The sequence below is a fragment of the Triticum urartu genome, chromosome 5A (assembly GCF_056163025.1).
Source record: "Triticum urartu cultivar PI428250 chromosome 5A, HENAU_Tu73, whole genome shotgun sequence".
NCBI classification, from domain to species: Eukaryota; Viridiplantae; Streptophyta; class Magnoliopsida; order Poales; family Poaceae; genus Triticum; species Triticum urartu.
The window spans coordinates 463920196-463991916 of record NC_141877.1 but is presented as its reverse complement, the minus strand read 5'-3'; the positions used below and the strand labels follow the sequence as shown (position 1 = coordinate 463991916).

Here is a 71721-nt window from a genome sequence, read left to right as displayed (position 1 = left end):
TAACATTCACTCCAACCTTACAATTCTTCTGTTTTTTTTTGTGGCATTAAACACTCATTGCTAACTTATAGGATTCAAGTGGGCATGCCACTCCACCCTATACCTTTTCTATTCCTACATTTTTAAAGTCCTACGAATCAAAGTGGCCCTTATCCGGGATCATAACAGGGTACCAAATCAGTTCGCATGGTACAACCATACAGAGTCTTGTTACGTTGTTTGGCTTCTTATAGAGGTCTGCCGTGTATCCATGAGTTATTGGCTCTTTGTTTTAACTCTATAATTATGAAATAAAAAACTTGTTTCCCCTAAAAAGACAACGACACCAGATGTTTCTATTGCTTTTTTTTGAAAAAAAAAAGATGTTTCTAGTCTTCGGGCTCCTTTGATTCAAAGGAATTCTATAGGATTTCTGGAGGATTGAAATCCTTAAGAATTTTTCCTATGTTGGTCCTTTGATTCATAGGATTGGATCCCATAGGAATTTTTCCTATGGAATCTTTTGTACTACATTTCATAGGAAATCTAACATCCACTCCAACCTCTTTTTATAATTCCTTTGCTTTTCCTGTGCCATCAAACACTTCATGCTAATCCTGTAGGATTCATGTGTGCATGCCACTTCAACCCTATATTTTTCCTATTCCTACGATTTAAAAATCCTGCGAATCAAAGAGGGCCTTCCTTTGGTTTTCGTGCTTGGGACAGGGGAGATCACATTTGGGCTCGTGTGGCATGGTCGGTGCCTGGTCTGGTCAGGTTCCAGCCGCGCGCGCCGTGCGCCGATCGAATCAGCGCTCCGACAGAAACCAAAAATGCTACATGTATGGGACTTTACAGGCTGTTACAGACTCCTTCCAAACTTAATAAACATCCTTCCTGATTTTCATGGAGATGGGCCCGCATCCTCACCTTACATCCAATCAAAAACTGCCACGTCAAATCAATCATGTAAACGTCTGTAAAAACATGTACGTGTAGCATTGCTGGGCAGAAACCCCTACCCGGCGGGTACGCACGCACGGACGGCTATAGCTTGCCATCTTTGCTTTTTTTTTTCCCTTACATTAGAACGCTGTGGCAGCTCTACTCGGTCCTGGCCTGCCGTTGTCTCGGCTCGTGTACGTACGCGTCAGAATGATTAGCTAGAATCTTCAAAACAAACGTGAGTATAGCTGCTACGTTAGGAAAAACTGCAGGGGACCAACATAAATGTGATATTTGCCATCTCTCGAAGCAAATGGTGGTTTTCTTGGCAGCATCAATGGGCAGGGACCGGCTGTAAGAAAGACAATGTGCAGGGACCGTTATAATCGCCGTAAATGAGGACTGGCGGGGGTGTGTGTCATACATGACGGCGCATGATTCTACTACCTAGCTAGCGGCATAAATCCTTTGGACTATAGAGTAGTAGGTACGCATATAGTGAACATGGAAAATTGTTCTTTGTTTAAAAGAAAAACAGAGGAAAAATATTTGCCTCATCACATTATTGGCCTATTTAATTTGAAGGATTTTCGCAAGTATTTTGAAGAATTGGAATTCTTGGGACTCTTTGAACCCAGCCCTTCCAAATACACCTGTACTACATCCGTCCGGGTTTATTAGTCCTCGTAGAATTTTAGATCAACCTATGTCATGGGTTTTTTCAAGTTTAACCAAGGTTTATGTGATAGCTATGAGGAAATCATTTGGGACTTTGGTGGGGAGACAAAAAGGAACGTTGAAAGGTCCACTGGATGTCTTCGGAGAATATGACAAAGCCGAAGGGAAATGGAGGTATTCAATTCCGCAATATGCACTATTTCAACCAAGCCCTTCTGACTAGACAATGTTGGAGATTGATTCAAACACCGGAGAGCTTATGTGCAAGAGTTCTAAAATCCAAATATTATCCAAAGGGAAGGCTGCTGGATACAGTGTTCTCCTCAGATGCCTCGCCGGTTTGTAGAGGAATTGAATTTGGTCTTGAATTACACAAGAAGTGACTGATTTGCCGTGTTGGCAGCGGCTAAAACATCCAAATTTCCATGTACCATTGGATTACTAGGAACGAACGATTGAAGGTGGCCACGTTCATGAGAAGGTCAAGGTTGAGATGGGTTAACCAATCGATAAAGGCGGACAAAAAGGAATGGGATACAGAGTTGATCAAACAAATTTTTTTACCCATACGACGCTGATGAAATATGCAGAATTAAAATTTTGACCGGCGATGTGGAAGATTGTGTAGCTTGGCACTACAAAAAAAATCAGGAATCTTCACTCTAAAAAGTGCCTACAAGCTTGTTGGTTCCATGAAGAGAAAGGATAATGAATTGGCCTCAAACTCCAACACCATTCCGGGAGATAGGAGCATATGAGATGTGATCTGGAAGGCCAACGTACCAGAAAAGGTTAAAAATCTTCGGATGGAGAGTGGCCACGAACTCCCTTGCAACAAAGCACAACGCTTTCCGACGAACCATTACAACTAACAGTACCTGCTCCATCTGCGGCATGGCTTCAGAGAATGAATTCCATGTGGTGGTAGAGTGTACCAGAAGCAAGGTGCTGAGAGCTGCCATGAGGTGCCGATGGGAAATTCCAAAAGAAAAGGCCTTCTCCTACACGGGTGAACTTTGGCTTCAGATGCTATTGTCGGCCCAATCTGAACGAACTTGAAAACGCATCATGTTGATCCTATGGCAAACCTCGCACCTCAGGAACAATGTGGTGCACGGGGATGGGAAGGGTACAATATCAGGCTCTGTTCAGTTCCTCCCGAGACTTGAAAATGAGTTGGAACAGGCCATGCATTCAAGCAGTTTGGCCGGAAGTAAAGAGGTTTTGACGTTGCATGATTCAAATCCTTGCAGACCAATCCGGGCCGCTCCCATTTAGTGGGCTGCACCAGCTGCGGGAGTCGTGAAACTAAACTCCGATGCAGCCGTCCGGCACGAGATAGGGGAGACGTGGGGCGGCTTGGTGGCGCGCGACTCTCGAGGCTCTATGATTGTATCTGTCAGTCGACGCCTTCCCCAATGCTCATCAGTGGAGGAGGCTGAAGCGTCTTGATACGTCTCCAACGTATCTATAATTTTTGATTGCTCCATGCTATATTATCTACTGTTTTGGATGTTTATGGGCTTTATTATACACTTTTATATCATTTTTTGGGACTAACCTATTAACCCAGAGCCCAGTGCCAGTTTCTGTTTTTACCTTATTTTAGGGTTTCGAAGAGAAGGAAAACCAAACGGAGTCCAATTGACCTGAAACTTCACGGAACCCATTTTTGGAAGGAAAGAAGCCCAGAAGACTTGAAGTGCACGTAAGGGAAGCTTCGAGGAGGCCACGAGGTAGGGGGGCGCGCCCACCCCCCCTGGGCGCGCCCTCCACCCTCATGGGCCCCTCGTGGCCCCCCTGACGTACTTCTTCCGCCTATATATCTCCATATACCCTAAAAACATCCGAGAGCACAATAGATCGGGAGTTCCGCCGCTAGAAGCCTCCGTAGCCACCGAAAGCCAATCTAGACCCGTTCCGGCACCCTGCCAGAGGGGGAATCCCTCTCTGGTGGCCATCTTCATCATCTCGGTGCTCTCCATGACAAGGAGGGAGTAGTTCTCCCTCGGGGTTGAGGGTATGTACCAGTAGCTATGTGTTTGATCTCTCTCTCTCTCTCTCGTGTTCTTGAGGTGGTATGATCTTAATGTATCGCGATCTCTGTTTTTATATTTTCAGATTACAAATACTATTATCTATTATCCATATACCACTTGTATCACCATCTCTTCGCCGAACTAGTGCACCTATACAATTTACCATTGTATTGGGTGTGTTGGGGACACAAGAGACTCTTTGTTATTTGGTTGCAAGGTTGCTTGAGAGAGACCATCTTCATCCTACGCCTCCTATGGATTGATAAACCTTAGGTCATCCACTTGAGGGAAATTTGCTACTGTCCTACAAACCTCTGCACTTGGAGGCCCAACAACGTCTACAAGAAGAAGGTTGTGTAGTAGACATCAAGCTCTTTTCTGGCGCCGTTGCTGGGGAGGTGAGTGCTTAAAGATATATCTTTAAATCTTGCAATCAAGTCTTTTAGTTTCTTGTTTTATCACTAGTTTAGTTTATAAAAGAAAACTATAAAAAATGGAATTGAGTTTGTCTCATACGCTTCACCTTTTTAATATCTTTCGTAAGTATGATGGAAAGGAAAATTGTGCTCAAGTGCTAGAAGAAGAAATCTATAAAATGTTTGGCACTAAATCTTTGAATGATGAGCATGATTGCAATGTTGTTAGTATGAATTCTTTGAATATCCATGATACTAATGATGATTGCACTAGTTATGATGTCTCTTGTAAACATGTCAATTTTTGTGGAGTACATTGGGTTTGTACGAACACATCAAATAGGGAAGATAGATATTGCAAGAGGCATAAGCATTTAGAAACTAAATGGTTGCAAGAAAGGCTAGATGATTGTGTTGAAAATTTATATTTTCTTAGTCGTACTTGTGAACTGATACGTCTCCAACGTATCTATAATTTTTCATTGCTCCATGCTATATTATCTACTGTTTTAGGCAATATTGGGCTTTATTATCCACTTTTATATTACTTTAGGGACTAACTGATTAACCGGAGGCCCAGCCCAGATTTGTTGTTTTATGCCTATTTCAGTGTTTCAAAGAAAAGGAATATCAGACGGAGTCGAAACGGAATGGAATCAACTGGAGAAGTTATTTTTGGAACAAAAGCCACCAGATAGACTTGGACTCCACGTCAGGAGATACGGGAGGTGCTCACGAGGGTGGGGGCGCCCCCCTCCCTAGGGTGCGCCCCCCTGCCTCGTGGGGCTCCCGTGGCTCCTCCAACGTACTTCCTGCAACCATATATATCGTCGTACCCAAAAACTTCCAGAACGCACAATAGATCGGGAGTTCCGCCGCCAGAAGCCTCTGTAGCCACCGAAAACCAATCTAGACCCGTTCTGGCACCCTGTCGGAGGGGGCAATCCTTCTCTGGTGGCCATCTTCATCATCCCGGTGCTCTCCATGACGAGGAGGGAGTAGTTCTCCCTCGGGGCTGAGGGTATGTACCAGTAGCTATGTGTTTGATCTCTCTCTCTCGTGTTCTTGAGATGATACGATCTTGATGTATCTCGAGCTTTGCTATTATATTTGGATCCTATGATGTTTCTTCCCCCCTCTTCTCTCTTGTAATGAATTGAGTTTCCCCTTTGAAGTAATCTTATCGGATTGAGTCTTTAAAGATTTGAGAACACTTGATGTATGTCTTGCCGTGGATATCTTAGGTGACAATGGGATATCACGTGATTCACTTGATGTATGTTTTGTTGACCAACTTGCGAGTTCCGCCCATGAACCTATGCATAGGGGTTGGCACACGTTTTCGTCGTGATTCTCCGGTAGAACTTTGGGGCACTCTTTGAGGTCCTTTGTGTTGGTTGAATAGATGAATCTGAGATTGTGTGATGCATATCGTATAATCATACCCATGGATACTTGAGGTGACATTGAAGTATCTAGGTGACATTAGGGTTTTGGTTGATTTGTGTCTTAAGGTGTTATTCTAGTACGAACTCTAGGGATGTTTGTGACACTTATAGGAATAGCCCAACGGATTGATTGGAAAGAATAACTTTGAGGTGGTTTCGTACCCTGCCATAATCTCTTCGTTCGTTCTCCGCTATTAGTGACTTTGGAGTGACTCTTTGTTGCATGTTGAGTGATAGTTTTATGATCCAATTATGTTAGTATTGTTGAGGGAACTTGCACTAGCGAAAGTATGAACCCTAGGCCTTGTTTCCTAGCATTGCAATATCGTTTACGCTCACTTTTATCACTTGTTACCTTGCTGTTTTTATATTTTCAGATTACAAAAACCTTTTATCTATTATCCATATACCACTTGTATCACCATCTCTTCGCCGAACTAGTGCACCTATACAATTTACCATTGTATTGGGTGTGTTGGGGACACAAGAGACTCTTTGTTATTTGGTTGCAGAGTTGCTTGAGAGAGACCATCTTCATCCTACGCCTCCTACGGATTGATAAACCTTAGGTCATCTACTTGAGGGAAATTTGCTACTGTCCTACAAACCTCTGCACTTGGAGGCCCAACAAAGTCTACAAGAAGAAGGTTGTGTAGTATACATCAAGCTCTTTTCTGGCGCCGTTGCCGGGGAGGTTAGCGCTTGAAGGTATATCTTTAGATCTTGCAATCGAGTCTTTTAGTTTCTTATTTTATCACTAGTTTAGTTTATAAAAGAAAATTACAAAAAAATGGAATTAAGTTTGCCTCATACGCTTCATCTTTTTAATATCTTTCGTGAGTATGATGGAAAGGATAATTGTGCTCAAGTTCTAGAAGAAGAAATCTATAAAATGTTTGGCACTAAATTTTTGAATTATGAGCATGATTGCAATGTTGTTAGGATGAATTCCTTGAATATCCATGATGCTAATGATATGAAAAGCCACAAGCTTGGGGAAGCTATGTTTGATGAAGATGATATTTTTAGTCCCCCAAGTTTTGATATGCAAATTTATTATGATGATAGCATGCCTCCTATTTATGATGATTATGTTGATGAAAGTGGTTTCGGAGAGGTCATGACTTTATTTAGTAATGATTCCAATATTCCAGAAGAGGTTCCAATTGATTATGAGAACAAAGTTACTATATATGATGATTATTGTGATGACTTGTATGCTATAAAGAATAATGATATCCATGAAACTTGTCATCATGATTTTAGTTTTCAATTGGATTATGCCTCACATGTTAATTATTTTGTTGAGTTTGCTCCCACTATTATTCATGAGAAGAATTTTGCTTATGTGGAGAGTAGTGAATTTTCTATGCTTGTAGATCATGAAAAGAATGCTTTAGGTGCTGGTTATATTGTTGAATTCATTCATGTTGCTACTGAAAATTATTATGAGTGAGGAATATATGCTTGTAGGAGTTGCAATAATATCAAGTTTCCTCTCTATGTGCTTAAAGTTTTGAAGCTATGCTTGTTTTACCTTCCTATGCAAGTTGATTCTTGTTCCCACAAGTTGTTTGCTCACAAAATCCCTATGCATAGTAAGTATGTTAGACTTAAATGTGCTAGTCATATTCTTCATGATGTTCTCTTTATGTTACAATTCTTATCTTTTATGTGAGCATCATTGAAATCATCATGCCTAGCTAGGGGCGTTAAACGATAGCGCTTGTTGGGAGGAAACCCAATTTTATTCTTGTTCTTTGCTTTTTGCTCCTGTTAAGTAATAAATAATTCATCTAGACTCTATTTAGATGTGGTTTTATGCTTTTAATTAGTGTTTGTGCCAAGTAGAACCTTTGGGAAGACTTGAGGAAAGTCTTGTTGATCATGCTATAAAAAACAGAAACTTTAGCGCTCAGGAGAATTGCTGCCATTTTTATTTGGAGAGTGATATTTAGTTAATTCTTTTTGAATATGATTAATAGATAAATTTATCAGGTCCAGCAATTTATTTGAGAATTTTATGAGTTCCATAAGTATACGTTTGATCCAGATTACTACAGACTGTTTTGTTTTTGACAGATTCTGTTTTTCGTGTGTTGTTGGCTTATTTTGATGAATCTATGGCTAGTAAAATAGTTTATAAACCATAGAGAAGTTTTAATACAGTAGGGTTAACACCAATATAAATAAATAATGAGTTCATTACAGTACCTTGAAGTGGTGTTTTGTTTTCTTTCGCTAACGGAGCTTACGAGTTTTCTTTAAGTTTTGTGTTGTGAAGTTTTCAAGTTTTGGGTAAGGATTCGATGGACTATGGAATAAGGAGTGGCAAGAGCCTAAGCTTGGGGATGCCCAAGGCACCCCAAGGTAATATTCAAGGATAGCCAAGAGCCTAAGCTTGGGGATGCCCCGGAAGGCATCCCCTCTTTCGTCTTCATTCATCGGTAACTTTACTTGGAGCTATATTTTTATTCGCCACATGATATGTGTTTTGCTTGGAGTGTCAATTTATTTTGTTAGAATTTGCCTGATGTTATTTAGAACAATGTTTTGCATCTTTTATTTCAATAAAAGTGGCATTAATAGTCTTTACTATGCCTATGTTACAAGTATACATGTTGCTGTTTGAAAACAGAAAGTTTACCGCTGTTGCAATAATTCCCTAGAAAAGTCAGAATGTGATAAAATGTTAAAACCTTTTTCATATTAATCTCTGATAAATTTACTACAGTGGGAATTTTCTTTCATAATTTTTGGAGCTAGGGAAGTATGGATGTTGCAGCATTCTTTACAGACTATCCTGTTTAGGCAGATTGCTGTTATGTTTGCATTGTTTGCATATGTTTGCTTCTTTAATGATTCTATTTGAGGATAGGACTATTAAATATGCAGAGGCATTTAGTATGCAATGTTGAATAATAATTTTAGTGATTTGCTACAGTAGAGTATGATAAGGTTTTGGCAATGGTTTATACTAACTTATCTCACGAGTCCTTGTTGAGTTTTGTGTGGATGAAGCTTTTTGAGATTTTGGGAGACCGTGATATGAGAAGAATTAAGGAGACACAAAAACTCAAGCTTGGGGATGCCCAAGGCACCCCAAGATAATATTTCAAGAAGTCTCAAGCATCTAAGCTTGGGGATGCCCCGGTTGGCATCCCACCCTTTTTCTTCAACAACTATCGGTTAGTATTAGTTGATCCTAAGTTTTTGCTTCTTCACATGATGTTTGCCATTCTTAGAATGTCATTTTATTTAGCTTTGCTTGCTGTTTGAATAGAATACCAAGATCTGAAATTATTAAATGTTAGAGATTCTTCACATAGTTGCACAATTATTCGACTACTCATTGATCTTCACTTATATCTTTCGGAGTAGTTTGTCATTTGCTCTAGTGCTTCACTTATATCTTTTAGAGCATGGTGGTAGTTTTATTTTGAGGAAATAGATGAACTCTCATGCTTCACTTAGATTATTTTGAGAGTCTTAAATAGCATGGTAATTTTCTTAAAATCCTAATATGCTAGGTATACAAGATTAATAATAACATTCTCTTATGAGTGTGTTGAATACTTCGAAAAGTTTGATACTTGATAATTGTTTTGAGATATGGAGATGGTGATATTTGAGTCATGCTAGTTGAGTAGTTGTGAATTTGAGAGATACTTGTGTTGAAGTTTGTGATTCCCGTATGGTGAACCGTTATGTGATGAAGTCGGAGCATGATTTATTTTTTGATTGCCTTCCTTATGAGTGGCGGTCGGGGACGAGCGATGGTCTTTTCCTACCAATCTATCCCCCTAGGAGCATGCGCGTAGTACGTTGTTTCGATAACTAATAGATTTTTGCAATAAGTATGTGAGTTCTTTATGACTAATGTTGAGTCCATGGATTATACGCACTCTCACCCTTCCACCATTGCTAGCCTCTCTAGTACCGCGCAACTTTCACCGGTACCATAAACCCACCATATACCTTCCTCAAAACAGCCACCATACCTACCTATTGTGGCATTTCCATAGCCATTCTGAGATATATTGCCATGCAAATTTCCACCATTCCGTTTATTATGACACGCTTCATCATTGTCATATTGCTTTGCATGATCATGTAGTTGACATTGTATTTGTGGCAAAGCCACCATTCATAATTCTTTCATACTTGTCACTCTTGATTCATTGCATTTCCCGGTACACCGCCGGAGGCATCCATATAGAGTCATACTTTGTTCTAGTATCGAGTTGTAATCATTGAGTTGTAAATAAATAGAAGTGTGATGATCATCATTCAATAGAGCATTGTCCCAAAAAAAGAGAAAGGCCAGAAAAAGAAAGTCCAAATAAAAATAAAAAATAAAAATAAAAGGGACAATGCTACTATCCTTTTTCCACACTTGTGCTTCAAAGTAGCACCATGATCTTTATAATAGAGAGTCTCTTGTTCTATCACTTTCATATACTAGTGGGAATCTTTCATTATAGAACTTGGCTTGTATATTTCAATGATGGGCTTCCTCAAAATGCCCTAGGTCTTCGTGAGCAAGCGAGTTGGATGCACACCCACTAGTTTCTTTTGTTGAGCTTTCATACATTTATAGCTCTAGTGCATCTGTTGCATGACAATCCCTACTCACTCACATTGATATCTATTGATGGGCATCTCCATAGCCCGTTGATATGCCTAGTCGATGTGAGACTATCTTCTCCCTTTTTGTCTTCTCCACAACCACCATTCTATTCCACCTATAGTGATATGTTCATGGCTCACACTCATGTATTGCGTGAAGATTGAAAAATTTTGAGAACATCAAAAGTATGAAACAATTGCTTGGCTTGTCGTCAGGGTTGTGCATGATTTAAATACTTTGTGTGGTGAAGATAGAGCATAGCCAAACTATATGATTTTGTAGGGATAACTTTCTTTGGCCATGTTATTTTGAGAAGACATGATTGCTTAGTTAGTATGCTTGAAGTATTATTATTTTTATGTCAATATGAACTTTTGTCTTGAATCTTTCGGATCTGAATATTCATATCACAAGTAGGAAGAATTACATTGAAATTATGCCAACTAGCATTCCACATCAAAAGTTATCTTTTTTATCATTTACCTACTCGAGGACGAGCAGGAATTGAGCTTGGGGATGCTTGATACGTCTCCAACGTATCTATAATTTTTGATTGCTCCATGCTATATTATCTACTGTTTTAGGCAATATTGGGCTTTATTATCCATTTTTATATTACTTTAGGGACTAACTATTAACCGGAGGCCCAGCACAGATTTGTTGTTTTATGCCTATTTCAGTGTTTTGAAGAAAAGGAATATCAGACGGAGTCGAAACGGAACGAAATCAACTGGAGAAGTTATTTTTGGAACAAAAGCCACCAGATAGCCTTGGACTCCACGTCAGGAGATACAGGAGGTGCTCACGAGGGTGGGGGCGCCCCCACCCCTAGGGAGCGCCCCCTGCCTCATGGGGCCCCCGTGGCTCCTCCGACGTACTTCCTGCACCCATATATATCGTCATACCCAAAAAACTTCCAGAACGCACAATAGATTGGGAGTTCCGCCGCCAGAAGCCTCCGTAGCCACCGAAAACCAATCTAGACCCGTTCCGGCACCCTGCCGGAGGGGGCAATCCTTCTCCGGTGGCCATCTTCATCATCCCGGTGCTCTCCATGACGAGGAGGGAGTAGTTCTCCCTCGGGGCTGAGGGTATGTACCAGTAGCTATGTGTTTGATCTCTCTCTCTCTCTCTCTCGTGTTCTTGAGATGATACGATCTTGATGTATCTCGAGCTTTGCTATTATATTTGGATCCTATGATATTTTTCCCCCCTCTTCTCTCTTGTAATGAATTGAGTTTCCCCTTTGAAGTAATCTTATCGAATTGAGTCTTTAAAGATTTGAGAACACTTGATGTATGTCTTGCCGTGGATATCTGTGGTGACAATGGGATATCACATGATTCACTTGGTGTATGTTTTGGTGACCAGCTTGCGGGTTCTGCCCATGAACCTATGCATAGGGGTTCGCACACGTTTTCGTCGTGATTCTCCGGTAGAACTTTGGGGCACTTTTTGAGGTCCTTTGTGTTGGTTGAATAGATGAATCTGAGATTGTGTGATGCATATCGTATAATCATACCCACGGATACTTGAGGTGACATTGAAGTATCTAGGTGACATTAGGGTTTTTTTTTATTTGTGTCTTAAGGTGTTATTCTAGTACGAACTCTAGGGCTGTTTGTGACACTTATAGGAATAGCCCAACGGATTGATTGGAAAGAATAACTTTGAGGTGGTTTCGTACCCTACCATAATCTCTTCATTCGTTCTCCGCTATTAGTGACTTTGGAGTGACTCTTTGTTGCATGTTGAGGGATAGTTTTATGATCCAATTATGTTAGTATTGTTGAGGGAACTTGCACTAGCGAAAGTATGAACCCTAGGCCTTGTTTCCTAGCATTGCAATACCGTTTACGCTCACTTTTATCACTTGTTACCTTGCTGTTTTTATATTTTCAGATTACAGAAACCTTTATCTACTATCCATATACCACTTGTATCACCATCTCTTCGCCGAACTAGTGCACCTATACAATTTACCATTGTATTGGGTGTGTTGGGGACACAAGAGACTCTTTGTTATTTGGTTGCAGCGTTGCTTGAGAGAGACCATATTCATCCTACGCCTCCTACGGATTGATAAACCTTAGGTCATCCACTTGAGGGAAATTTGCTACTGTCCTACAAACCTCTGCACTTAGAGGCCCAACAACGTCTACAAGAAGAAGGTTGTGTAGTAGACATCATCAACTTTGCAGTGAGCATGATCATTTCAATACCCAATGCAAATTGTTTCATGATCGTATCATGTCCAAAAATTGTGATGACTTGATTTCCCTTGCACATCATAATGAATTTAGTTTGCTCTTGGGTTATGAAGAAATGAAACGTATAACTAAGGATATTCCAAAATTTGCCCTTGATAGAGTTCTTCATTTTGATCTAGAGGAAATTTATATGTATTGTGCGGTGAATTTTATTGAAAATCCTTATATTGCCAACTACATAAAGAAAAGAAAACAAATAGAAGATGAAGAGAATACTAATGAAAGGGAAGAGACTTCCCAATATCCTCCTATTATTTCTTATGATGAATCAGGTAACAAGGATGAGCCTCCTATTCAACCAATCTCATTAATAAGGAGCTCCAAAAAGAGGATTGAACCCACACATGATGTGGTGAAGAAGAAGAAAAGAAAAAGGAAGAGAGGTAAAAAGGTACCCCTCCCAAATAATGGTGCTCCCATTACTATTGTGCCTCATGAAAATATAATTGTGGAAGATAATGATACTTCTTATGATCTTGAAAATCTTTTTGGCACTTGCTTGGAAGAATATGATAATTGCTATACTATTGGTGCTATCCATAGTATTAATGATGAGAGTGATTATGCTTATGATATGAAAAGGCCCAAGCTTGGGGATGCTATGTTTGATGAAGATGATGTTTTTTAGAATATATTTGCTGCAATTAATGTTTATCCCAAGCTTGGTGATGCTACTTTTAATGAAGATGATATTTTTAGTCTCCTAATGCCGGGGTTTCTGATCCACGGGCACCTATGGGACCGGCGGACCGGGTCCCTTTTGGTTCGGCGAGGGGCGAAGGTTGCGCAAAGAGCAGATCGAGGCGAAGCCCGCGGGCGGTTGGTCGTGCGAGGAGTAAATCGAGGCGAAGCACGCGAGCGATTTACCCAGGTTCGGGCCGCACGGATGCGTAAAACCCTACTCCTGCTTTGTGGATTGGTATTGATTTCTAGCTCGGGAGCGAGACCGAGCGTGGGTGTGTGGAATTGCTCAACCCCAAGGCTCTCAAAATGGCCGACCTCCTCTCCGTTGCACATGGGCCTCCTTTTATACTCAAGGGGTTACCGACATAGAGCAACGGGGGCCAAGGGCAAACATGGAAAGGGTGCCGTGGGTAGGCACAGCTAGGTGCTGTAGTAGGCACAGCTAGCTGCTACAGTGTTATCATACCTAACCCTGACGGCAGGGGACAAGGGCATTAAATGTCCGTCTGTGTCACCTAGACAGCACCGAAAGGGACCGCTAGGGACGCCACCGTCTTGCCACGATGGTTGTCTTGTCAGCGCCCGCGTGCCACCGCACGCCCCTAGCTGCACAGCTTCCTGCCACGTGCGCTTGGGAGGGGCCCCAGAGCGACACGTGGGTGGATGTGCTGGAGCGCGGGCGTGGAGTGGGGGCTTGCCGCGGCAAGCGCCTTGCCGCGGCCGTTGACTTGTCGCTTCCGGGAGCTTGTCGCTCACCGGGCCTTGTCGGGGCGCGTAGCGCGCCGCGGCAACTTCCTTGGAATGCCTTGGACGGCCTTCCCGGCAAGCGCCTCTTGCCGGGGCCTTGGGACGCTTCTGATGGCCTTCCCGGCAAGCTCCTCTTGCCGGGGTCTTGACTTCTTCCCGGCAAGCTCCTCTTGCCGGGGTCTTGTCTTGAGTACTTTGTTCTTGAATGGTCTTCTGAGGGACCACGGAGGATCTTGGCAGTGACCTGGCAGGCCTTGCCGCGGGACGCTGCGACTGCCCGTGCACAAGTTCGGGGTACTAAGGGTACCCCTACTTTAGTACACCGACAGGAGCCCCCGGGCCTGGGCCAGACACGGTGCCGAGCGCTATTGGGTCAGGCCCAAAACAGTGCACGGGCATGCGCGGCCTGGGTCACGCCGTATATCTCTCCGCTTCTATCGCGCACGCCCGGAACGGCATGCGTCAAACGCGGCGTCGTGGGTGACGTGGGCGGCGCACGCGCGCGGCTAAGCCCCGCGAGCATGCGTCAAGCCATGATGAAGGGGGACGGCCCACGCCCTCTTCTCCAAACGGAGGTAGGTGTGGGGGCGTGGCGCATTTACTGGACGGGGCCGGTGCGCGGTTTTCGAAGCGCCCACTCCCCGAGATTACGGGGTAGGGCGAGGCCGCCCCATCCGTCGCCTCAGTTCTGCATCCCCGCCATGCGGCTCCCATGCACTTGGGATCGCGGACGGTGGGAGCGGGAATCTGGGCCGTTGCGAGCGGAGGTGACGGGTCGGCCCGCCTCCCTGCTCTTCCTGTGTCTTGATTTGTTGAGCGGGGCGGCTGGGCTCCCACTTCGCTCCTTTCCCCCTTTCGCCTCCTTGACCTACCTCCTGAAGAGAGGGACAGGAAAGGGATTACGGGCACCTTATCTTTTTAATTGTAAGCCCTCGGGCCTTAGTTGTATCTAGAACTTGTAATCCTCTCTTCATGTTTTTCATCCTCTATGGACTGTACCTGTATGGGATGTTTTTTAATGAAAAGGGGATGTTTGCCGGGTTATTTGCCTCGCGGGTTGAACCCACGCCAAGGAGCAAATCCTTAGTATCCCTCGGACAGACATTCCCGGCAACAGGCCCTGCCACCTTCCCACGCCGCTCGACCTTTCTCACGCCTTTGACGGAGGCGGGAACAAGGTGGGCGCGGCCTCCTCGTTTCATCCCTTCGCTGCCGCGACTACGACCAAACTTGGCCCCTGGAACGCGCTCCGGGGCCTAGAGTCGGGGGAGCACGGCAGTTTTTAGGAAGAAACGCGGTTTCACATTCCCCAGTCCATAGGAGGATGCATGAAGAGGGATGAAAGACTTATCTGATATTGCAGCCCCCGGCAACTATGGCTTGCCGGGGGTGACACCTTGGCATTCGCAGCCCCCAGCGTTCTTGCCGGGGCCCAGGTGCCGGCGCGCCCTTCTTCTCCTTTTCGTATCCAGGTGGTCTGGCCAGGACGTGCGAGCCCTACGAACGAAGGAAAAGTAAAGGGACGGACACTCGACCTCTAAGCTAGGGGTTAGCCGCTGTTAGGGACTATCGACCCTAACCAAGGACGAGACTCAACCTAGCATGCATGCTAAGACCCCCGGGGTATGCAGCGCTTCATTTACTGGTGCTCAGGGTCTGCGCCTGGCTCTGTACAGAGGATTACATGCAACGGCGGCAAGACTCATACAGAAAGGTGGTTGCCGGACGGGGTCCGACAACCGTGCCTTACGGGTAAAACTTACGAAGATGCTCGATGTTCCAGGAGTTGCTCACTGGAATGCCATCTTCGGTCTCAAGGCGGACAGCGCCAGGCCTTGTGACTCGTTTCACCCGGTAAGGGCCTTCCCACTTCGGCGTCAACTTGTTGGAATTCTTGGCCGACTGAACGCGCCGAAGAACAAGGTCGCCTTCCTCGAGACTCCTGGCACTGACTCTGCGGCTATGGTAGCGGCGCAGAGCTTGCTGGTAGCGAGCAGCTCGCACAGCAGCCTGGAGACGATCTTCCTCAAGGAGCAGCGCGTCATCTTGCCGCAGCCGCTCTTGCTCAAGCTCATCGTAAGCGAGCACTCGAGGTGACCCGTATACGAGTTCCGTGGGGGTAACTGCCTCTGCTCCATAGACTAGAGCAAAGGGTGTCTGTCCAGTGGCTCGATTTGGCGTCGTTCTGATCGACCAAAGAGCCACCGGTAGCTCCTCGATCCAGTTTCTTCTGCACTTGTGCAGCCTGTCGAAAGTTCTAGTCTTGAGCCCGCGCAGCACCTCGGCGTTCGCCCTCTCCGCTTGACCGTTGCTTTTCGGGTGAGCAACAGAAGCGAAGCAGACCTTGGTGCCGAGATCTTGGACGTACTGCATGAAGGTGTGGCTCGTAAATTGTGTGCCGTTGTCGGTGATTATCCGGTTAGGGATCCCGAAGCGGCAAACAATCGACCTGAAGAACTTGACGGCTGCCTGTGCGGTCACCTTCCTCACTGGTTCCACTTCCGGCCACTTTGTGAACTTGTCGATTGCGACGTACAAGTACTCAAAGCCCCCGACAGCTCAGGGGAAGGGGCCGAGGATGTCGAGCCCCCAGACCAAAAATGGCCAGGATAAAGGGATCGTCTGGAGAGCTTGAGCTGGCTGGTGTATCTGCTTGAAATGGAACTGGCACGCTTCACACTTGGTTACTTGTGCAGTTGCATCCTGGAGGGCTGTTGGCCAGAAGAACCCTTGCCGGAATGCTTTGCCGACGAGTGCTCTTGCGCCAATGTGGTGTCCACATATGCCTCCATGTATCTCTGCCAACAGCTTTTGTCCGTCTTCCCGGGGAATACACCTCAATTTCACACCGTTGAGTCTTCTTCTGTACAATGTCTTGTCGACGAACTGGTACATACTTGACTGCCGGGCTACTCTTTCGGCTTCTTCTTGCTCTTCGGGAAGTTCTCCTGTCTGAAGGAAACGGACAATCTGCTGCGCCCATGTTGGAGCTTGTGGCTCGACAACAAGGACTAAAGGCAACTCTGCTGCCGCTGGAACATCCGCTTCCACGGCGAGAAGCTGTGTCTCTGCCGGAGCTTGACGTTCCGTGACAAGCTTGCCGGGAGCTTCAGCTTCAACGGAACAAGCCCTAGGGCTTGCCGGAGCATCTGGCTCCCCGGCGCTCTTGGCGTTGATCTTGGAGGTTGCTGCGGGAATATCCGCTTCTACGGCGAGAAGCTGTGTCTCTGCCGGAGCGTGACATTCCGCGACAAGCTTGCCGGGAGATTCTGCTTCAACGGAACAAGCCCTAGGGCTTGCCGGAGCAGACTGCTCCTCAGCGCCTTCGGTGTTGATCTTGGGGACCTTCTTGGCGGCGGCTTCGGGAGGCTCTGCCGGCAGGTAGTCACCAAGAATCAACTTCCTCTTCTTGCTTTGTCCAGCTGATGGTGTTACGGACGGTTGGGTCAGCTTGAGCACAAAGGTCCCTGGTTCCACAGGTAGCTTAAGTGCGGCGCACTTTGACAGGCCATCAGCAAGGGCGTTCTGAGATCTCGGAACATGCTCCATTTGTAGGCCGTCAAAGCGCTCTTCTAGCTTCCTCACTTCGTCGACGTAAGCTTCCATCAACGGACTCTGATAATTCTTGTTTACTTGGCGGACGACAAGCTGTGAGTCACCCCTGACAATGAGCTTCTTGATCCCAAGGTCTGCCGCGATCCGGAGACCGGCAAGCAATCCCTCATACTCTGCAGTATTGTTTGTTGCTTGCTCCTTGGGAAAGTGCATTTGGACTACGTACTTGAGGTGCTCTCCGGTGGGTGCGATAAGCAGCACACCAGCACCGGCGCCTTGCAGCGAAAAGGCACCATCAAAGTACATCAGCCACTCTTTGCTTGCCTCCTTGTCGGGGATGCTCGTTTCTGGAGTTTCTTCATCTGGTGTTGGCGTCCATTCTGCTATAAATTCTGCCAATGCTCTGCTCTGGATAGTTGAAGTGCTTTCAAACTTGAGACCAAAGCTTGACAGTTCCAGTGCCCACTCAACAATCCTGCCTGTCGCTTCTGGATTCTGCAGTATCCTCTTCAGCGGAAAGCGAGTGACCACTGTGATCTCATGTGCTTGGAAGTAATGGCGCAGCTTTCTCGAGGCCATGAGAAGGCCGAAAAGCAGTTTCTGCACACCAGAGTACCTTGACCTAGCCCCCTGCAAGAGGGAACTGACAAAATAAACTGGGCGCTGCACCATTTTCTTCCGTATCTCCTCGTGTATCAGCGCGGGTTCATCTTTGTCGGGACCAGAGCTTGTCGGGGAAGCCCCCTGCTTGTCGCTAGATGCGCTTGCCGCGGTTGCTGGTCGTCATCCGCCTCCCTCTCTGCTACTAACGCAGCACTAACCACTTGATTGGTTGCCGCTATGTACAGCAGCAACTTCTCTTGTGGTTTAGGCGCGACAAGTATTGGAGGGGAGGACAGGTATCTCTTCAGGTCTTGCAGCGCAGCCTCCGCTTCCGGAGTCCATTTCATTGGACCTGCTTTTTTCAATAGTTTGAAAAATGGCAGGGCGCGCTCAGCAGACCGAGAGATGAACCTGCTGAGAGCAGCCACGCAACCGGCAAGTTTCTGTACATCCTTGACGCGCTTTGGTGCTTCAATCTGCTCAATGGCCTTGATCTTGTCGGGATTGGCTTCAATCCCCCGCTGATACACGAAGAACCCGAGAAGCTTGCCGGAGGGAACTCCAAACACACACTTCTCTGGGTTGAGCTTGAGGCCGATCTTGCGCAGATTTGCAAAAGTCTCGTCCAAGTCTTGGATCAGGGTTGCTCTGTCCTTGCTCTTGACCACTATATCATCCATGTAGGCTTCCACATTTCTGTGTATTTGTGGCTCAAGAGCAATATGGACTACTCTTGCAAATGTTGAACCAGCATTCTTTAATCCGAAAGGCATCCGTACGAAACAGTACGTGCCACATGGAGTAATAAATGCGGTCTTCTCTTCATCCTCCTCTGCCATGAAGATCTGATGATACCCGGAGTATGCATCAAGAAATGAAAGCAAATCACATCCAGCTGTGGAGTCAACAATCTGGTCAATGCGCGGCAAAGGAAATGGGTCTTTGGGACAAGCTTTGTTAACATCGGTGAAATCGATGCAAAGCCTCCATTTCCCGTTTGCCTTGCGCACGACTACAGGATTGGCCAACCACGTGGGATGGAGCACTCCTCTGACGAGGCCTGCTGCTTCTAGTTTCTTGATTTCCTCCGCAATGAATTCTTGGCGCTCCACCGCCTGCTTCCGGACTTTCTGCTTGACGGGCCGCGCATGAGGACAAACGGCAAGGTGGTGCTCAATCACTTTCCTGGGAACACCGGGGATGTCAGACGGTTGCCATGCAAACACGTCGACATTCGCCCGCAGGAAAGCAACGAGCACGCCTTCCTATTTAGGATCAAGCGCGGCACTGATGGTGAAGGTACCACCAGCGCCATCCTCCTTGGCGGACACCTTCTTCGTCTCTGGCGGAGCTGCCATCGTCTTCTTGTGCTTGCCGGTGGAGCTCGATGGTGCGTCCTCGACGGTAGCGCAGCACTCCGAAGAGGCGCGCTTCCCGGAGTGGGCATCAGAGCTTCTGCTGGACTGGGTTTTCTTGCCGGTGGAGCTCGATGGTGCGTCCTCGACGGCAGCGCAGCACTCCGAAGAGGTGCGCTTGCCGGAGTAGGCACCAGAACTCTTGCCGGACTTGGTCTTCTTGCCGGTGGAGCTCGATGGTGCGTCCTCGACGGCAGCGCGGCACTCCGAAGAGGTGCGCATGCCGGAGTAGGCACCAGAACTCTTGCCGGACTTGGTCTTCTTGGTCCCGGGAGCTTCAGCGGCAAGTGGATCGCGGTCTGCCGTGGCTGCCGCTTCCCGGTAGATCTTGTCGGCACAGATAAGAGCGTCCTTCTTGTCGCCAGGGACAGAAATGACGCTTATCGGGCCTGACATCTTCAGCACGTTATACGCGTAGTGAGAGGCCGCCATGAACTTGGCGAGTGCTGGACGGCCAAGTATCCCATTGTAAGGCAACGGGATATCGGCAACGTCGAACGTGACCTTCTCAGTCCTGAAGTTTAACTCGCTGCCGAATGTTACCGGCAGCGTGACCTTCCCCTTCGGCTTGCTCCTTCCCGGATTGATTCCTTGGAATGTGCCAGTCTCTTCGAGCTCGCCGTCAGGGATCTGGAGTTTTCGGAGCATAGCGGAGGAGATCAGGTTTAAGCCGGCCCCGCCGTCAACTAGCATCTTGGTGACCTTGAGGTTGCGGATAGTTGGTGAAACCAACATCGGCAGACACCCGACCGCGGTTGTGCGATCAGGGTGGTCCTCAATGTCAAAGATGATAGGCGTGTTGGACCACTTCAGAAGCTTGCGCGATTCGATGGGAGGTTCCGCTGCATTGACTTCCCGCACCCACTGTTTGAGTTGGTGGTGCGAGGTATGCAGGGAAGCACCCCCGTCAACGCACAAGACCTCTGTGGCTTTCTGAAACTCCTGCTCACTGGTCTCAACGTCATCCATGTCTTCATCCTCACTGTCGTCTTCGTCGTTGTCGCAACCGCGGGGAGGTCTGTCTCCTTGCCGCTGCTTGGCCTTGCCGCGGCGTCCTTCCTGGCCGGTGCGCTTCTGGCCAGGTTTCTCGGCACCCCCTTGGGCTCTCTCCCTGTCGCGCCGCTCGTACTCAGCCCTCTGTTGCTGGACGAGCTGCTCGACCTTCTTGCAGCTCTAGAGGTCATGGCCCTTGGTGCGGTGAATCTTACAGTATTGCTTGCCGGAGCCGTCCCGCTTGTCGGCGACCGCCACAGCCTGACAGTTGGTGCATGCGGCAACTTCCTTGCCGGAGCTACCAACTGTAGCCTTCGTGGCGTCACCTTCATTGCCGGACTGCTCAACGACCAGCACCTCGTTGTTCTGCTTCTTCCTGTTGTTGCGCCGCCGGCTTCTCTTTGCCGGGGCGGCATCCTCGCTGTCAGATCCTCCTGCTCCAGTGCTTTCTCCGGGGAATTTCCTCCCCTCCTCAGCGCGTGCACACCTGTCGGCCAGGGCATAAAGCTCGCTGACGTCCCGAATCTTGCACATCGCCAACTCCTCCCGCATCCTGCGGTTACGCACGTTCTGATGGAACGCGCTGATTACCGCGGCGGGGTGGATATTTGGGATGTTGTGGTGTACACGGCTGAACCTCTGGATGTACTGGCGCAGGGGCTCTCCTTCCTTCTGGACGAGCAGATGAAGATCGCTCTCTTGGCCATGAGGTTTGTGGCCGCCTGTGAAGGCGCCAACAAACTGATGGCACAGCTCAGCCCAAGAGGATATGGAGTTGTCCGGCAAGTGCATGAGCCAGGACCTGACGTTGGGCTTGAGTACCAACGGGAAGTAGTTGGCAAGGATCTTGTCGTCCCGCCCCCCGGCAGCCTGCACCGCGATGGTGTAGATGCTGAGGAACTCGGACGGATGCAACTTGCCGTCGTACTTCTCTGGTACGTCGGGCTTGAAGTTCTTCGTACTGGGCCACTGGACTTGCCGCAGCTCACGAGTGAACGCAGGGCAACCTACCGGGTACGGTAAGTCGCCTGGTTCCCCTGGCGCATGCATGTCAACAGAGGGCCCAGCGCGCTGGTCTGATTGACGTCGCGCTTCTCTCCGGCGCTCGATGCGAGTACGAGCGTCTTCCCGCTGCCGTTCTTGAAGAACTTGGCGCTGATCGCGACGAACTCGGGGATCAGACGACGCGGTGGAGTCGCTGTCGAGGTGGATCCGGCGAGTCGGTGATCTTGTCCTTCGGGGTGGGGAGTGCACAGTAGTTGCACCCCCACCAGTCTTGTCACCACCGGTTCGTGCCTGGCTAACTCGCTGCGGCTGCGACGTAGTCGGCTGCCGAGGAGTGTCGCCGTTGGCGAAACCGATGAGACTCTGGATAGTGGCCCTCCAGTCGTCGATCTTGTCCGGCGCTGGAGGGTAGTCTAGGAGCAGCTGAGCTCGCGCCAGAGCTTCGGCTGCGGTGGCGGGCGGCGGTAGCGAACGGTGCGAGGAACGGGACACGCTCGGACTTCTAACCACGTTAGAAGGAGCAGTGTCTCGTCCAGGCGACCGCGTGTTGCTCGCGCCAGCAGGTTGACGTGCATGGTGGTCCGGAGCGCTCCGAGATCCACCAGCCCGATCCGGGTCCAGCGAGCGCATGGTACCGTGAGTACCATGACGCTGCCGGTCCCGCGCCTCCTGAGATGGGCGCGGTGCATGCACGGACGCCGAGGTCTTGGAGTGCGCCCGGTCGTTGTGGGAGCCGGCCACGCCGCCGATGGGCAGCGCAGCCTTGCCCTGGGACCTGGCAGCACCGTGAGTTCCCTCGTCGATGCGTGCCCTTCCGCCTGCGCCTGCCCCACCATCCGTTTGCTCCGGCGGCGGGTGGCTCGGCGCGGACGGAGCAGCTGCCTCCGAAACTTTCTTCTTCGGCGGCATGTTGATGAAGATCGTGAAGATCGATGAAGAAGATGAAGATCTAGCCCGCGAGAACGCCGAATCTGATTCACACAACTTCGACGCCCCCTACCTGGCGCGCCAGAGAGGCCGGGGTTTCTGATCCACGGGCACCTATGGGACCGGCGGACCGGGTCCCTTTTGGTTCGGCGGGGGGCGGAGGTTGCGCAAAGAGCAGATCGAGGCGAAGCCCGCGGGCGGTTGGTCGTGCGAGGAGTAAATCGAGGCGAAACACGCGAGCGATTTACCCAGGTTCGGGCCGCACGGATGCATAAAACCCTACTCCTGCTTTGTGGATTGGTATTGATTTCTAGCTCGGGAGCGAGACCGAGCGTGGGTGTGTGGAATTGCTCAACCCCAAGGCTCTCAAAATGGCCGACCTCCTCTCCGTTGCACACGAGCCTCCTTTTATACTCAAGGGGTTACCGACATAGAGCAACGGGGGCCAAGGGCAAAAATGGAAAGGGTGCCGTGGGTAGGCACAGCTAGGTGCTGTAGTAGGGACAGCTAGCTGCTACAGTGTTATCATACCTAACCCTGACGGCAGGGGACAAGGGCATTAAATGTCTGTCTGTGTCGCCTAGACAGCACCGAAAGGGACCGCTAGGGACGCCACCGTCTTGCCACGATGGTTGTCTTGTCAGCGCCCGCGTGCCACCGCACGCCCCTAGCTGCACAGCTTCCTGCCACGTGCGCTTGGGAGGGGCCCCAGAGCGACACGTGGGTGGATGTGCTGGAGCGCGGGCGTGGAGTGGGGGCTTGCCGCGGCAAGCGCCTTGCCGCGGCCGTCGACTTGTCGCTTCCGGGAGCTTGTCGCTCACCGGGCCTTGTCGGGGCGCGTAGCGCGCCGCGGCAAGTTCCTTGGAATGCCTTGGACGGCCTTCCCGGCAAGCGCCTCTTGCCGGGGCCTTGGGACGCTTCTGATGGCCTTCCCGGCAAGCTCCTCTTGCCGGGGTCTTGACTTCTTCCCGGCAAGCTCCTCTTGCCGGGGTCTTGTCTTGAGTACTTTGTTCTTGAATGGTCTTCAGAGGGACCACGGAGGATCTTGGCAGTGACCTGGCAGGCCTTGCCGCGGGACGCTGCGACTGCCCGTGCACAAGTTCGGGGTACTAAGGGTACCCCTACTTTAGTACACCGACACCTAAGTTTTGATATGCAAATTTATAATGATGATAGCATGCCTCCTACCTATGATGATTATTGTGGTGATACTTATGCTATAAAAAGTAGTGATTACATTTATAAAACTTGTCATGATTATGATTACCCCTTCTCTGAACATTACTCTTTTAATGTGAAAATAATTAATAGTATTCGAGTCTCTTATGATGCTCCCACTATTCCGAATGAGAAGAATTTTGCTTATGTGGAGAGTAATAAAATTTCTATGCTTGTAGATCATGAAAAGAATGCTTTAGGTGCTGGTTATATTGTTGAATTCATTCATGATGTTACTGAAAATTATTATGAGGGAGGAATATATGCTTGTAGGAATTGCAATAATATCAAGTTTCCTCTCTATGTGCTTAAAGTTTTTGAAGTTATACTTGTTTTACCTTCCTATGCAAGTTGATTATTGTTTCCATAAGTTGTTTGCTCACAAAATCCCTATGCATAGGAAGTGGGTTAGACTTAAATGTGTTAGTCATATTCTTCATGATGCTCTCTTTATGTTACAATTCTTATCTTTTATGTGAGCATCATTGAAATCATCATGCCTAGCTAGGGGCGTTAAACAATAGCGTTTGTTGGGAGGCAACCCAATTTTAATTTTTTTTCCTTGCTTTTTGCTCCTGTTAGTAATAAATAATTTATCTAGCCTCTGTTATGATTGATTTTTTATGTTTTAATTAGTGTTTGTGCCAAGTAGAACCTTTGGGAAGACTCGGGGAAAGTCTTTGCGATCATGCTGTAAAAAACAGAAACTTTAGCGCTCACGAGAATTGCTGCAATTTTTATTTGGAGAGTGATATTTAGTTAATTCTTTTTGCAGATGATTAATAGATAAATTCCTCGGGTCCAGAAATTTATTTGAGAATTTTATGAGTTCCAGAAGTATACGTTTGATTCAGATTTCTACAGACTGTTCTGTTTTTGACAGATTCTGTTTTTCATGTGTTGTTTACTTATTTTGATGAATCCATGGCTAGTAAAAGAGTTTATAAATCATAGAGAAGTTGGAATACAGTAGGTTTAACACCAATATAAATAAATAATGAGTTCATTACAGTACCTTGAAGTGGTATTTTGTTTTCTTTCGCTAACGGAGCTTACGAGTTTTCTGTTAAGTTTTGTGTTGTGAAGTTTTCAAGTTTTGGGTAAAGATTCGATGGACTATGGAATAAGGAGTGGAAAGAGCCTAAGCTTGGGTATGCCCAAGGCACCCCAAGGTAATATTCAAGGATAGCCAAGAGCCTAAGCTTGGGGATGCCCCGGAAGACATCCCCTCTTTCGTCTTCGTTCATCGGTAACTTTACTTGGAGCTATATTTTTATTTGCCACATGATATGTGTTTTACTTGGAGCGTCAATTTATTTTGTTAGGATTTGCTTGATGTTATTTAGAACAATGTTTTGCATCTTTTATTTCAATAAAAGTGGCATTGATAGCCTTTACTATGCCTATTTTAGAAGTCCACATGTTGCTGTTTGAAAACAGAAAGTTTACCGTTGTTGCAATAATTCTTTAGAAAAGTCAGAATGTGATAAAATGTTGAAACCTTTTGCATATTAAGCTCTGATAAATTTACTACAGTGGGAATTTTCTTTCATAATTTTTGAAGCTAGGGAAGTATGGATGTTTCTGCATTCTTTACAGACTGTCCTGTTTAGGCAGATTGCTGTTATGTTTGCATTGTTTACATATGTTTGCTTCTTTAATGATTCTACTAGATCGTTAATAGCGCGCGTTGCGGCGCCTGTTTATTAGGAATGTTGAATGAAAGAGGGTTGCAATGATTTGAAAAAGCATGTTGTTGGTTTTATTTTTGAGTAATTACAAATCACAGAATAGAGGTTCCTGGCTCGCATGGGTCTTTTTGGTGTGCACTGCACATGCAGTGAGTCAAATCGAAAGCAGTGCCTCAAATTGAATAAATTCTTTCTGGATAAGTGAATTGATAACCCTTGATCTACATGTAAATTTCAGTAGACAAATTATTTGTTTATTCCTTTTGCACTATCTCTTAGTGTGCCTACATGTAGTTGGTTGTACTGAATCTGTCCACATGATCGATTATCAATTAATCTGGGACTTCATTTTATCTGCCCTATTGACATGGACATTGCGCAAACAAAGAGAACACTTGTCATGGCCAGCTGATGCATGAAAAAAAAGGTGAGTGTATGTCGAAGATCCTAACGCGCAAGTGGGTACATCAACAATTCAATTACAGATTCCACTTCAGAGTATATCGGAGAATGAAAAAGAAAATACACGTTACATTTGGAATACACATGACCCGATAATAAATGTAAAAAGAAGAAGGGAAGGTAGCTAGGTAAGACAAATGACCATCTTGACTACCACACCATATGCACGATGCCAAGACTTTTTGTTGGCCTTTTTATTGGATGAACAAACTTGGATTTTTTTTCTATACCTGTAGCAAGTGAAATATACATAAAGTTAGTGAGAAAATAATTTGAAGCGATCTTGGTGAACGGCCACATAATTTCTTATCAAATGAAGGTAATAAAACTGAAGCACACACACACAAAGAGAGAGAAGTTGCCTGCAAACTCACATATACAGTCATTGACCCAACAAAAGGAAATCACGATGTGCTCTGGCCACATAGCAGCGTTTCTGACAGTTAGCAACAAAAGTTGCGATCCGGCAATAGCATGGTGTGAACCACACATAAACGATAGCATCAAATTTAACCAACTAATTGCATGCACGCATGGAGATATCGTCAAGTAGGAAGATGAGGTACTGCTGTGGATACGTACTAACCTGGTTCGACGGCCATTGCAATTCCCCGAATCAATCCACCTGAATCAGGCTCCAACACCATAGATGAGGTCTGTGGATTACAACGAACATGCACAAAGGGGAAATGATGTTGTATTACCAACATAAATACCATTAATAGGTGCTTTGCTCTATGGTTTTTCTATTCCCTCGTTTTGAACACTGGACTTATAATTTAGTTTCGATGAATAATTCAATTTTGAAAATCATTCGCTACAATAAATCAAAATACATGCACCAAATGAGAACTAAGAAAAATATCATACCTTCACATTTGCTGATTTGCATTCCTAGAAAGTGAGGCATGCCGAAATACAGAGGGAACTTGAAAATTATAGAATAAACAATAATTGATCTGTGATGAAAGAAATACCTTCAGATAGATGACTCTGATATGCACCATCCTCACATCATTCATTTGGAATAGAAAAGCTGAATAAAAGGTGTTTACTCTAAGTCAACTCTGCACTGTGTGAAAGAATATTGGACCTGAGCAAATAATCTCACACTGTAACAATTAGAACTATGAGCAATTGGAAGATGTTGTGTTTAAGCATATTAATCTCAGCCAAGAAATCATTGAAGATGAAAGCAGTGACCCACCATGTAGTGCGGCAGAATCAGCCAACCTATTGGGACCGAGGTCTAATTGATCAAGCTAGAGAACCTGCGTTGATTTGAGAGCACAAAGAACACATGGTGGGAATGGTGGAGGGACCATTGGCAGAAGAGGGAAGACGAATCAGCGACCTGAGTGTCAACCATGGCTGTCGTTTAAGGTTTTGCAGAAGCGAGGAGCGAAGGGGGTAGACAGTGAACATTATATGGACGCGAGATTAAAGGAGGAGCGTCAATCGACAGCGTAACTGACCTGAACACATTAATTGCCATTACTGGCCTCTTGTAACCGAGATCCTGCACCTCCTCTGGTCGATCCAATCGACCTCCTCACATTGAACCTGGATGGATGAACGCTCACCGGTCGCTCCTCTCTATCCCTCCCTAGTCGATGGACCACTTTAGCGAACCGCACAACTGGACCTCATTCACCGAAGCGCATAACTGGAATGGGCTGGCCTAGGCCCAATTAACCACAGGACACCATTTCAGCCTGTGGAGCAGCTGCCCAAAGGACAGTAGGCCCAGTTTACCATATATGCGGGATAGATCGCTTTATACAGAGATCCAACGACCAGAAACACCCAGCTAGTGAAAACGGACGGCTAAAAACACGAAGCGCTGAGAGGGCTAGCTTTAGATGCGGTTATACTATCCTTAATTTGAGGATAGGACTATTAAATATGCAGAGGCATTTAGTATGCAATGTTGAATAATAATTTTAGTGATTTGCTATAGTAGAGTATGATAAGGTTTTTGCAATGTGTTATACTAACTTATCTCATAAGTCCTTGTTGAGTTTTGTGTGGATGAATCTTTTGAGATTTAGGGAGACCGTGATATGAGAGGAATTAAGGAGACACAAAAGCTCAAGCTTGGGGATGCCCAAGGCATCCCAAGATAATATTTCAAGAAGTCTCAAGCATCTAAGCTTGGGTATGCCCCGGTTGGCATCCCACCTTTCTTCTTCAACAACTATCGGTTAGTTTCGGTTGATCCTAAGTTTTTGCTTCTTCACATGATGTTTGCCATTCTTAGAATGTCATTTTATTTTGCTTTGCTTACTGTTTGAATAGAATAACAAGATCTGAAATTATTAAATGAGAGAGAGTCTTCACATAGTTGCATAATTATTCGACTACTCATTGATCTCCACTTATATCTTTCGGAGTAGTTTGTCATTTGCTCTATGCTTCACTTGTATCTTTTAGAGCATGGTGGTAGTTTTATTTTGAAGAAATAGATGAACTCTCATGCTTCACTTAGATTATTTTGAGAGTCTTAAATAGCATGGTAATTTGCTTAAATAATCCTAATATGCTAGGCATCCAAGAATAGTAAAAACTTTCATATAGAGTATTGAATACTAAGAGAAGTTTGATGCTTGATGATTGTTTTGAGATATGGAGGTAATAATATCAAAGTCGTGCTAGTTGAGTAGTTGTGAATTTGAGGAATACTTGTGTTGAAGTTTGCAAGTCCTGTAGCATGCACGTATGGTAAACGTTGTGTAACAAATTTGAAACATGAGGTGTTATTTGATTGTCTTCCTTATGAGTGGCGGTCGGGGACGAGCGATGGTCTTTTCCTACCAATCTATACCCCTAGGAGCATGCGCGTAGTGCCGAGGTTTTTGATGACTTGTAAATTTTTGCAATAAGTATGTGAGTTCTTTATGACTAATGTTGAGTCCATGGATTATACGCACTCTCACCCTTCCATCCTTCCTAGCCTCTTCGGTACCATGCATTGCCCTTTCTCACATTGAGAGTTGGCGCAAACTTCGCCGGTGCATCAAAACCCCGTGATATGATACACTCTTTCACACATAAACCTCCTTATATCTTCCTCAAAACAGCCACCATACCTACCTATTATGGCATTTCCATAGCATTCCGAGATATATTGCCATGCAACTTTCCACCATTCAGTTTATCATGACACATTCATCATTGTCATATTGCTTTGCATTATCATGTAGTTGACATCGTATTTGTGGCAAAGCCACCGTTCATAATTTTTCATACATGTCACACTTGATTCATCGCAATCCCGGTACACCGCTGGAGGCATTCATATAGAGTCATATCTTGTTCTGGTATCGAGTTGTAATCATTGAGTTGTAAATAAATAGAAGTGTGATGATCATCATTTTCTAGAGCATTGTCCCAAGTGAGGAATTATAAAAAAAGTCCATAAAAAAGAGAAGGCCCAAAAAAAGAGAAAAGAGAAAGGCCATAAAAAAGGCCAAATAAAAAAATGAGAGAAAAAGAGAGAAGGGACAATGCTACTATCCTTTTACCACACAGAACTTGGCTTGTATATTCCAACAATGGGCCTCCTCAAGTGCCCTAGGTCTTCGTGAGCAAGCAAGTTGGATGCACACCCACTTAGTTTTTTTTGTTGAGCTTTCATACATTTATAGCTCTCTAGTGCATCCGTTGCATGACAATCCCTACTCCTTACATTAACATCAATCGATGGACATCTCCATAGCTCATTGATTAGCCTCGTTGATGTGAAACTTTCTCCTTTTTGTCTTCTTCACATAACCCCCTCATTATTCTATTCCACCCATAGTGCTATATCCATGGCTCGCGCTCATGTATTGCGTGAAAGTTTATAGGTTTGAGATTACTAAAGTATGAAACAATTGCTTGGCTTGTCATCGGGGTTGTGCATGATGAGAGCATTCTTGTGTGACGAAAATGGAGCATGACTAAACTATATGATTTTATAGGGATGAACTTTCTTTGGCCATGTTATTTTGAGAAGACATAATTGCTTAGTTAGTATGCTTGAAGTATTATCATTTTTATGTCAATATGAACTTTTGTCTTGAATCTTTCAGATCTGAATATTCATGCCACAATTAAGAAGAATTACATTGAAATTATGCCAAGTAGCACTCCGCATCAAAAATTCTGTTTTTATCATTTACCTACTCGAGGACGAGCAGGAATTAAGCTTGGGGATGCTGATACGTCTCCAACGTATCTATAATTTTTGATTGCTCCATGCTATATTATCTACTGTTTTGGATGTTTATGGGCTTTATTATACACTTTTATATCATTTTTTGGGACTAACCTATTAACCCAGAGCCCAGTGCCAGTTTATGTTTTTACCTTGTTTTAGTGTTTTGAAGAAAAGAAAAACCAAACGGAGTCCAATTGACCTGAAACTTCACGGAACCCATTTTTGAAAGGAAAGAAGCCCAGAAGACTTGAAGTGCACGTAAGGGGAGCTTCAAGTAGGCCACGAGGTAGGGGGGCGCGCCCACCCCCCTGGGCCCCTCGTGTCCCCCGTGACGTACTTCTTCCGCCTATATATCTCCATATACCCTAAAAACATCCGAGAGCACAATAGATCGGGAGTTCCGCCGCCAGAAGCCTCCGTAGCCACCGAAAGCCAATCTAGACCTGTTCCGGCACCCTGCCGGAGGGGGAATCCCTCTCCGGTGGCCATCTTCATCATCCCGGTGCTCTCCATGATGAGGAGGGAGTAGTTCTCCCTCGGGGCTGAGGGTCTGTACCAGTAGCTATGTGTTTGATCTCTCTCTCTCGTGTTCTTGAGGTGGTATGATCTTGATGTATCGCGAGCTTTGCTATTATAGTTGGATCTTATGTTTCTTCTCCCCTCTACTCTCTTGTAATGGATTGAGTTTTCCCTTTGAAGTTATCTTATCGGATTGAGTCTTTAAAGATTTGAGAACACTTGATGTATGTCTTGTCGTGCGTATCTGTGGTGACAATGGGATACCACGTGATTCACTTGATGTATGTTTTGGTGATCAAATTGCGGGTTCCGCCCATGAACCTATGCGTAGGGGTTGGCACACGCTTTCATCGTGATTCTCCTGTAGAACTTTGGGGCACTCTTTGAGGTCCTTTGTGTTGGTTGAATAGATGAATCTGAGATTGTGTGATGCATATCGTATAATCATACCCACGGATACTTGAGGTGACATTGGAGTATCTAGGTGACATTAGGGTTTTGGTTGATTTGTGTCTTAAGGTGTTATTCTAGTACGAACTCTAGGGCTGTTTGTGGCACTTATAGGAATAGCCCAACGGATTGATTGGAAAGAATAACTTTGAGGTGGTTTCGTACCCTACCACAATCTCTTCGTTTGTTCTCCGCTATTAGTGACTTTGGAGTGACCCTTTGTTGCATGTTGAGGGATAGTTATATGATCCAATTATGTTATTATTGTTGAGAGGACTTGCACTAGTGAAAGTATGAACCTTAGGCCTTGTTTCAACATATTGCAATACCGTTTGTGCTCACTTTTATCATTAGTTACCTTACTGTTTTTATAATTTCAGATTAAAAATACCCATATCTACTATCCATATACCACTTGTATCACCATCTCTTCGCCGAACTAGTGCACCTATACAAGTTACCGTTGTATTGGGTGTGTTGGGGACACAAAAGACTCTTTGTTATTTGGTTGCAGGGTTGCTTGAGAGAGATCATCTTCATCCTACGCCTCCTACGGATTGATAAACCTTAGGTCATCCACCTGAGGGAAATTTGCTACTGTCGTATAAACCTCTGCACTTGGAGGCCCAACAACGTCTACAAGAAGAAGGTTGTGTAGTAGACATCATGTCTGCTGTACTGATGGTGCTTCCGAAACTCCAGAACTTCTATAGGGGGGCACTCATCCTAGAATTGGATTGTGCTGCTGTGGCTCGGGAGCTGAAAGATGAGAAACCGTGCAAGTCCGCGTGCTTTGCCTTGATCTCCGACATCAGGGACAAATTGGCTGGATTTCCCTCTTACGAGATTGCAGAAGTTCCTCGCCAAAGAAACAAACTGGCCCATGGAATTGCTGCCATGGCCAGATTATGGGGAGACCATCTGTTGATTGCGGACATCCACGAGAATACCAGACAAGTGATGATGGACAGATGCAATCCCACCATGGTGTAGTGAACTCCATGGCTCTAAGAAAAGAATTTTAGATCAAAATTTGATCATATATTTAACTTGTAAAATGTTAACGCATGTCACAAAAAATTATACTATTGGATTCTATTTTAATGTGCTTTTCAATTATATTAGTTTTGTTGCGTATAACTTATATTTTATTAGTTAAAATTATGGTCAAAATATGACCCAAAATACCAGGAACAATAAAACAAGACGGAGGTGGTACCATCGTAAGTGCACATTCACTAATATTGATGTTGAGTGCCACGGTTTTGGCAGTTTATCATCTCATATTTGTTATACCCTTACTTTTACTCATGCAATTTATGCTAAGTTTTGTAAAGATATAACATAGAAATGCTACTCTCCTTCACCTCATGCGCTACCTTATATAGGATTTTCCCCCTATATAGGGATCCTTTGGCTATAGACATCATGGTTCAGAGAAATGAAACATTCAAATGTATCGTTTTCCGCTTTTCCCACACATGTTCTAGTGGTGCTTCGGTCTTTTTTTAGCCGAAATCATAGGAAGACGCTTTGGTTTCTTTTCTCCCTTTAGTTTTTATACTGCGGGTTTAGTATTTCTAATTTTTCTTAGGTAATCACGACCTCAACTAAAAAACTTTGGCCTTTTTGGTAACCTTAGGATAGGAACGAGGGAATGGGAGTTTCAAGAAGAAGTTCGTGGAGAAACTAGACATATGAAATAGATATTTACTCCTATTTTCTTGTTTGGTACATTTTTTTGCTGAAAAGGACGAGTTCCCGTCTGCATCTCATGATTGGAATTAGTACCGGATGAGCACTGCCCACTAATTAACAGAGTTCTCCACAAAAAGATATTGGTGGAAATGGTTCCCTCAACTTGCATCCCTCTTACCACTTAATCTCTCATTTTCTCTAATCACTCAGTGCACTTTTAACATCCAACCTCCAATGAGCATAAACACGTTATTTGGGACGTGGCTTAATAGAGTAGACATATACATAGCTAAACATATTCGGATAGGGATATGTGTTTTATTATGGGCTATATGAAACACTAGAATGTTATGATTTTTAATGGTACAACATTCACCAATTTTGCAGGTTATCTACAGAGGTACAACCTGGATCTGTATGTGATCGTTACTCACTCATGCGGACTATAGGGGGCCTATGATTATTGGGTGCAGCCGCTGGGAGACGGTAGCACGGGCTATCTTCAGCCGATTTGGATGACGAGTTAATAATAAGCTAGGTGTGTAGGCATCGTAGCATGTTCTTTATCACCGGATGTGGCGCTTTATTGCCGGTTGTGGCGTTTTACATATTTTTTTTCATTTTTTTTCTTGGATACTGAGCTTTCTTAGATGTTAAGACTCTTGTTACGATTTCTAATAATATAGCTGCATGCATCGACTGATGCAGAGGCCGGAGGTATTCCTCCTTTTAAAAAAACACTCAGTGCACTTTTAACTCTCTTTTTTTTCTCACCCATTGACTCCCGTTCCTCGTATCTAATTACCACGAGCCAAACACGATGTGAACTCAGAGAGGGCAAGGTTTACAGAAGGTTGCGCAATCGCGTTTGGATGTAGTCACCTCCGACCCAAGTGCCCGCGGCTACCTTTTCTAGTCTGGCTGGTTTCTTAAGGTGAACATACGTACCAAACAGTAATTCTGAAAATGGAGAGAAGAGACTGAAGAGTAGTCTGCATCGCCACTTCATAATGACTGCCGGAACTAGTAAAACACCTCAGAACAGAGGCCGGGCGGCGGATGTTGGTGGAAGAAGACATACGAGCACGATGGGGTCTGCTAAGCTTGGCAAAATTCTTGCCATGGCATGTTCCAGACCAGTAGCCTGCATGTTCCTTGATGTGGCATTTTGCCCCTAGAATCCAACATCTGATTGACTGATCATGCAAGGTATGTACGCATGCGTACTTTCCCTGGACATTACTCTTACCTCATATAGTCATATGTCCACACACTATGTACATAGCCTCGATTTGGTCCATGTTTTCCCACCTCTAGTTCTGGCTAGCAGCCCTACGTGAAAGTCTGTCTCGTCCTTTTCGTTGTCAACAACATATCTACTTCCTCCGTTTCCTAAATATAAGTTTTTTTAGAGATATGAACTACATACGGAGCACAATAAATGAATCCACATTCTAAAATACGTCCATATGCATCTGTATATATATAGTCTACTAGCAAAAAGGCTTGTGCATTGCAACGGAAGAAAAAAGTATCACATGCTCTTAATTTATAAAAAATGGTCTATAATCTAAGAATTTGTAGCTACGCCCAAACAAAGATGGTCTTAACCTATAAAAGCGTAGTTTAAGATCCTATCGGTGTACTATTTCAACACGGCTTGCATGTATATTTAATCCATACAAAGAAACGGACAAGTGATCATGTATTTATTCATGTCATGTTCGGAATGGGGTGTTGTTACGGGTGAGTAAAGAAAAACGACAAAAACAAACAATGACACATTAGCACACTACGGAGATATGTGTGCATCAATGGCAGTTTTCAGTTTAAGAATCACCAACTTAGGGTAACTCTTGAACACTTTTTTTCACATGCATATTTCTTAAATACGTGAAGAGTTGTTAAAAGGGTTGTTAAAAAGATACATGATTTCTTAATCATAAAAGGAGATTTTTTTTTTGTCTGAAAAAGAACATTTTTGTATGGTCTCCTGTGGACGCAGGTACTTGCGCCCATATTTCATCATTATTTCTTGCCATACATGTCATAGGTATTTGTCCCTGTTTCATTACTATTTATATCTTATCAAACTTGTCTTTTATTTTATTTTATTTTACTTTTTTTCATGCATGTCCTCTCTTTTTCTTCTTATATATAGGAGAATAACGCAACATCTCATCTTTATCGGTTCTCTTCTGCATTTTCTCTTTTATTTCTTTTATAGTGGACATCCTATCTTTATTGGGTCCTTCTTCTATATATTTTTTGTCATGCATGCCCTTATTTATTGGGTGTCTCTAGCAACTTTATCTTCAATTTCATGTCTAATCCTGATTTTGCTGAGGTGTTCATCCTCAATCTGTATCAGTATCGGTATGAAAAAAGACGGATAATGCATTGTTGATTAACATTGCAGCCTAGATAGTATTTTTAAAAATTTTAACAGGTAAAATAATATCATATTCATATTCTACATATTTTTCTATTCAAATTCCATATATAACATGTTAAATTTGGAGTTACAGTTTAAAAGATATGAGTATTTAAAAAAACATTTGATATATATATAACATGTTTAATGTAAAAAACATTAGGGGGTTTTCTATAAATTAGTACAACGGGCTAAGAATACCTATTTCTTTTATTAGTAGGTATAGATATAGATATAGATATTAAAATCTGACTTATATTTAGAAACAGATGAGTATAACTATATCATCGGCTGGGCAGGAATGTTGGGTGTCGCACTACCTACAGCTTGCATGGTTAATACTCAGAGACATGGTGTGGCACCGCCGTTTATACCAGGGCACCCAGAAGGCCCTGAGGAAAGCGACGGTAATTCTTTCTTGCTACTACCAAACTGAAACCTCTTGTAAACCACATGAATTAATTCAGGCACACCAACCGGCCGGCCGGTCGATTCAGGCACCCCCTGTATGCATGAAATGGTCGACCGAACCACCGATTCGCCGTGCTGCTGCTACACCTCCTCGATGGATCTATAGGAGGCGGCCAGGCCAGCAGGGAAAAGGGCGAAAAGGGCCTGAGGATGGCGACGTGGAGCAAGAGGCCGACCGACCTGGCGGGCGGGCGCCCTCTCCTCTAGGTCGATCGGACCGGGCCATCCATCTCCCTCTCGTGCTTGTCAATCAAGGGATTAATGGCGGTCCGGTCGGGTCCGGCGCCTGTCGAACCACATCACTGTAGGTAGGGGGCGCGCGCCATCACACCGCCACGCCGTTTGTTCTCTGGCCACTATTTCACATTCAATGGCCTCCACTGTGCGCATTCATGGCCTATACCTTGAACCCACTCTGTCTGCTCCGCCGGATCCTCTACATATATACCAACTCCATTGCTCCGCCACACATTGCACCAACAAACAAGTACGTATGATATGAAGGTAGTATTATACGCATAGATCGGTCCGGGTCGCGCAGAGGCGAGGCTACACGAAGCAACGGCATGGCTGAATGCTCAGTTCATCACACGGTCGATCCTCTTGGCTACGATAGATAGGAGCGAGGCTAGTGCATGCTATCAAGTATAGTAGGGTACGGTCTCCACGTCAGGCTCAATTACGGCTTAAATCCCCACCGCGGGCTAGGTACAGTGATCGCATCAACTGCCTAATTAATTTGAACAGTACCACGCGCTGGATCGATGTGGGCAGCCGCCTGGGCCACCTACGCGCGCGCGCGCACTGGATTTCAATGCTCATCACCAAAATTCCATCTGTCTACGGCTCGTAGACTCGTACTCGATGGAAGCACTTGCCTGATACTAGATTAACCGGCAATAATACGTACAGTGATCCTTCTTCATAATAACATCTCGCCTAGTACAGTACTACACTGACTACATGCCTGCAAGTGATTACTACATCGTATGGGTGCACGTAAACACATGCAATTAAGTTCAGGTTAGCTAATGATCGATCCTAATCAATGCATGTGTAGAATTATTCAGGGCAATGTGGCCGTACCGTGTAGATCCATCAATTTAAGCCGCCCATACCCTATTGCTAGCCGTGGCTCGATGATCTACAGGAAACGCACGGGCCATCTAACTAATTGGAACAGTGTCTTGCTGGTAAGGGAGGGGCCTCCACAGCACTGCGCGCGCCTTGAATGCTCGTTTGAATTCTCTCCCAAGCATACTTAATTGCTGCGCAATTTTAGCTTTTTCTTTGCCGGCGTTAACGTGGATAGAAAAGGCCAAACATATCAACAATTTATTAGGCACGTGATGCGTATTGGCTTGCTGCTAGGTCTGACTATTTTCAATGTAACTAGTAGATGGTATCCCACGCATTGTTGCGGGGGGTTGGTAAAATAAATACGTAAATATAGGGTTGAAACCAACTAAAACTGATGCAGAAGTGTTCTCGATTTATAATTTAAAAGCAATAAAGCATGTAACAAATAAAACTTATGGAAGTTAACAAAATGCCATTTTCTAACAAAAGTATGCTCCAAGCATCCAACATGTATACCATGCATGGCAACATAAAATGTTACTTATAACCGACATGCATGGCTTGCTGATATGGCATGGTTGCATTCATAAGTTACCGCAAAAATTACAACTTATTGCTAACATGCATGACCTGATGTGGCATAGGTTGATGGATAGGAAAATTGTGTAGTGGGTTGTAACTACTCCCTCCGTCCAGAAATACTTGCGCAGAAATGCATAAAAACGGATGTATCTAGAACTAAAATTCATCTAGATACATCCATTCCTCCGACAAGTATTTCCGGACGGTGGGAGTATTTAGGAACAAAGGATGTCTCGCACAATTGTGTGGGAAATGTTATTAATCAACTTAATCTCTTCTGCCGAAGGACGTGTTATTGTACAAGGCCACACAAAATATTGTTGAAAAATTGTTTCAAATTCAAATTCAACTATGCAGCTTTTTGGCATATAATATTTCCTTTGTTGCATTGGTTCCAATTGATTTTTAAAATTGGACCCAAATTACTTTGTGTGGCCTCATACTCTCTGAGTACCAAATTGTAGTGCATATTTTTTTTCTAATGTCAACTTTTTAACTTTGACAGAGTTTTTTTAATAGACATTTACAATACTGAATACATACCATATGAAAATATATCTCATGATGAATCTGATGGTATTGTAAATGTTGATAAATTTCACCATAAACTTGATCACAGTTTACAATGTTTAACTATGGAAAAACTCATGTGAACTATAAGTTGGCAAGGATGGAGTATAGATAAATGGAGGGCTTAATGTTCTTCCTTGCAATAATTGTGCCTGGCAATATATATGTTTATAAACTGTTACATAATGTTATATGTAATCTAGTTAGGTACAACTAAAATTTATATATCTTTGCCTTGTCTGAATTTATCATGATATATCGACTATGATTCATTTAGTCATTATCAACTATTGCTTGTGAACCGATTAGCTACAAAATTTAAATATACATGTGTCGATGGGTTACCTTCATGGATACAATTAACAGATACTATGTACAGAAAGGTAGATACATATCAAAATGCCAATTAATCTTTGAACTCTGACCACTTTTACGTAAAAAAGAACTCTTGTACACCCTTTGTTTCTTTTTACTTTGTATACAAGTTTTTTTTTGTGAAACTACTTTGTATACAAGTTTGACCAGATTTATATTAAAAAGTTTCCGTATCTACGCCATCAAATAAATACAATATGAAAATATATTGTGTGATGGATCTAATGACATTGATTTGGTATCGTGAATGTTAACACTTTTCCCAATAAATTTGGTCAAAACTTTAGATAGTTTGACTTAAAACAAAACTAATATGTGAAGTAAAACAAGACAAAGGGGGCTAAGAGAAACACGTTTCACTCGTATTTTAACCTTACCCGCATGCATGCAAATAAAACATAATGATGCATGATCAAATAAAAGTATGTGTGGCTTGCGTCTGTACTGTGTTCAATAAATAAATAAAATTATGTGTATCGGGGGCAAATTCTCAAAACAATCATGGACACATGCATACACTCACCCTTATAAATACACGCACATCCTAACATCGTCTAAACATCAGCGAACGGTCAAGAGTAAATTCAGATTGATTTCACCACATGCCGGGCTTGGTGGCGCTAGCCTGTAACCGTAGATGAACGGGGCAACCAGAATTTGCAAGCCTCACATAGTGCACCGTGTGAGCGCAGCTCTCTGAAATCACTATATTTAAGCAGGCGGACTGGTATCCGTTTACTGCTCCCGCAACTTGTCTAGAGTCACTGGACTTAAGCAAGCGGTGCCTGGGGACTCTGGATTTAAGCAAGCGGACCAGTATCCGTGTACCGCTTCCGCAGCTTGTCTAGATTGATTTCACCACATGGAATCTAACCATCCTTACCGCGTCTCTGCTTTGTTGAGTTCGTATATTGGGGCCCTGGCCACGTCGACGATCCAAAACGACACGTAAAACTTCGATCGTGCAGGTCTGGCTGCGGCTAGCTGCCTCTTGTGCATGTACGTATGCTTGATTATAAAAGGCAACACATTCCCCTTGCTGCCCATGCCATGCCCATAACGGCGTCGACCGAGCAGCGCTACATGCACCTACACAGCATGCATGTGCTCCAGCACCGCGCGCGCCCAAACACGTCCGCCGGACTCTCCTCTCCTTCCACCGTCAACTCATCTTCGTTGTCACCACGGCGATGCGTCCGGTGGGTGCGCCATCAATACGCACGAGCTCCCGCGATGTAACACGCCGGCGAATTAGCCACATGCCGCCTCAAGCCTCCTCGCATGCGCTGCGCGTTCTCCATTCCGAGATGTCAATTGCCGCTACAGTGCCGTCAGCAGACAAAAGGAACAAATTCAAGTACCCGAGGACTAGGAGCGATCGATCGAGCGAGATAGATAGATAGATAGATAGATAGCGCCGTCTCACCTTCCTAACCCTGGCTCTGGCTGGCTTCCTCCCGCTCCCGGCCTCCGATCCGAAGGCGACCGCGCGCTCCTGTCCGCGCCGACGCACTGTGCTGTGAAGTGATCCCCACGTACTACACGTACGTACGTATTCTCCGGCCGCGCGCGTATCCGTAGAACCGGGGGCGGCGTTAGTCATGGCAAGTGGGAAATTATTGTGCTACGTTCTATCAATCGAGTGCCGATCAGCTTTGACTTGGGAGCGAGAGATGTTCTAGAATCCAGATACTCAAGCAATGTCGACCGACAACTGGACCTTTTTTCGTTGTTGCGAGGTGGGGGGACTCACAACTGGACTTCGAACCAGGGAATGATTTTCAGTCCCTTAATTTGGTCCTGGCAATCAGTTTGGCATGCTGTACGTGCAAGGAGCACATGACAACCCATGCTGTTTGATGAATGGAGATTGAAGAAGGTCGACCCAGCTGATCCGTAGACCTCGGAACGATCTGATGATCCGCCCGTCCCGGGAACAGTGGGCGTGCTCCACGATTCAGAGTATATGAAATGCACATCTGCTGTGCTGCAGCCTGGAGCGGGGCACTACGTGAAGGTTGTAGAGCGCGCCGCTGCGCGGGCAAACAGGCATGGGAACCGCCGAACCGCTACTCCAAATCGACATCCACCGCTTTTTTTTTGCGGGGTAAAGGGGATTGTATTAATTAAGTATAAGAAATGTTACAATCCCTGAGGATGAGGTCTTGAATAGATTCAGGACCTGCTCCTAACCATACCACAGTACGATTCTCTTCACGGCCGAATTTTGCAAGCAGGTGGCTCGCATGGTTCTGGGCTCGGGGTATCTTTTTCAGGCTTGTACACCGGTCTGAAGCCATACGATGCTTGATCTCACCCACAAGCTGGCAGAGAGCAGAGCCATCCCGGCTGGGACTATTAACCATAGCAACGAGCTCTGCTGAATCAGACTCCACCACAAACTGATGTGCACTCCACTGCATCGCCAGATTAATTCCTTCCAGACATGCGCTCATCTCAGCTTCTAGGGCCGAACTACAGCGATGGAGGACGCGGCAAGACGAGAAAATTATCTGGCCCATCCAGTCTCTTAGTATCATTCCGGCGCCCGCCGCCCCTGTCGCGGGGATGAAGGAGCCATCCACATTTAATTTGACCACCCCGGCTGGTGGTTTTGCCCACCGCTGGCGAGGCAATAACTCCGTTCGAGCTCGAGCGCATTGCCCCCTGTCTGATGAATATTAGGGTTTTTTTTTTGCGGGAATGATGAATATTAGGGTTGATGCCATAAAATATGGCAATTTGTTTTATTGATGGGAAATATGATAAAATTTCTTATCAACTTTCTTTTTTGAGACTAAGAGAATGCACGTGTGTTGCAACGGGATATAAATATTCTAGTACGTTAGCTCATGATTTACATGTGCATATTAATGACATCGTGTAAATAATTTTTTATCAAATCATGTTTGTGATAAAATATTTTTATTGAATAGCCAAGCATCACTAGAATTGACGACCATTTTTTTGGAAATTCATGGAACTATTTTTTAAATTCACGGACATTTTTTATTTAACTAACATTGTTTGAAATGGATGATCATTTTTTGAATCAGCACACATTTATGAATCAATAAACAAATTTGTTAGTCATGAACAGTTTTTGATGTTTTAAGATATTTTTCAATTCATGAACATTTTTTCAATTGACAAAATTCTGTTCAACTACGTTAAAAATTTTAATGCACTAACTTATTTTCTAAAAATCTCGAACAATTTCTGATTCCATAAACATTTATGAATTGTTAAATATTTTATTTACAAATTCTCATTTTTTTAATTTTCAAATCTTTTTGAAGTCTCAAATTATTTAATGCAGAAAAAACAGAGACAAAAAAATAACGAAAATATAAAACAAAATTAAAGACAACTGTCCTCCCAGACATGGGCCGGCCCAAATAGGCGCGTTGTGTCTTCTCCCTGTGTGATTTTTTTTTCACTTATAGGTGGCATCAATGTGTAATATTTTACAATTTTGAAGGCAATTTCGATAGCGTACTATCTGAAGCAATAGCCCTTTTATTGTTAGAATATAGATATAGAAGTTAATTAAGATGATTGGTTAGCATACGGGTAAGGTGCAGACAAAGAACGCCGTGAGACAATAAAATGGTAGGACAAAAAATCGATGGAGAGACATGATCGATGCGAAAGAAACGGTTGAGGAAGCATTCTGCCGACAGAAAAAGGAAAGCTACTATTTTAAAAGAAATAACTAGGGATTGAGCACAGATTAATTATGGTATGGTAAGTAAAACGGTCGATGGCCCAGATGGGTTGGGTCGTTGAGGCCTAGCTGATGGCTACGTACATACTTCTTCGCCCGTGTATGGGGCGTGACATCATATCTATATCATGGCTATTGCGAGATGGTACTCTGTCTCGCCTAGAAGATCCCCAACTGGTCCAGGCCAGTGTGAATTTCTGAGGAGTGGTTTTAGGAAGCTTATGGTTGAAACCTGTTTGAGAAACTTCCATGCGTTTTCAGTTTCTCCTTTATGTGTTTTCTATGTTAATTTTCATTGGATTTTTTGGTTCTCTTTTCCTTCTTTTTATTGGTTATCTCTGTTTTTTATTTTATTTTGCTAATACACGTCTGCTCTTTAAATACACGGTATATACTTTTTGACACCCGGAGCATTTTTTGATACATGTTAAATATTTTTCAAATACATTTTCGAATAAGCGTTGAATGTTCTTCTTTCAAATGCATATTGAACATTTTTTCAATGATACAAAATATATTTGTACATTGTATATTTTTGAAATGTCATTAATATGATTTTGAAACAAGTGAACATTTTCTTAGATGTCACGTACATTGTTCTTATTGGTACAAAATATTTTTATAAATATGCAAACAATTTTTACATTGTAGAATTAAAATTTTAAAGGACAGAGACACCTAGCAATTGTTTTATATGTAGCAACAGAACCGAACAACTAGTTTACCCCTCTCTTTTCTCGAGGTTGTGCATGGTGAGCAAAGGTAGGGGGTGCGCCTGGTGAACAAAGTGCGGGATAAGGAGAACACCTTGTCTGATTGATTTAAGTATGCATTCATGCATGTGAGGATAAACTGCTGATATCAGCAAAGATTTCAACAGAATTCATAATTCATAATTCAAAATATTATGTAACTCAAACTGTCACTCCAATTTAATATTTTTTCATATAAAAATTTCGTCGCGACGAGACCTTTGAAACTAGATCCCTTGTTATGTTTGTTCCGATGACTTTTTTTGGGTCAGGAATTAGAAATTACCATGCCTGGTTATGTTTTCGTCGCGACGAGACCTTTGAAACTAGACCTTTGAAATTATTAGAAATTAGTAAGTTGCCACATGTGTGTTATGCATACTGGTTATGTTTTCAACAATCTCGCCTTTCAGAAGTTAGTGTTTGTACATGGGTTATCAAGTCTACAGTGTATATAGTACCATGCAATTTACACATAAGTTATCGAGGAGGTATCTCCCATGGTGTTTGTACATAGATTACCAGGCATGTGGTGTGTATATTACCGTACTATTTACATATAAGTTACAGGAGATACATTTTCAATAACTTTTTCCCCCGGGTTAAAGTTACCACATATTTCGTACCTAAATTATCAGGTCCACGATGCGTATATTATCATGATATTTATAAAAAAAATCATCGGGTTTATGTTTTCTATACCTTTTTTCTAGGGACTAAGTTTACCGCGGTGTTTGTACCTAAGTTATCAGGTCTGCGGTGAGTATATTACCATGCTATTTATACATAAATTATCAGGGGCGTGTATTCAACGACTATTGTGTTTGTACCTAAGTTATCATGTTTGTGGTATGCAAATTACAATCTTATTTTACGCAGAAGTTAACGAGCTATTTTTCAAAAACTTTTTTCTCCAATTCAAAGTTATCACGATATTTGTGCCTAAGTTATCTGGTCTGCGATGTATATTACCATGCTATTTATGCAGAAGTTGCCGAGGTTATTGGGTAAAAAACATTCAACAATCTACCCTGAGTTCAATGTTATTATGGTGTTCATACGTTAGTTATGAGATCTATGGTGTGTGTATTATCATGTTATTTATATGAAAAGTTATCAGACATATATTTTTTAACAACTGACTTTCCTCGAGTCAAAAAGTTACTGTGATGTGTTGTACATATGTTACCAGGTATGCGGTACCTATATTAAAATGTTATTTACACATAAACTAACTTATCACGCATGTGGTGCACATTTTGCCACGCTATTTGCACAGAAGTTATCATGATATGTTCTCAATAACTTTTTCCCCTAGGTCAAAAAGATAAGGTGTTGTTTGTATGTAAGTTACTCGGTGGTGCATATATTATAATGCTATTTAAAAAAGAAATTATCTAGGTCTGCTTTTAATTTTGTAATTCACTATGTGTTCATAGTTATCAGGTCCACGGTGCGCAAAATACCATGTTCTTTACACTTGAGTTATGAAGGTATGTTTTAGCGAAAAATCTCCTCAGTCAAAAAGCTAGCATGGTGTTTGTGAAATTTATTTAGGTTTACAACACGTAAATTATCATGTTAGTTACACAGAAATAATCATGGTATTCGACAGCTTTTTCGCGGGTCAATAGTTATTGTGGTATTTGTATGTAAGTTATTAGGTATGTGATATGTATATTATTATGCTATTTTCACACAAAAATTACCGGGATATACTTCTAAAACTTTTTCACTGGGTCAGGGTAACCATGTTGTTCGTAAGTAAGTTGTCAGGACCGCAGAGTGTAAAATACTTTGTTATTTACAGAAATTTTACCAGAGCATGTTTAAACAGAAACAAACATTCGAATCAAAGTTACTGCAGGGGTATAGAAATTCTATCAGCAGAACAGTAGATAGGCCAACATTTGGTCCTTTTTCCATGAGACAAAACCTCAGCAGCTCATGTTAAACTGGTAGATGAACGGAAAATCTGTGACAACATACATAGTAACAATCATCTAGTATTGCGGTGAACTTATTTGTTCCTAGTACAGGGAGTTTCAGCTGCAATTCAAATCTTGTAAATACGTAGTATATATTAATCTGATTCAAACATGGTGAGCCAAAACTGAACCAAAACGTCATGTCATCCAAAACTGAAGCACCAAAACGTGCAAAGATGTGATGCATGCATACATCCAATGGATGCATAGTTGCGCGCACGCGCGCGCGCGCACACACACACGCAATTTGGTTGTGTTTCAGTCATGCAAAAGTGTACCAAAACAGTGATGCGCTCACACGCACAAACAGAGTTTTCTCATGCAAATGATCGGCGTTCGGGCCAACAAGTTGGACGACAAGACCCTGCCAGGTGCCAGGCGACACTCGACAAACTCCATCACAGCCAAAATATGATCCAAAACGCCATGCCATCTGAATTCTGAAACTTAGGCAGCATCCAGACCATCTGAATTCTGAAACTTAATTAGGCAACATCCAGAGAGATGTGGGGGAGAGGAGAGGAGAGGGGAAGGGAAGGGAAGCTCACCACGTTGGTATTTCTTGAATGATGAACACTGTTATTGTTTATGCGCTAACTTTCTGTTTGTATTTATACAGACCCTAAGGAATTGAAGAGGCAGCGGGACAGAGAATACTATGCACGAAATAAAGATGCCATTCTCAAACGGCGTCGTGATGCACGCCAAAATAACAGGACTCCAAAAGCGCTGCCTAATGACCAGCAAAGTGTGCCACATACACCCCTGGCCATGACCCAAAGTAAAAATAACCTTGTACTGTTGGCTTATGTTCTGTTGTTCAGGTAACATTTTGAGACTCTGAATTATAACTATAATGTATCATAGATGTAGATCATATGGAGCAAAAGAGGCAACTGGAAAGGGAACGGTATTCACAAAATAGGGATGACATATTACAAAGACAACGTCAAGCCTACGGTCAGAAAAAATTGTCTCAGGCTTCTACAGGGACCGGTGCCCAGAAAGATGAAACACAAACACCGATGTCCACATCCATTGGTAATGACAATCAACGCATTACATATGCCCCTAACTGTTGAAGCTAATTAGCTTTTTGCATCTATGTAGACCCTAAAGAGTTAAGGAGGCAAAGGGACAGGGAGCGGTATGCACAGAACAGGGATGAAATATTAAGAAAACGCCAATCCCGTGAACAGTCAAAGACATCTATTGCCACCGTTAACAGTGTTGACAATGTGTCACGCACACCAGCTACAGGACAATCGGGTGTCAGCCAGCTACAAACAATATCATTTGCAGGTTGTGTGCTACCATCAAATAGTCATTTCCTTTTATTATCTCGCATATTATTAAGAGATACTCCCTCCGTCCCAACATAAGTGTCTCAACTTAAATACAACTTTGCACTAAAGTTAGTACAAAGTTGAGACACTTATTTTAGGACGGATGGAGTATATTAATATATGCACTGATGTGGTGACACCAAATTTCTTGCAGGCTTATCAAACATGCCAACTTCATCCCAATCACATGAAGGGATCCCTCCTCACGAGGACAATATTTTAGGAAACATTGATGAATCCAATTGGTTGCATAGGAATGATGCATATCAGATGGTAGAAATTGCAGGGAGACTGAGAGCTGTTGTTGTACCTCTTGGTCATGAAACGCAAACAATTTCCAATGTCACTGCAGATATTGCACCAGGTATATCATTAGGCATTTGTACAGTGTAAGGAACAATATTACTATAATCACGCATCAATATTACTTATAGTGCAAGCGTGTTTACCGTAATCTGGGTTCTCTTTCATTTTTAATGTATAGAGCCTCTTAATGCCTCCAATCAACCTCAAAAGTCCATGGCTAATGATAGGCGAGGAGTAGAACCAACAACAGAGACTGCTCAAAACACTCAAAATCTGCAAGGTAGTTTTGCCGACCCTACGTCTACTAGAACACCTATATTGTTATGTTGTACTGATCTTATGATTTTCCATAGTGGGCAACGACCAGACAGCTGATCCATATGGAATATTTGAGCCTCATGTTCAACAAACCAATTTTCAAGGTACATTATATATACTGTCGTTCCCATTTGAATGGCTTCATCCATAAATTTGAGGAATTTATATTTGACCAACATATTGCGTACTAGATTACATGGAGCCACTGCAGAATGGAGAAGCCGCATACCATGATCCTGATGAAGAAGCTATAATATTTATAGATCAGGGTATGTCCATTATGTATTTTCCAACTTAGCACCCTCAAGTGCACACTTTAGTTGTATTGAGTGATAATTTAATACCTACTGTCCTTCTGTGCTAGATGTTGCTTTTGAGTCGTACCAGCTTGGACGCCAGAATGCACAAGCAGGACCTGTAGCAGTGATTGATGAATTCATATACCGAAACCTACCTACAAAGCACCATGTCCTAAAAAAGGTTGCAGACTGCCTTCACTGTGGGGCTTTGCGGTTTCCATTCGAGGGGCCAGCATTTTGTTGCAGAAAAGGAAAAGTCAGTATATTTACTCCAGAGGTTTCAGAAGAGTTGAAACGGTTGTTTACATGTCAAGCTGATGAGGATGCTAAATATTTCAGAGAGCATATACGATATTTCAACTCGCACTTCTCATTCACAAGTTTAGGAGTCACCCTTGATCGCCGAGTCAGCAATGCGGCAGGAACTGGAGTATATACTTTTCGTGCGTGTGGCGGGTTGTACCACGCTCTTGATGATCTGGTGCCGGCTGATAATGGCCCTCGACATTTCCAACTCTATATTTATGATAAAGATGAAAACTTAGTTCACAAGGCTAAGAGATCTCCAGACCTTAAGATAGATCTCATACGGAAGATTCTGCGAATACTAGAGCCTAACCCTTATGCGCAAGTTTTCAAGAGCCTTGGGTCTGTTCCAAATCTAGATGAGTATAGGATCTCACTAAACACGGATATCAAGCTGGATCAACGAAGGTACAATGCCCCAACGGCTTCTCAGGTGGCAGCGATATGGGTTGAAGGGAGTGACCCACAAAATTGCTTTGACAGGAGTGTTGTCGTGCATGGAAAAAAAGGAGAACGGCCCCTCTATATTAGAGCATACTATGGGTGCTATGACCCGTTTTCTTATCCCCTATTCTTCCCACGTGGGGAGATTGGTTGGAATCGTTGGATGCCATATGTTGGTCCCCCCGATGACAGGACCCATCATTCATCGGATAATACTACACCACAAGGAAACCAAGACATTGATATACATACAGGTATGTGTTCATTAACAAGGGTTAGGCTTGCTATTATTATTGTAAACTTATGTTTTCATCTATCTATCAGAGGAAAACTTGATTAGAGAAAGCGAACAAGTTGGGAATTTTGTAGCACATGAAGATCATGCCACTGATTTACCTGCAGGTATCGGTCATCATTTCTTATTCTTCAATTCTTATTGTGTCAATCATTATGAGTCCAGCCAGCACACTGATATTTATGTTGTCAATCTGTAGAGGACAACGATGATAACCCACATGAGGATTTTGGTGACAATGAGGTGAATGCAACACAATCCAGGAAATTTGTTAGTGCAAGGGAGTACTACTGCTTCAAGCTGCAGGTCAGGAAGAAACTTTTAAACATCATCTTGTTCGGGGGGCGCCTTTTCCAACAGTGGGTTGTTGACATGTATATCAAGATTGAGTCTATGAGGCTTGACTGGTACTCGAAGCCAGAAAATCAGAAGGTTATACGCGCCGACCTCTACCAGGTAACGTGCTTGTGTTTATTCTAACACATTATAATGCAACGACAATATACATGTTCCATGTTTTTCTGTAACATTGGTTACTACTACAGGGTCTTGTTGATACCGTTGTTGCTGGTGAGTCACGCGGTGATCGGATTGGCAAAAGAATCGTGCTTCCACGTACATTTCCTGGTGGTGATCGCGACATGCAGCGGAGATTCCTGGATGCAATGGCAATTGTCCAGCGGTGGGGCAAACCAGATTATTTTATTACGATGACTTGCAATCCCTATTGGGTGGAGATAACAGAGGAACTGTTGCCTGGACAACTGCCACAGGACCGTCCAGACCTGGTGGCAAGAGTATACAGAGCTAAACAACGACATATGATGGACTTACTGACTAAGGGTAAGCATTTCGGAGAAGTAGCAGCTTATGTACATGTCACGGAGTTTCAGAAACGAGGCCTCCCTCATGAGCATATACTTCTAATCATGAAAGCAAAAAGCAAGTTAGCGACCCCAGATGACTATGATCGGGTGATATCTGCAGAGATACCTGACAAAGAGAAACACCCCGTTCTACATGATCTGGTCGTCAAACACATGCTACACGGACCTTGTGGTGAGCTCAAAAAAAGTTGTCCTTGCATGATTGAGGGACAGTGTCGATTTCATTAACCGCGGGATTTTTGCGATGCCACACAGCAAGGGAAAGACTCATATCCCATATATAGAAGGAGGGACGACGGGCAGAGGGTTCGGATCAGAGGAGCTGATTTGGACAATAGATGGGTAGTCCCTTACAACCCTTATCTACTTATGACATACAACTGCCACATTAATGTCGAAGCATGCTCGAGCATTAAGGCAGTCAAGTACTTGTTCAAGTACATCTACAAAGGGCATGATCGAACATCATTTGCATTCGAGCAGGATATCATCAATGAAGGTGGAATCATCAATGAAATCCGACAGTATAGGGATGCACGCTATGTATCTCCTCCAGAAGCTATTTATAGGATTTTCGATTTTAAAATGTTTGGTGTCAGTCCATCTGTGCTACAGCTCCAGCTTCATTTGCCAAACATGCATACGGTTGCATTTAAAGCGTGTGAAAATCTGGAAGATGTTGTCGCTCGGCCATCTTCTTCCAAGTCCATGCTTATCGAGTACTTTCGGATGAACCAGAAGTTTCCAGAAGCACGGAAATGGCTGTACAGAGAGTTTCCAGAACATTATAGATGGATAGCTGGAAATAAGAGTTGGCAGAATAGAAAAAGTAAGAGATCACAGATTGGAAGACTTGTGTATGCACACCCTGCTGAAGGAGAGAGGTACTACTTGCGTGTGCTCCTAAGTCATGTCCGAGGTGCCACTTCATTTGATGATTTAAAAACAGTAAATGGCAAGCCATGCAATTCCTTCAGGGAGGCATGCGAGCACTTAGGCCTCATTGAGCACGATAGGACTCTTGATGATTGCATGACGGAGGCAGCCACATTTCAGATGCCTTATGCCCTGAGACGGTTGTTTGCGACTATACTGGTATTCTGTGAGGCAACAGAAATCCGACAGATGTGGGACAAACATCTAGCATCAATGTCTGAGGATTACCGTCGTAATCAATCCGATGAGGCAACACTTGAGTAGATAGTCCTTAGAGATATTAGGGATATGTTACAATCCATGGGAAAGGATATTAGAAACTATGGACTTCCGGATCTGGTTGAGACCAATGATTCTTATGACTCTGAGTACAAAGAAGTAACAGAGGAGAGGCAAGTCACAGTGGACAAAGAACATCTAGATCTATTTAACAGTTTGAACAATGAGCAGTTGGCTGGTTTTAATGACATAATGGATCATGTGATGAACCAAAAAAGCCAGATATTCTTTGTTGATGGTCCAGGAGGCACTGGGAAGACATACTTGTGCAAGGCCTTGCTTGCAAAGGTGCGTTCCGTGGGCCAAATAGCAATCGCAACTGCTACATCAGGTATAGCGGCGTCGATAATGCCAGGAGGACGGACTGCGCACTCCAGGTTCAAAATTCCAATTAAGCTCACTGACAACAGCATGTGTAGTTTTACAAAGCAGAGTGGTACAGCAGAGTTGCTTAAACAGGCGTCCTTGATAATTTGGGATGAAGTCGCTATGACAAAACGTCAAGCAGTTGAGACGCTTGATAGATCGCTCCAGGATATAATGGAGTGTCCTTTGCCATTTGGGGGAAAGGTTGTCGTCTTTGGTGGGGATTTTCGGCAAGTCCTTCCTGTTGTCACACGTGGGACAAGAGCACAGATCACGGATGCTACACTCCTGAGATCCTATTTGTGGGAGAAGACCCGCAAGATACACCTCACGCGCAATATGCGGGCACAGGCTGATCCTTGGTTCTCTGAATACCTCCTAAGGATCGGTAATGGAACAGAAGAGACAATAGGCGACGACTATGTGCGTCTCCCTGACGACATTGTGATTGGCTATACCGATGATGAAAAAGCTATTAACAAGCTCATTGAAGATGTATTTCCATCGCTGCATGCTAATGCTAGATCAAGAGAGTACATGAGCGCACGTGCAATTCTATCGACCAAGAACGATCATGTGGATGACCTCAATGACAAGATGATCTCTAGGTTTCCAGGCGAAGAAAAGTTATACCATAGCTTTGACTCAATCGAGGATGACTTGCAGAATAATTACACAATTGATTTTCTGAAGTCGATCACACCAAATGGTTTGCCACCGCATGTTTTGAGATTAAAGGTCAACTGTCCAGTCATTCTGCTCCGGAACCTCGACCCTCATAATGGTCTATGCAACGGAACATGGCTTATGATTAGAGCCTTCCAGGATATGCAATTGATGCGGAGATTGTTGGTGGTCAGCATGCTGGAAAGAGGGTGTTCATACCTAGGATCCCTATGTCGCCCTCAGAGGACAGCTCACTTCCCTTCAAACTTAAGAGAAAGCAGTTCCCATCCGCCTGAGTTTTGCGATGACAATTAACAAGGCACAGGGTCAGACCATCCCAAACATCGGTATTTACCTTCCCGAGCCTGTATTCTCACATGGTCAGCTATATGTTGCATTGTCGAGGGGAGTGTCAAGAGAGACGACACGGATTTTGGCCAAGCCAAACAAGGAGGTTGACAAATCCGGGAAAAGCACCAAGAACATTGTCTACAGAGATGTTTTAGAGAGATGAGGCAGGTGCGTTATTCCATTATTTTTTGGATGGTGTTGTATTTATGACTACTTTTAGATCTAACATTTCTTTTTCATTTGCAGGTTTTGATCAGACCGAACTATATAAGCATCAAAGAGGAAATGTCTCCGCAATTTATAATAAAAGTATGCATATGCACGTACCAAATGAGAGTAGATGACATCATAGTTAAAGGTCTTCGTCACGAGACTACTCATGCATCATGTTAACCTACAATAGCAAAACATCACAAGTGAGCAGTGTGCTTAAATATAAGATGGCAGGAATAAAATCACTTTAATTGCTATGTGCGTGTTTATCTCTTGTTAGCATTCCAAATTTCTTATCTGGAGACATCACTGAAATCATGGAGACCAGCTTCATTCTTAACGTGAAATGTGTGGAGTTGTAAATTAAACCATGGGAATTGTTTATCCATTATAATAAATCTGAGTTTTAGCCCCTTAACTACTTTAGCATTTATTTCGCAAAAAAAAACTACTTTAGCATTTTCTAACTTGAAGCAGAATGACATTTCAATCATTTGCTAGCCTCTTGTCTATGTTTAACAGTAAAGTAAGCATCAGATCTTTAATATGGTCTATATTCATAACACAAAGACCTGTTTAGATATAGCAAAAGATATCATTGCTGCTACTCATAGGAATATTACACTATCAGTTGATTTTATTAGCTGTATGTGCAGTTTTGATTGCAATACATGAACCTTATTTATCTGGCTCCGACTATTCCTCCCAGATGATAAATAAGGAAAGTACTGAGGCAAGGATCAGAATACTGGTGCCTTGGTTCTGAAGTTCTAATTGCCTGGGTCGTTCATAGTGCAAACACAGCAGACATAGTGGACAGATGAACTGTCTTCAGTATATGTAAGAAAACTAAGAATACACCATGAGATTCATGATTTCTATCCAAAAGGCCCAAATGCAAGAAATCGTCGATCATTTTTCATTTAAATAATAGACACAAGGTATCGTGAAACGAATTGGGCAATTATAAAATGAGTATCACTAAATAATGCACTCAATAGTTGGATAGAAAAAAAATATGAACGGAAGTCAAAGAGCAAGCATCTAAAACCAACCCGCGTGGTGAGTGTGTACCGTGTAGTCCCTCTTGGCCTTCCACAAGCCGGCGCGCACATAGCGGTCACCATGCGTGATCTTCCTTACCGCCGAGATGACGAGGCCGACGGCGTCGGTGAGCATGTCAGTGAGCATGGATCCCGCGCTCGCGGCACTTGGTGAGGTCGACGCGGTCGATCCCCACGGAGGACGCAACGTTCTCGAGGGACGGCAACGCATCGATGAACGCGGCGTCGGCGTTGTATCCGGCGTTGCCGACGACCGCACGGAGGAACTCGGCGCCCCCGTCTGGAGGGGAGTCCCAGAAGCGGAAGACGCGGTCCAGCTCCTGCTCCAGGTAGCCGTTCATGGGGTGCAGCAGCAGCACGCCCAGGGACTCCATCGCCGTAATCGACGGGAGGTCCATGGACGGCAGCGGTGGGGAGACAAATAGAAGATAGAAGAGATAAGGCCAGCAGAACTGAGAGGGAGGGAGAGTGGGCGGAGTGGGCGTGTCCAGATTTTTTCCCGATGGATAGCTTTTTTTTCAGGTGGATCGATAGCGTTTCACTTTGATTAAAGGAATACAGTACATATTCTCAATAAAAAAAGGAATACAGTACACAAATAAGCCGCTCAACAAAAAGTAATACAGATACAACGTCCGGCGCTGTCCACTTTCTTATTCTTTTATTATTATTATTATTATTATTATTATTATTATTATTATTATTATTATTATTATTATATCAAAATAGCCTTTTCGGTCATTTGGTTCATGTTATTAGAGTGGGACGTTGTCTAATTCGTTTTCTTAACTCACATGTCCTGTTTGACTATGTACGTGCTACTCCCTTCGTTCCGAATACATCTAAATACATCCATTTCTATAACGAGTAATTCGAAACGAAGAGAGTATTTTTTTACATAGTCAGAAGACTTTAGAAAAAATTCTCATGATTATTTTGATAGTTTTATAAACAGATTACTCCCTACCATGTATATTAGTTTGAACGACAACTAATTTGAATCGGAGCGAGTATAAGATTCTTTCATATTTGTTTTTTGAAGTCGACTTCTTTCAATTTGTTAATCTTTTGGTCTTTGGATGTTAAATTTTATGATTCACGTGAGATTTTTTGTCCTGCACTTCTGAATAGGCATACTTTTCATTGTATGACGATACTTTATTATTTTATAATATACGTGCATTGCACGTGCATGCTTACTAGTAATAAATAATGAACAAACGCGGAATGAGGTGTGTTTTCTAAGATAGCTACAACATAAGAGCATATTTTTGCGAGAAATTCTATTCAAACGCGAAGTTTCATAGAGGACAATCCCAGCGGGGCATGATATATTTTGGGAGGCATCGGCAAGATCATAAATATGTCAAGATGGGCCATCAGTCAGGAAGGCAAGGCGGAGCTAGGGTTGCAAGAGAGACGCGGGGGAGAGGGTGGATTAGCGTTGAAGAAGAATAGCGTGGGGGGGGAGGGGGGCATATTTGTGCGCCGTTGGGTTTGAGCAGGTTGGACGCGAGGGCGTACGATCGAAGGACAGAATATAAAAATTGGGGTAGAAGGAAACTCTCGATCTATTGGTGGCTATTTTAAAGAACACAATATTAATTTGGCGGGTCGTCCGAGCTCTCAAGCAAGTCGTGGAGCACAAATTCTTTTTGGCATCCCTAGGTCTGATGCCTAAAGTTCTGTGGGTGTGTCATGCAACTCCACGCGGCCACATCCGACCCTGCCCCACCCCGGAGCCCACTTCCTCTTTTCGCACTCCCTCCCACAGACTCGGCCCGACCCAGGGTAGCCATGCCTACCCTCCTCCTTGTCCAGTAGCCGCCCTCACGCCTCATAAGTTGTGTGCCATCCTCCGTCAACACTCCTTACCCCTCCTACCATTGGTCAAAGTGAGAGATATGAACACATTCATCGCAAAACTTGAACCAATAAAGTTTCACAAAGGTACGGTTAATTTTAAAGAGGAGAGGTAAACCTACAACATTTCCTTAGGGATTTATCTTGAATTTCCATCAGGGCTTACTCGTGTTTTTCGTTCTGTCCATATATGAATTTTCGAATTTCTTTGAAACAGTTGAACATGACTTGGTATCAATCTTGCTTCTTGGGGCCAATAATACTATTATATAGCCTTGGTAAAGAATGTTTTTTCTTGAAGTCAAGTATTAACATACATGTGATAATGCTATTTCTATTTCTGCCGATTTGGAAAAGGGTTGAAAATATTCAATTCTTCAAAAAAAAGCTAAAGTCTAATGGGGTCCATTTTTCATTAACTTTCAACCAATTAAACCAAAGGTTGGGTCTCGTTTGTTAGGAGTGGTTAGAATCGTTGGCTCGTGAAAAGAAGTGACAATCTTTACCAAAAAAATAAACTCCTACCAATGGTCCTTGCATGGCACACACCCATCACCGCCGCCCATGATCCGAGAGCTTTATGCATAATGAGACAATCTCATCTGGCTCAGGCCATCCCATATGAATCGATGATGACGATGATGATGAAGGTTACCTGGGCGGTTAGGGAATAGATATGTGCTTGGCATGTGCAAGTACTTTGGTGAAGTTGGTAAAGAATTCGATTCGTACGTTGACGAAGACGCACAAAGTGGAGGAGAGGACTACCTCCAGCTAGGACGTACCTACTTGGTGACGCACGCAGCTAGTAGTCTGGAGCGGGTGAGGAATATACGCGTAGCCGCACGACATGACCATCGTGCATGAGCCGAGCGAGCGAGCTGATCGGAAAGGTCTTCTCCCCATGCGTAGGTCGGTCTGGGCTAATTTAGACCCTTATATGTCCGCGGACGCGTTTAGAAGCTCTCATTTATTGTTGCATGCAACTTTTCCCTTTATACGCCGCGTAACATGCTAATGATTGGCGGACGGGGTAACAAGTTGGATGACAAGACCCGAGCAGACGGTACTCAGCAAACTCTGTCACAACATCGTTACTTGCAACGAGAAGAGACACGGGCCATGGCTTTGCCTACCATTTTATATGTGGCACTAGGCAAATGATGTGTTTGCCGCCGAGTGCCCGATAAAAGACACTCCACAATTAGATCCACACTAGATAAATGGTCAATTTGATTCTGCCAAGGAAAAAAGGATGGAGGAAAAAAGATTCAATCTCAAATTTTTTTTTTGTGTGTGTGTGTGTGGGGGGGGGGGGGGGGGGGAGCGAACGAAATTGGGTGCTATCATATTTGTTTTCACAGAATACAGAAATTCCGAAAATGAATATGGAAACAGATACTACCAGAAACGGACACAGAGCGAATACAAATCGGATATGTAAACAGAGATAGGCATTGATCGAAACTTTAAAACCCTTGAATCACAAAGAAATACACAGAAAACCAAACAAATTTAATAAGTTGTTAACATGGCTACAAAATAATATCATCTTAGCAACTTCACGTAGTATTGTAGTAGTATCGGACAATTGCATATAGGGTCAAGTTGAGTACATGTGTGGTAGTAGAAGTTGGGCCTTAGATCCATTCTACTAATTGTGTCACTGTAAAGCAGCTATAGGTCTATAATAAAAATAAAAATTCTATATCCATGGAAACTGAAAGTTTCGTTTTCATGCATGTTTCACCGAAAAACATTGTTTTGTTTTTGTTCCCGTTTCCGCATAAAAAATTCCATTTCCACTTCCGTTTTGCAAATTTCCGTTTCCGTTTTCATATTTCCTCTCCGTTTCCATTTTTGCTCCGGACAAACGGAAAGTTTCCACTCCATTTTCATCCCTAATCCCACGTGACCGTTTTCATGGCTATCCTCAAATCAAAACCCCATACCACTAAAAAAACTTCAAAAAGATCGTACCGATCTTCCAAAAAATATAGAAGCACCACTGGTTAAAAAACGTGTGCTAGTAATGATTGACGCATGTAACGCTGTCGATCGATGTGGCGTCCAGATAGGCACGATCGCCGGGCGAGAACCGGATAAGACTCCTGCCGGGGCGGGCGTGGACGCTGACGTGCACCCCTGGCTGAACGCTGGCGGCGATGATGCCACCCCGTCACTGGCCCGTGCCACGTTCGCGCCCCCCACGGAACCAGCTCATGAGCAGCCCAAGAGGTGGCCGCGGTTGGTGGTCGGACGTGGCGACCTGCCGGCCGCCGGCCGCCCGAGCCCCCGACGCTGACGGCGACGGGCATGCAGTTCTTATCCAGGGAGGCCAGACATGTCGACATACTCAACGGTCAACACGATCGAGCAATTTTGTACATTTGCCGCGCACGCCATGACGTGCCCCGCGCAGAAATTTCTCCCCGTGACAGGTCCTGCCGCCGCCGTGACCCTCGGCGCCGGCGGCCTCTTGATCGGACGGGCCCGGCCGCCGGGGGGAACGTGAGAAGGGTAAAAATCGATCTCGTTTCCCTGTCAATGCACGCCCGCAATGGCGGGTGGCGCCTCCCCGGGATGCAACCGTCAAGTGCGTGCGTTACCTGGAGCTGGCTGATCCGGGCAAGACGCGACCGCTCTCGCCGGGGCGGCCCGTCGCGCCACCGCCGGGGCAGGCCGGCTCGCTTAGCCCGTCGGCATCTCGCTGGGATTCCCGTGTTTGTATTGGGGCTCGTCGAATCTTTCTTCTTTCAGGCGGTAGGAGCTGCGATCAGCAAGCCGAACTGTACCGGCGAATCACGTCGCGTAGCGTCTCGCGAGTATCCAGCTGCCGTCGTATCATCAGCAACCGATCCAACGAGCTGTCTTTCTCTTGTTGCACCAATGCTGATCCGTACACGCTAGGAGCTTCACGCCTTGATCTGTTCAACTAGTAGTAGGAGTAGTAGCATGAACATGTACACATGATCCGTACACGTGCACTGAATATTCAGTGATTGATTTGGTGTGCCGCTGTCATGCCCAGTTGCCACGATCCGGGGCTATGGTAGCGACTGATGCATGCGCGAGTGCCGCCTTATCCTGTCACGTAGACGCAGTGCAGGTATCCCCTGTCCGGGCTTCAATTCGAACCCAACGCCTGGTATGTCTTTGCAGGCGCGTCGACAAGATGGAAACAGAAGCTCGATCAATGCTTCTACAGGAGCTGTACGTGTGAGTTTTAGGATGCCTCCACGACGCCAGGCGCATGGCACGTCGGTGGTCTGCTCCTGCTCAAGGATCCAGCTCGCCGGTCGGCACCGCTAGCGGTCGACGTCGGCCCGATCGTCGGTACAATAACTCGGGCGACGTTACGTACGACAAGTCCGAATCGCAACCTCCTGGACGGCTGGACCGGACTACGCCGGCCGGATGCGGCCTGCCGCGGGTCGTCGCGCGCCCGGAACCACAACACATCACCGGAGCGGAGGCGACCGCACGCACGCACAGGCCAAATCAACAGCGAACAACTTGGCTACGTACGTAGTACCGGGTGGGGGTGGCAAAGCCCAAAGGATCTCATCACCTCTGCAACTCTGCGAACTGCACACGGCAGCTTGGAACGAGAGTCCGTGGGTGGCTACGGATCACTCTGCCGAGTTTCCGTCCATCGGCTGCAGGTAAACTGGAGCAGGGCGTCATTAGCGCGTGTTTTATCCTTCGCTGCTAGAAAAAGGGCTATAGATGAAATGAATACTAATGACGCATCTGACATGTGCTGCGTCATTACAATATAGTAGTGACGCACCATGTGCAGGTGCGCTATTAGGGTGGAAGACATTAATGACGTACCAGATACATGATGCACCATTAGTAATATTTTTTTTTCAAACATACTAATGGCGCATCATGTAGACAGTGCGCCATTACTAGTGTGCGTCATTACTAAGTTTTTTTCTCCTAGCTAATGGCGCACCGTCAGGAGGTGCGCCATTAGTAATCTTCCCCCTAGCTAATTCGCCCAATTCCTTCGTCCCTCCCTCCACTTCTCCCTCTCGCTCCACACCCGCTCCGACGACCCCCGCGCCCCGCCTCGCCGTCTCGGTCCTCGCCGCCGACCCACTACGCCGCCGCCCGGTCTCCTCCACCCGTAAGCCCCCCTCCTCCTCCGCCCGTCCATCGCCTTCGGCCTCCTGCCCCACCCGCCGCCGCCCCACCCGCTGCTACGCCGCCATCGTCGTCGTCCTTGACCTCCTCTCCCCTTCTCTGAAGAAGCACTGAATTTTTGGCCCCTCTCTCTCTCACGCTCGCTCGGCCCCTCTGTTAGGTTTTCCCCCACCCCACCCAAGCGCGCCGCCGGCTGTCTCCCTCCTCCAACTCCGACCCCTCCACGCCTCGCCGCCGGCGCCGCCGTCCCCCGACTCCGCCCCGCCCTCACCGCCTGACGCCGGTGAGTTCCTCGTCTCTCTGTCTCCTCTCTCGTGTGTACTGCTCTAGTGTGAACTGCTCTAGTGTGAAACAATTTTGTATGGTGCTGACAATGTTGTTGGTACTGTCAATGCTTAGTGTGATTTTGTTGGTACAGCCAATGATCCTGCTAGTGTGAATTGGCTGCTGCTGCTAGTTCGGTTGCCTGATGTGCTTCTGTATGGTGCGTGGTAGATAGTGGCTACTGTGACATCAGATTAGCAATTTTTGGACGACGACATAACTGAATTTTTGGTCTAACACCAAGATCTCCTACTCCTGATCAATTAAACGAAACCCACTGTTGACTGTACCAATTGAACAAAGCTGCGGGGTACATTATGTTAAAGATTTCCTACTTTAGTGATTTTTAGGAAGAGCACTTAAAAAATTTAGTCAACATTGATTTCCTACTTTAGTAAAAAATTGTTTGAATTAGTTTTAGTGCAACAGAGGCAACTCAGAGTTTGAAAATGGCATTAAAGGAATTTGTTTTGGGGGTAAATTCTATTATGAAATAATTCCTACTGTTATTTAAAATATAAATGAAATGATTTGGAACACCAAGCAAGAGTTATGTTTCAAGTTGCTGAACCTTTTCATATATATTTGTATGCACATGTAGATATCTGGAATACACAATATTCTAGAAAGTATGCAATCATAATTCGTTATTTTGTTTCCAATAAAATATTATTCATATTTGGCTGATAGTAATTGTGCTATTAGATTTGTCCAAAACCATTTAAATTACCTATAATAAATACTAAAATCTAAGAATTGGACTTCTGGACAAGGTGTTGTATCATAAGTATGTGAAATTGTATTTACTATGAAACAGAAGCCTTGTGTTCAAACATACAAAGCATAAAAAGGTGCACAACGGGAACATCAGTTGCTAAGTGACATAAGCATTTCTTTTGTTTAGTGACAACGAGTGATCTAAGGCAATTGCATTGTTGTTACATGTTCATACAAAAGATTAACGATCAAAATATACTCATGGGAGATTTCATAAAATATATTTTAGAATTGGCGGAGTATTAAAATATAAGGAGATATAAGTATTTTTCATAGCAAATCTGAGTGCATAACTAGTCGTGTATGTTAGTTACCGACGTTCCTTTTTGGTGCAGTTGACCAGCTTGACCGAAAAACATATCGTCCACCTACTTAAAAATATATGATTTTATCTGTCGAGAGGGACACACATTAATACCAAAAAAATAGAAGAAAGGACATTGATTAACAACAGTTTGGAGAATATTCAAACTAACATTCAAAGCACATAGTATTGTAGAGGCCCCTCACTAGCAAGACACTATTCTGATTAGAGACTAATACAGATTATCTTATCCTAAATTGAAGGATACTATCCTTATAACTATCCATGATTATTTATGTCTCTAGCATTACCAATTGATAAAATGTGGAGGAACCTATGGAAAATGGCCAATGCTACTAGAATGACACTATATTTCTGTGTTTTTTCTACTCCCGTGTTCTAGAAATCATGTGAATCGAAGAGGGCGATTGGTAAGTAGCTTGATCAACGATCAATCCTCTCTCGCTCCATGACCATAACCATACTTAGTACAAGCAATGTGATGAATCGGTGGCTAGCTGGCTTATGAATGTGATAGTTTGTCCCCGCAGCAACAACTAGCGCTCCCGTTGTGTGTCGGTCCAATAACGTCTGGTTTTGAAATCTGCCGGGGAGCGGTTTAACAAATTTTTCGCCGGTTTTAGGAAGGTTCTAACCGTTTCTCTCCTTTTGCATGTTTTCTATGTGTTTTATCTATTTTCTTTCGATTTTCCTTTTTTCTATTCTTTTTTTCCTTTTCTAAACACATGTCTAGTTTTCTGAATACATGCCGGCATTTCTGAATACATATTAAATGTTTTTCAAATACATGTTCAATATTTTTTTGATACACGTAGAATAGTTTCGAAATACACACTGAACATTCGTGAAATGCACATTGAGCATTTCTAAAGTACTCATTGAGCATTTTATTTTCAAAGGAAATGTGAACATTTGTAAGTGTTACAAACATTTTTAAAAATGACATGAAGATTTGTCTTGAATGTTACAATTTAAAAAAAGTGTTACAAACATTTTTAAAAACGTGTTTTCTAATTTTTTCCTTTCGCAAGAGTCACAGTTTTGTTTCCGCGAGAGGCACGGGTGTTCTTTCACGAGAGTCACGACCGTGCCTCCTCGGAAACGAAAAAACCCGCATTTTTTCTTCTTCTTTTTTCTTCCGCGAGAGTCATGGTTTTACTTTCGTGAGAGGCCCGACCCATTCCGGGGTTTCAACCATTTTGCTACCCACAAAACCCATTCTTGTCGATCAGCAGGTGTTCCCTTGCCGAGGGGATGGGATTAGTATTGCTGTTGTATCTTTTTCTGAGGAGATCATTCTTATCAACTACTACTACCAGCTTAATGCAGCAGGATGTCGTGTCGAATGTTCTTGTCCATCATCACCGAGAGTGATAAGATGACAGGGAAATGTGTCAATAATAAAGGCAATGCTTGGGACGTTCTGCGGCTTGCTATTCATCATGCAATTGGTTATGGAGTGGCAATCATACTATCCTGCTCCTCATATGCTTATCATCATCATGGTCATGGAGCTGCTTATATATAACCCAATTCACATTAGCTAAATGTCAATCGACTGACTTTAACTAATGGGTCAGTCGATCTTGAGATTCCCGAAGAAATTCGTCAGAGAAAGGCCGGAGGGGATAAAAGAGAGGGAAGGGGCTCGCTGGAGGGCTACCCCACTATCTATCTTAAAGTTTAGGATGGGGACGGTGGTGTGGGGCTTCGCCAGAGAAAAAACTCGACCGATGCAGGAGGGGCCTAGAGGGATGGCCGGGGGCGCGGGAAGACCGACGGTGGGGGTGGCCCCGGGGAGGGCGAGGCGGCGGTTCAGCCGGTGTCACATTTAGAGGGTGTAAGAAGAAGACGTATGAAGGTAGAAGAAGCAATCTGTCGTTTATTTTCCATTCAACGGTTGAAACGCATCGATCCAAATTCATTTTTCAAACGACTGACATCTGGCCATTCCCAACCCAATTACAGTTTGCCGGTGATGTACATCCCAACTCTCCCTTGTGGTTTCAGAAAATGTGCACCAGATGATTTCAGTATATTCACATGGAAATGGAACCGCTCGATACAAATTAGATAATATAGATACAGAAAAGAATATGACCACCCCATATCCTTCATGAGGCAATGACACTGACTATACACTGTACAACAACCTCAATATCCTCCTACTAGATACTACTAGTGACCTACGGTCTACAAATTGAAATGTTCAAAAAATCCAACTGAATTTTCGGTAGTACGTTCCTATACCTTCTGATCCATGCCAAAAACCGCAACACCTGCATCAAATCAAGGGAAGAACCAGGATTCAGTAACAAAGCAAGAGTAGAAAGTACTTCACTAGTGTTGAAAACATTCTTATATTATGAGACAGAGGGAGTAGCTCTGTAGATTATCTTATTCCAGAATCTGAATTCCTGGATGCGCAGGAGCTGTAATAAGCAAGCAGTAAAATTACCTAGCGTTGGCAGCAGGAGCGTGAGAGCGGCAACGCCGACGATCTTGATGGGCATGCCGGTGACCACCATGTCCTTGATGGTGACGTACCCGGTGCTGAAGCCGACGGAGTTGCCGGGCGACCCGGTGGGCAGCAGGTAGGAGAGCTGCGCGCCGACGGCGCCGGGCACCATGAGCAGCAGCGGGTGCACGCCGATGCTCCTGCCCAGCTCCGCCAGCAGCGGCAGCACCAGCGTGGTGGTGGCGTCGTCGGAGGTAAACTCGGTGATGAGGCCGCTGAAGACGCACGCTACGGGCGCGACGGCCAGCGCCGGCGCGCCCCGCAGGAATCCCAGCCACCCGGCGAGGATGTCCGTCAGGCCGCTCGTCTTGAAGCCGTCGGCGATGGCGAACCCCGCGCCGAGGAGGAGGACGATGTGCCACTGCAGCCTCCGGCACTTGGCCCAGTCCATGAGCTTCTCGCCGTCGCTCTTGCCGCTCGGGATTATGAAGAGCAGCGTCGCCATCATGATCTGCATTGCGCCCAGGTATATAGGTGTGCCGTGAGCTCGTGTGACAGCTTGTTCCTGAGGATTGATCGGAAGTTTGCGCGATGCTTACAGTGACCGTTCCATCGCCGACATTGCCGTGGAAGAGGACGGACCACCCGGGGATGTCGTCTGTGATGCTCCTCGTCATCCACAGGACAATCAGGCCCTGCGTGAATCAGCAGCCATTGATCCATTCAGTTCTGCTGCAATAACATTGAACTTTTTACTGATTGAAAATGTACAAACTTACCCCGAAAACGGCAAGAACCATCTTCTCTGCAAAAGCCATTGGACCTGGCACCAATTGAATGAAGATCCCGATCAGATAACTAAACGCTGGAATCAAACTTGAACGGTTGCCAACAGTCCAAATGTTTGACCAAGAGTTCGTCCAAAATTCAAAGTGCAGAGAGAGACAGAGAGAGAGAGAGAGAGCAAGAAAGATGACGTACCAAGCAAGCTGAGCTCCCTCCTGAGATGGGTGCGGTCAAGGTAAGCGGAGAGCGCCGTGCCGGTGTTGCTGGAGCAGTACATGAGGCAGAGCGTGGCCCAGAGCGCGGCGAAGAGCAGGAGCGACATGGGGAGGCCGAAGGACATCCAGGAGCTGAAGGTGATGGGCTCCTGCTCCGGGAAGTAGGTGGACCACATCCCCACCAGGATGATGTTGGCGCCCGTTCCCGTCAGCGTGGCCATCCCGCCGATCGCCGAAGCGTACACGACGCCGAGCACCACCGCCTTGGAGAAGCGCCTGAACTCGCGCGCGTCGGCGCCGGCGGCCGCGTCGCCGGGGAGCCTCTGCAGGATCCCCGTGGCCACGGGCATCATCATGACGGTGCAGGGCGTGTTGTGGATCCACATGCTGATGAACATGGTGGTGCCGCAGATGCCCAGCAGCAGCAGCGCCGGCTTCACCGGGTCCCCGCAGAAGAGCGACGTGATCTGCGCGCCCGCCGCACGATGTCAGTACAGTACTAGTGTGAAAGAATCAGTCAGTCGCGCGGTGCTACTCCATGATGAACGTGCGTACGTTGAGCGCCAGGCGGCGGTGGATGTTGTAGTGCTCGATGGCGAGGGCGAGGATGAAGCTGCCGAGGACGAGGGAGATGACGTCGTCCATGTAGGACTTGGCGACGGCGTCGGCGGAGGAGACGCCGAAGACGGGGAAGAGGAAGAGCGGCGCCATGGACGCGACGGCCAGCGGCACGGCGTCGGTGATCCACCAGATGAACACCCACGCCAGCACGCCCAGCATGTTGCGCGCCGCGGCGTGCTCGGGGCCCAGGTCGACGAGCGCGCAGATCAGCGCGGCGGCCAGCGGGCCGGCCGCGATCGACAGGTACCCGTTGGCGAGCAGCGACGCGACGAGCGGCGGGCAGGAGGAGCGGCGGGCGTCGCCGTCCGCCGTGATGTCGTGCAGGGGCAGCAGCGACCTCGTCACGTCCTCCGAGGAGCTCTCCCAGTGGCCGCCGCACCGCGGGTCCATGGCCGGTCGGATAGAAGAGATCGTTATGGGTTGCTTTCCTTCCGCCGTCGATGATCTGCAGCCAGCCGCGCGCGTTCTTGGTTGCTTCTTGAGGTGTGATGTGGTGTCCAAAAAGTTTGGATGTTCTTATAGGCGCGGGAACACGACACTGCTGTTCGACTGGAAACTTGGCACGCGAGTTCGCCTCGTGATTTTTACTGTGTTGAAAAATGCATGGCCAGACAAGTTCGAAAACGAAAGCAAATAATGCATGCAAGCGGCAGGTCCAAGTGTCCGAGCGACCGGGCGAGAGAAGCTTCAGCTCTGACAAGTCGTATCACGCCGCCACGTCAGATACATACAGAAATACATACTACTCGAATTACTTGTCCTGCGTGACCATTTTCATGGCTATCCCCAAATCGAAGTTCCACACCGCTCAAACAACACTTCTACTTCAGAAAGATTGCAGTAATGATTGACGCATGTGGATCGATGTGGCGTCCAGATAGGCACGATCGCGGGGCTAGAACCGCTCCTGCCGGGGCGGCCGTGGACGCTGACGTGCACCCCTGGCCCGTGCCACGTACGATCGCGCCCCCCGTGGAACCAGCTCATGGGCAGCCCAAGAGCTGGCCGCGGTTGGTGGTCGGACGTGGCGACCTGGCGGCGGTCGGCCGTCCGAGCCCCCGACGCTGACGGCGACGGGCATGGAGCTGCACGGCGCGCGCGCTCTTATCCAGCCGCCAGACACGTCGACATACTCAACGGTCAACACGACCGAGCAATTTTGTATTTGCCGCGCACGCCATGACGTGCCCCGCGCTGAAATTTCTCCCTGTGACAGGTCCTGCCGCCGCCGTGACCCTCGGCACCGGCGGCGTCTGGACGAGCCCGCCTGGATCAATGCACGCCGGCAATGGCAGGTGCGCCGCCGCGGGTGGCGCCTCCCCGGGATGCAACCGCGTCAAGCGTGGTACCTGGAGTTGGTCCCTGTCGCAATTGCGATTACTCATCATTGGCCCGTACGAGTGCCCGATCGGCATTATTGCTGGCTGATCCGGGCAAGACGCGACCGCTGTCGCCGGGGTGGGACGTCGCGCCACCGCCCGGAAGGGCCATGTTTCCCGATCCGCGCAGGCCGGCTCGCTTAGCCCGTCGGCGTCTCGCTGGGATTCCCGTGTTTGTATTGGGGCTCGTCGAATCTTTCTTCTTTCAGGCGGTAGTAGTGTCTGCGATCAGCAAGCCGAACTGTACCGGCGAATCACGTCGCGTAGCGTCTCGCGAGCAGCTGCTGTCCTATCGTGACTTCGTGAGCGATCGAACGAGCGAGCTGTTCCACCAATGCTGATCCGTACCGTACACGTTAGGAGCTTCACGTACACTAGGAGCCTAGGTAGGATCGAACCTTATTTTATTTCAATCAAATTAAGCCACGTACATAGGAGCACGGATGGTAGCGACTAATGCATGCGCTGCCGCCTTATCATGTCACGTAGACGTACTGCAGGTATCCTCTGTCCGGGCTTCAATTCAAACCGAACGCCTGATATGTCTTTGCAGGCGCGTCGACAAGATGGAAACAGAAGGTTGATCGATCCATCTGTGTCTCAGTAGCACTCACGGTTCTACAGAAGTTGTATTTGTGAGTTCCAGCTAGGATGCCCCGACGACGCCAGGCGCATGACACGTCGGCAGTCTGCCGCTGCTCAAGGATCCAGCTCGCCGGTCGGCGCCGCTAGCGGTCGACGTCGGCCCGATCGTCGGTACTGTGAAAGTAAAAATGATTGAGAGAATGAACTTCTTATTTTATTGATTGAATAGTAGGGTATTTATACCCCTGTTACAAGGCGGTAACTACATAGGCGGTAACTAGCGGTTGCTCATCTACACAACCGACCTAAGCATGGATTATTAGAATTTAATTAATCCTTAACACTCCTCCTAATCTATGCTTCACTAGGTGAGTATGCATCATCTTGATAGACTCCTAATATATGGCCGCCCTTGAGAATGTTCATCATCTTCATCTTGAGAAATCCTTGTATAATTATTAAAGTCTTCTCCAAAAACTCTGTGGGAAAAATATGAGGAGAATAGTGTAGATATGTTGCTAAAACTCCTTTAAACCCAGTGGGAAAAATAATAAGAAAAAAATGATGCAACATATAATGATTATCGTCTCTTGATAACTCATATGAGAAAAACCTTTGAAGAAGGAGAAAAATCATTGGTGAGTTTAGAGAACAATAAATATGCTTTGTATACTTTCCTTTAAAAACCCCAATGGGAAAACTTAAAAGTATTGCATATTATCTTAAAAAGATATTGCCTCATTAAAAACCATTATGAGAAACTTTGAGAGAAAACTCATAAGGGAAAAGAGTGCAATCTGATATGCCATCGAAAACTCCCTTAAAACTCAGTGGGAAAAATATAAGGAGAAAATGATATGGCATATACATACACTTGTGTTTATATTGTCTCGTTAAAAACCTTTTATGAGAAACCATTAGGGAAAAACTCATGAAGGGAAAAAGAGTACAATATATGCAATCTAATGATTGTTAATGGGTTATGCTTTGGAAGAATACTCCCCCTGAACTTTGCCAATCTGGAGGATGTCTCATATCAATTACATTGACATGATCATGACATTAGGAATAATCCGTTGGATTTTCCAATATTTTGTTTGCAAATTGTTTCCTCGCTTTCTATAATTCATGAGGATAAGTGATCTCGAGCAATGTGCTTTGTGATATTGCTCTTCATATAACCTGTATGTATTGAGTAACACAAGTGGTAGCATCTTGATAAATCAAGTTATGTTATTCTGATGAATCTCAACCACATGGTTTTGAGTGTGGTTAATCATTCTGCTAAGCCAAGCATATTTCCAATGCCTTTATATAAATCAATTATATCAGAATGATAAGTGGAAGTAGTCGTTAAGTTCTATTTAGATGACTTTCATAAGAAGGCTATTCCATCAAATTCAGTCATTGATATGGCTTTGTTGGGATCAAGTAAAGAGCCAATATCATATATGATATGATGGTCAAATCTTGGTTTTCCTGATGGAATTGTCCAAGATTTATTGTGAACTTGGGATATAACTCAATATTCCTCATATCGACCATATACGTTTTGTTGGTATGATATATCCACATTGAACTTCTCATATATGTTTTGGATATATGTAGACTGATATGTATTCTTGAGAGAATGCTCAAGTTGTAAACTTAAGCTAAATTTGGTTTAATCCAAATTTTCCGCCTTGAGATGATTTTGTGTATGTTTAGGTCTTGTATAGACATTGATGATGAAGTCATTGATATACACTAAGTGATATAAGGAAATAAAATTTGGGATTCCCTTATTAACACATAAGCAATCATCATTCTTTGAGTAATCCTTTTGAAGAAAGAACTCATTTAGTCGGTAGTACCATATGATTTCCGACTATTTCAAGTCATAGAGTGACTTATGAAGTTTTACACAAAACTTGTTGCGATTTGCGTTTGGATTCGGAAGTTTTAGCCCTTCAGGGACTTCAATAGAGATATCCGAAATGAGCGACTCATATGAGTATGCAGCCACTTCATCCATCAACTGCATGGATATTATTATTATTTTTATTGGCAATGATATTTAGTATCGAAACATAATTCCACTCATACCAAGAGGGTATGTTACATCGTAATCGATGTCGGGTCTCTACGGGAACCCTTTTGCTACAAGCCTCGCTTTCTCACCACCTCATTGACTTTGTCTATGAATGAGAAGTTTTTAGTATTTCATGTGGAAGATACTTATGAGGAGTAAGGTATTACTGCGGTAAATACCACTCGTTTGCAGAGCGAGTGCTATTCTTCATTACTTGCTTCCTTTTATGTGAACCAATATGAGTGCAAGAGGCACTCTACCATGGATTTTGGTTCAGGGCCCAAAAGGTTTAGTAATTTAAGAAGAAATATATGTCGACAAATGTAGTCTTTAGTTTATATGATTCTGATGGAATCATTGAAGTTTGTGGACAAAATATTTGTTCCTTTTTAACTCCTTGTGCTTTCCTACAACAAATGGAGTCAAGGTGTTTCGATGTCCCAGCACCAAAACATTTTGTGCACATTTATGCCGGGCTTTGGATTATGAGCATCCAGTGAGGTGTCTTTCAACTTGATGTTGAATTACATTTACTGGTTGAGGATTTGATTTCCTCTGTTTCCGCGGAAGCATATGAGAAGTTATATCTCGTCTTGTCAGATTTTCTCCCCCTCTTGCTCTCATTTGGGGAGAAGAGTGGTTTATCAGGTACCTCCACTCTTTCTAACACTTTACTGCAGGAATATAGAATTTAGTGACACCTTGTCATCAGTAAATGTATGTGGCAAATTTGCAATGTGTTGCAAATATATGATTCCCTAAACTTTTAGTTCAGATTCTTTGAGTACGTGGATAGAAGGATTGAATGCCAATAACATTTCTAATTTATTTCTCGGCATTCATTGTGGTACTTATCTCCCCCTAATGCCAGAAAAAATCCTTATTGCTGATGCAATCAGCATACGGGCTATGAATAATTTTGATCGACGGATAAATTGTTATTCCTCACATAGATTCCTAATTTTTTGTGAGTGCCCATTGATGTACGCTGGAGTGGTGATATCGATATGTAACCGAATTATCGCAGATGGGAAATACTTTGTTGATTTCCACGTAGTAACTACAAGGGGAAAGTAGTATGATATGCAGTTGGTATGATTTAGATCATACTTACGGTGTGTAAGGCCGTATGTGTCCAGCAAGAGGCTGGTAGATTTACAATTCTTTAAAAGTGGTCATGTAATTCATTTAACTCTCTTTGACAAGAAATTTAGCTAAACCATTCTGGGTATGCACAGAAAATACTTAATGTAAAAAATGCTCATTGAATGAGTTCAACAACATTGTTAATTCGAATGGGTGTGTAGATCCTGTTTTCAGGAGAATTTGCTCTTACTTTGATAAGTTGAGCAATTTATTTAGTAAGATCATGCATGGTTGAGTGTGATAAGAGACACACTTAAAAACATTTTATGAATGTGTATATGAGTACCATGAAGTATCTAAATTACCCCAGATAATGGTTAAGCAATCCAGACATATCTTTTGAATGTGTTCAAGGAAGAATAAGTGTCCTGCTTAGAATTTTAAGGTGACAGTTCCTTAAAACAGATTTCCCCTATGGCACATGTGGTGCACATATAATCTGATAATCTGGGGAATATTTTTGCAACTTGTTAAGCTGTGACCAACTGAATTGTCAACAATTTTCTAATCATCCCCAAACCAGGATGGCTAAGGCTACCAAGCCAAATATTTAATTTATTAAGATATAGAAAATTATTGTGTACGCAACAATATTGAGTATGACTTGATTCATACATTCAAAATTTATCGAATATCGTGTCTGTGAAATAAGATATTGGACATCGCTCTACTTGTAGTAGACCAAACATATGCTAATAATATTTTGGGATAATTAGGAGATTACCCGAGGTCTCCATTTTTTTACTGAACGCAAATGATCCTCCTTTTACTGCACTAGATTCTGGTCCTCCTTCTGATGAAGAATCTGAGAACAATCATTTTCCAGGAAATTTACTGGTTGTATGTTTGTAAAATTTTAAATTTATCCCATGAAACTTATTTGCCTTTTCAGTAAATTTGTGGTGTGGTTCGACTATATGTTTGAGGGTTTGGTAATCATAGGTACAATATTTATACGACCACACATTTGACAAACTTGGGAGTTTTCCTTTGATCATTTGAAAATTATTGATTCCTATTAAGAGATAATTTTGTCTTTGGTTGTCTATTAGCCTCCACTTTACTTCGAATTCCTCATGGTTCTATTTTGTGACCACTAACTTGCATAGTGTTCTGATACTAGCAAGAATTTTAAATTATGGTATAGCACCTGTTGGGTGAATCTGATGATTTTAAGAAATTCCATGTTTCTCATCATGAAAAATGCCATCATAATTAAGAGGATGTAAAGTGTATTGAGAGCTTTTCAACTAGATCTGTATATGAAAATATTTGATCACGAGATCTCAACTTGAAGTTGATTATGTGACATAATTGTGAGACGCAATAGACTTGAGGTCTTGAAAACTAAATGGGGGATCATTCCCGATGTGCACATGGCATCATGTTTCTCTTAACTGAAATATTCGAGATGAATAAATATTCATCCATTATGTACTTAGTTTGAGAACTAAGTGAAGTTGGTGACGCATAAAATGCATATGAGTGTTGCAACTTTAGAGTCACCGCCAAAAATATAGACGTTGCATGTTTAACATTGGTTAGTCACAATGAAAGTATAACCACAATGTGATGTGGACACTACAAAAGTGTTGAGACACTCAATCGTTGCCATATATTATGGGATCCATCTTGATGGATGAACGACACTATAATTAGAAATAGTGACATAGGCTCAACTTTCATGTATTTAACCAATATTATAGAAGGTAATTACCGGGGCATGCATATGTTTGCGTAATTCCCTACGACTTATTCAAGCAAAATGAGGCTTGAATAATTGATATTGGTAGATATTACCATTCAACATATAATGGTCATGTATGAATTTACTATGATAGTAAATCATTTTAGTGAACAACAACAATTGCTTCGGAGGAGCAAATTTTGGAATAGCTGATGCTTTATAACCATATGTGTAGACCTCAGTCAGGGCCGACCCTTGGGGGGGGGGCAGGGGGGCAGCCGCCCCGGGCCCCCACAAGGTAGGGGCCCCCACCCAGGTATGTACTAGGTATATACGTATAGCAGGCTGTAGGCCCATGTCAAACAAAATAGTCAAAGCCTTTCACGCGCACGCACAGGCTCGCAAGAGACACGAGCAGTAGCGGCAGGATTAGCGACATGCGCGGCTTGATTAGCGATTGCTTTCCTTCATCCTCCACGTGAAAAAAAAGACAACAATATGCGGCAGGATACTCGATAGTTCGACCCATCTCATCACGCAGTCTCCCAGCCCTAGGCCGCCACCCGCCCTCGCCGACACGGCGACACCGCGAGTCCGCGACACGCCGTACTGCAGGTCTGCCCACTGCCATCTGGCTCTTGCTAATTTCTAATTCTCTTCTCCTAATTTCCTTCCTAATCCAGTTCACAGCTGATTCCAAT

The 71721-nt window shown here is 44.5% G+C and overlaps 4 protein-coding genes and 1 pseudogene across 13 annotated transcripts; 3 read left to right on the top strand and 2 right to left on the bottom strand.

The window, feature by feature from the left end:
* Nucleotides 1–44548: 44548 nt before the first annotated feature.
* LOC125509691 (hydroxyphenylpyruvate reductase pseudogene) lies at nucleotides 44549–55575 on the bottom strand (annotated as a pseudogene). 9 transcript variants are annotated; one of them, XR_015604953.1, is made up of 4 exons: nucleotides 52623–53265; nucleotides 51682–51748; nucleotides 46212–46247; nucleotides 44549–45029 (listed from the first exon to the last, which is right to left on the bottom strand). The product of XR_015604953.1 is annotated as a hydroxyphenylpyruvate reductase pseudogene, transcript variant X6 (transcript). The 9 variants fall into 9 exon arrangements; XR_015604954.1 differs by having other exon boundaries at nucleotides 44549–45022; XR_015604951.1 differs by having other exon boundaries at nucleotides 52642–53261.
* On the top strand, nucleotides 45581–47964 carry LOC147971968 (uncharacterized). Its single transcript, XM_087524187.1, has 7 exons — nucleotides 45581–45596; nucleotides 45666–45857; nucleotides 46056–46265; nucleotides 46386–46487; nucleotides 46561–46629; nucleotides 46717–46794; nucleotides 46866–47964. Exons 1-7 carry the CDS (start codon nucleotides 45581–45583, stop codon nucleotides 47912–47914), a joined length of 1716 nt encoding a protein of 571 aa, XP_087380313.1. The 3' UTR covers nucleotides 47915–47964.
* LOC147971967 (uncharacterized) lies at nucleotides 48263–49956 on the top strand. The gene is made up of 4 exons (XM_087524186.1): nucleotides 48263–48325; nucleotides 48415–48741; nucleotides 48857–48928; nucleotides 49012–49956. The coding sequence occupies exons 1-4, from the start codon at nucleotides 48263–48265 to the stop codon at nucleotides 49954–49956; spliced, it is 1407 nt and encodes a 468-aa protein (XP_087380312.1).
* Nucleotides 49275–51675, top strand: LOC147971966 (uncharacterized). The gene has a single exon (XM_087526472.1). It carries the CDS (start codon nucleotides 49981–49983, stop codon nucleotides 51316–51318), a length of 1338 nt encoding a protein of 445 aa, XP_087382598.1. The 5' UTR covers nucleotides 49275–49980; the 3' UTR covers nucleotides 51319–51675.
* Nucleotides 55576–62076: 6501 nt separating the features above from the next.
* LOC125509690 (tonoplast dicarboxylate transporter) lies at nucleotides 62077–64659 on the bottom strand. The gene is made up of 6 exons (XM_048674714.2): nucleotides 64087–64659; nucleotides 63512–63998; nucleotides 63310–63353; nucleotides 63130–63225; nucleotides 62531–63041; nucleotides 62077–62351 (listed from the first exon to the last, which is right to left on the bottom strand). Exons 1-6 carry the CDS (start codon nucleotides 64540–64542, stop codon nucleotides 62317–62319), a joined length of 1629 nt encoding a protein of 542 aa, XP_048530671.1. The 5' UTR covers nucleotides 64543–64659; the 3' UTR covers nucleotides 62077–62316.
* Nucleotides 64660–71721: the final 7062 nt, after the last annotated feature.

What these genes read in the sequence shown, in the direction of transcription:
- LOC147971966 (XM_087526472.1), top strand. Translation starts at nt 49,981, where the DNA reads ATGTTACAATCCATGGGAAAGGATATTAGAAACTATGGACTTCCGGAT.
- LOC125509690 (XM_048674714.2), bottom strand. Translation starts at nt 64,542, where the DNA reads ATGGACCCGCGGTGCGGCGGCCACTGGGAGAGCTCCTCGGAGGACGTG. An exon ending in ACCGCCGCCTGGCGCTCAAC is followed by an intron (nt 63,999 to 64,086) that starts GTACGCACGTTC and finishes GCGGGCGCGCAG; the next exon opens with ATCACGTCGCTCTTCTGCGG. An exon ending in TCGGCGATGGAACGGTCACT is followed by an intron (nt 63,042 to 63,129) that starts GTAAGCATCGCG and finishes GGCGCAATGCAG; the next exon opens with ATCATGATGGCGACGCTGCT.
- LOC147971967 (XM_087524186.1), top strand. Translation starts at nt 48,263, where the DNA reads ATGAGGCTTGACTGGTACTCGAAGCCAGAAAATCAGAAGGTTATACGC. An exon ending in TACGCGCCGACCTCTACCAG is followed by an intron (nt 48,326 to 48,414) that starts GTAACGTGCTTG and finishes TTACTACTACAG; the next exon opens with GGTCTTGTTGATACCGTTGT. An exon ending in TCGGAGAAGTAGCAGCTTAT is followed by an intron (nt 48,742 to 48,856) that starts GTACATGTCACG and finishes TGATATCTGCAG; the next exon opens with AGATACCTGACAAAGAGAAA.
- LOC147971968 (XM_087524187.1), top strand. An exon ending in ACAAACAATATCATTTGCAG is followed by an intron (nt 45,858 to 46,055) that starts GTTGTGTGCTAC and finishes AATTTCTTGCAG; the next exon opens with GCTTATCAAACATGCCAACT. An exon ending in TCAACAAACCAATTTTCAAG is followed by an intron (nt 46,630 to 46,716) that starts GTACATTATATA and finishes ATTGCGTACTAG; the next exon opens with ATTACATGGAGCCACTGCAG.